At 47.2% G+C, this 70,729-nt stretch overlaps 5 protein-coding genes across 5 annotated transcripts; 3 read left to right on the forward strand and 2 right to left on the reverse strand.

Annotated features, from left to right (window-relative positions):
• Nucleotides 1-1,860: 1,860 nt before the first annotated feature.
• On the reverse strand, nt 1,861-3,174 carry LOC127296495 (expansin-A24-like). Its single transcript, XM_051326591.2, has 3 exons — nt 2,904-3,174; nt 2,484-2,808; nt 1,861-2,392 (listed from the first exon to the last, which is right to left on the reverse strand). Exons 1-3 carry the CDS (start codon nt 3,049-3,051, stop codon nt 2,080-2,082), a joined length of 786 nt encoding a protein of 261 aa, XP_051182551.1. The 5' UTR covers nt 3,052-3,174; the 3' UTR covers nt 1,861-2,079.
• A 21,959-nt stretch (nt 3,175-25,133) lies between these two features.
• On the forward strand, nt 25,134-28,261 carry LOC127296497 (digalactosyldiacylglycerol synthase 2, chloroplastic). Its single transcript, XM_051326594.2, has 4 exons — nt 25,134-25,480; nt 25,750-26,016; nt 26,819-27,168; nt 27,491-28,261. Exons 1-4 carry the CDS (start codon nt 25,199-25,201, stop codon nt 28,020-28,022), a joined length of 1,431 nt encoding a protein of 476 aa, XP_051182554.1. The 5' UTR covers nt 25,134-25,198; the 3' UTR covers nt 28,023-28,261.
• Nucleotides 28,262-33,161: 4,900 nt separating this feature from the next.
• LOC127296498 (ninja-family protein MODD) lies at nt 33,162-40,957 on the forward strand. Its single transcript, XM_051326595.2, has 4 exons — nt 33,162-33,359; nt 33,449-34,163; nt 39,269-39,643; nt 40,319-40,957. The coding sequence occupies exons 2-4, from the start codon at nt 33,542-33,544 to the stop codon at nt 40,768-40,770; spliced, it is 1,449 nt and encodes a 482-aa protein (XP_051182555.1). The 5' UTR covers nt 33,162-33,359; nt 33,449-33,541; the 3' UTR covers nt 40,771-40,957.
• A 2,932-nt stretch (nt 40,958-43,889) lies between these two features.
• LOC127296499 (replication protein A 70 kDa DNA-binding subunit B) lies at nt 43,890-47,320 on the reverse strand. The gene is made up of 12 exons (XM_051326600.2): nt 47,030-47,320; nt 46,678-46,824; nt 46,416-46,589; nt 46,142-46,319; nt 45,767-46,034; nt 45,566-45,668; nt 45,347-45,471; nt 45,179-45,257; nt 44,953-45,097; nt 44,693-44,853; nt 44,478-44,598; nt 43,890-44,382 (listed from the first exon to the last, which is right to left on the reverse strand). Exons 1-12 carry the CDS (start codon nt 47,170-47,172, stop codon nt 44,188-44,190), a joined length of 1,839 nt encoding a protein of 612 aa, XP_051182560.1. The 5' UTR covers nt 47,173-47,320; the 3' UTR covers nt 43,890-44,187.
• Nucleotides 47,321-63,049: 15,729 nt separating this feature from the next.
• On the forward strand, nt 63,050-63,547 carry LOC139830242 (uncharacterized). Its single transcript, XM_071818248.1, has 2 exons — nt 63,050-63,340; nt 63,455-63,547. The coding sequence occupies exons 1-2, from the start codon at nt 63,050-63,052 to the stop codon at nt 63,545-63,547; spliced, it is 384 nt and encodes a 127-aa protein (XP_071674349.1).
• The last annotated feature ends 7,182 nt before the right edge of the window (nt 63,548-70,729 follow it).

The raw sequence follows: 70,729 nt of genomic DNA on the forward strand, positions 1-70,729 counted from the left end.
ACAATTATATAAAGTTGGACGAGAAACATTGTAGACTTGTTGTATCATAATTTTGAACGCATATGGCAAAATTTATTTTGAAATTTCAATCATTCCGGCGACCGTCATTGTGAAAGGTTATTCTGGCTGGTGAAAATTTGAGCATTTCCTCACTTCAAAAAATTGGAAAAATATGAAACATTCATGAAGCGTCATTTTATATGACCTAGTTACGAGGAAAAATATAAACTTAAAATATGATTGTTATTTCGAAAAAATAAGATACCACCTATGGAGTTCTACGACTTATAGGGAAAATGAGCTTGGTCATGACTTTGGGCATGTCACAGTTTAAGGGAATGGGTCCATATGGCGCACATGCGGGATCCTTGGGACGGAAATCAATGTTCGTTTTATGAGTTTTCTTTTTCTAGCCATGAAAACCCCATTTTTCATTTTCTGGCTCTCAAAACGGTTTTTTTGTGTGAAGCAACTAAAAGAAAAGCAACCTGCAATCGTAGGACACCTATATACAAAAATGGATGACCACCTCTATATTATATTTTATATAAATGCTGATGACACTGGCTTTTCTATAGTGCCCTGGAGATTTCGCTGGAAGTGGGTCAGATATAAACTACGTGCCGCTAATTCCATATTTTATGGAAAAAATCATTTTTAGGTACACAACATGTTGTTTTATCACAGGTGCGATATCAATTTCGCGCGGTTCCCTCTGGTTTTCCCATCACGACTGCTCTGGCGAAAGGTCATTCCGACGGATTCTAATTTGAGCACAAATCACTCAGAAAGAACCAGAAAATGTGAACATTCCTGAAGCATCATTTTATGTGAACTAGTTCCGAGTAAAAATTATAACCTTTTGGAATACGACAGTTATTATGAAAAACCCTTCACAAAACAAGCTTCCACATACCGAGTTCTATAGTTTTAGGGCAAATGAGCTTGTTCATGACCTTAGACATGTCAAAGTTTGCCGGAATGAGCCCATACTGCGCACATGTTCCTTTCCTAGCAATGGAAACCATTTTTCTGATACTTTTTTTTGTGTGAAACCGCTACAAGAAACTTGAAATCGTACGACATCGACGCACCAAAATAGAAGACCACTTTTGTACTACGGTTCACATACCTGCTGATGGCGATGCCTTTCTGGGAACTCATGGTATTTTCTAATGTGTTCTGCAGATTTATCTAGAAGTGGACCAAATTTTAACTACATGTCTGCTTTCGTTAGTTCACGTTTAGGTTCACAACGTATTGTTTTATTAGGTACGTTGTTGGTATCACACGGTTTCGCATGAGTGGAAGGGAAAATAATTGTCGAAATCTAATATCTTTGACATGTGTTAAGCTTTGACACTAGGCAAACATAGTCTTTGTCGAGTGTCAAGGTTTGACACTAGGCACGACAAAGGCTGGCATCGTCAGGTTCCCATCAATCGGAGGGCCAGTAGATATGTGACGCACGACCTTGCCGAGTGTCAAAATTCGACACTAGGCATCGGTAGCATATTCTGGGTGTCTAGTTTTTACACTTGTTGGCAAAGTAACACTTTGCCGTGTATTTTTCTTCGCCGAATATATTTTATGTCTCAGTCATGTACCAAGTCTTTGCCATCCGTTTTGTGGTTGGTACACAGCAAATGAAACCTTTGGCGAGTACCCACTGCTTTGGCACTCGGCAAGCCGTATATAGCTATCAAAGATGGCCTTTCTGGTAGACGAGAACTCGAGCTTGAAGACATCAACAAAAAAAAGTTGGGTTTAATCATTAGAATATGAGACTGTACAATTGGTCTTCCTTCTTATTGTGGAAATACAACACTGTACTGTAGAATGTCCAAATAGTATCTCACGTTTGCTATATATATATTGTGAAACTACATAAGTATAGGAAATAAATATTTAACCACCCTGGTGGAATCGGCTGCATTTTTGTGTGCCTCATACATGTTAATAGAAACACCAATATTACAACAGGGTAAACACTGTACAGAATTGTCTAGGATACATGCCCTAACAAATCAATGGTAATGTACACATTCCAATTATTTCTAATTGTACTCGCAGAAACAATCACTTGAATTGTAATTTGCTCGCAAATGTTTGACCAAACTTCCATCCGACCGGCATAATTTCGTTGAACACGATTGTTTGTCCATCAGTGTCGGTCACTCTAAACGAGAGCATTTTCCCGGTAAGATACCCTCCGCACTGCCAGTACGCGCCCCAGTTACGGGACATTGGCAACCAATCATTTGAATCGGAGCTCTTGATATCCATTGACTTGATTGAACCAGCAGCCGCCACATTCATCAAGATAACTAGGTTGAAGTAATCATGACCAACAATCCTGAACCGCACCCCACCCTTCCTCAGGCATGGTACCCTACAGAAATATATATTATCTTTAAACATTTTTATGTTGTACTAGAAGCACGGGAAACTGATGAAACAAAACAAATATCATGTGTATGTACCTCTGGTACATGACGGGGATAATGCCACCCTCATAGACGCCGATCTTTTGCCAGGCCGGTTGGGCCATGTCAAAGTGTTCCCGCGGCAGGTTGCACCATCCACCGTTATCGTTGGGAAGCGCATTGTTAGGCGGGCAGAGGTTTGTCGCGGTGATCGTCACCGTAACACCAGGTTTGCAGAACGCGGGGTCTGCCCGTTTGCGGTCACACGCGATTTTGTAGCACTGCCCGCATGAAGTGCCGTCTTTGAATAACGCTGAGCTCAGCGCCGCCGTCCGAGTCCCGTACCCCTCCGCGTAGAGGTTGTCGTACCCGCATGCTCCACCTGCGTTAATGAAATAATATGCTTTTAGCTCAGGCACCACAATGTAGAATTCAATTTGCGTATGAAGAGCGCGAAGTAAGCTCCTAGTTAGTTACCCATGGTGCCAGCGGCGTCAGCGCCGCCGTAGAACGTGGCATGCGCTTTCATCCATTTGATCGGCGCTTTGTCCGCGGCCAAGGCCAACCCACAGCAGGTGAACATTAGCAACGCCACCGCGATAGCTCGAGCTGGAGCTGGCGCCATATTGCTGGCCGATACGCTTATATCAATCTGACGGCCGCACGAATCTGATTTGGAAGCTTTGTGTGTACCTGTTCTTGATTTTGTGTTTGCTCGTGTACCTAGCTCAGTGTCTGAGGACGGTTTGTTTTTTGACGGTTAGTTGGGTGATGATTGTAAGGATTGGTTTGGTACGTATATATAGCCTTGTGATCGATGCCTGGAGGGGATTGAGCAAGGACATCACGAAGGAAGCGGATAGCGTGCACATGCACACGGTCGTGCAGCCACACCATGGCTTACGGGCTAATCCGAGGAGATGCGCAGACACGTATAGTCTTATTTAGTTATTATCTATCTTTGCTTGGCGATTTCTCTATTACTGACATCTAGAGATCATCCTTGTTTGACACTTTCTGAAGAAATGGACGGCATGTAATGCAGGTATGCGTGACCTTTCTGACGGCTAGCTTTGGGATGTCCATGTTCGGGTACGTTCCCCCTTGACCCCCTGTATACGAAAGGATGTCTCTTCTGTTCCTTGAATCATACTGCTGACCATGCGCTCCACCTCAACCTGTAAATGGGCACGCTCGCGGTGGCCCACTAAGTGCCGGTTGTGGTCGTTTGAATTAAAGGGGATGATGCAGCTCGTTCATATAAGGCTGTTGACCACCTGCCCAATTACTCCCTAGTCTCCGCGTAAGTTTTTTTTTTTGAACGGGAGATGGTCTCGAAGGATCGAGAGTGTGGATAGATATTATAGAAAGGACCTCAAAAGTAAGGAAATTACAAACATATCCAGACAATTAGCATAAAGGACCTCGGATCTAGTTTGCACAGAATAGTCTAGTCTAGCTCTATCTGCACCGAGCTTCAGCCAAGCATAGACAATTGTTGCATCGCCGGGGACGAACCACTTGGAACACACTCGACCTCCCACCTCGAGAGCCCGCGAGAGAACCTCAAGGACAGCCTACCAGCGCCGAGTGGCAGTACCGGAAGGAATAAGCCCAGCGGCATTTCGTCATTCCCGATGGGGGTACCACCGCAAACTCTAAACCTACAACTACAGTGAGAAGGGCTACCTTTACTATGTACAGAGAAGCCCAACAACCATCTTTAGCTCTGCTCCGACCAGCTCGGTGAGGAGAGAAGAAGAGGAAGAGAAGTGTGTAGGTAACTGGAGCCAACATAGGTATTGTCGATATCTCAGTTGTGATGTTTCTATCGTCCCCGTTGAATAAAGACTCCACGCATACTTTGCCACGGTTTGGAGACGTCGGATGTGTGATATTGTTGCTGCTAGGGTGGCAAGCGGCGCGGGATGCGGGGCGCAGCTTTGTTCTAATCATGCACTAATTCCGTTTAAATTTAGTATTATACCTCATTTTGATGTGTCTCATGTTATGCGGGACGGGAAGCGGGCGCCGCTTGCCACCCTAGTCGCTGCCCAATTCTTCATCCATCCGCTAACAAGCTGGTTAATTGGCGCTCAGAAATGGCCAACAAAATCAATAACTAGGTTAATTTTTCTAACAGAACATGCGATCTGTCCGTTGCAGGAGAAGACTCGTCAAAGGTCAGAAGGAATGAAGCGAGTAGAGTGCCCATCAGCCCATGTGCAGCCGCACCATGGCGTACGGGCTAATCCCAAGACTATATAGTATGTACGCCAGATTATTGTTTATATATTTTCCAATATCTTTAATCACCGATCGATCTGTGCTTGGCAATTTCTATATGATTGACATATAGAGATAATACGGTGTTGCTTGAGACTTTCGGAAGAAATAGACGGCGTTGTGCGATTTCCACATATGTATGCTTCACGATTTCAGTGTCAGGGAGGATATTTGCCTTGGCGATGTCTGTGATTTGTATATTTCTTAAACCGTACGGTTGATTTTGCATTGCACCTGGTCCTTACCATCGACGGCGCCCATCAGCATGTAATGATTGAAGCAACAATAATCATCAACGCAGGCTTCTAGGGTTGAATTCGTCCCGCGTCGCGTTAGGATCTAGCTTAGGGGTATCGTGTGTTAATTAAGTTCCATCCATCATCGTTGTAGTCAATATTATGATAGTAATATTAGGTTTCTTGACAAAATATCAATACGAGGTTACAGTGAGGATAAGCATCATTTTTCTGTATCAAGCAATTCTTATTTTTAATAATTTACAATTTTGTATTTTATTTTTAGAAAATTCAGTCATTTTCGACATATACTGAAATAATGGCCAGTCCAGTCAATGTGTTTCAACTACTCCGTATTACAGTAGTGCACACAACTTCAAATAATTTTTTTTTTCATGATACTTATAAAAAACTTAGTTCATTTCAGTCAGATTCAAGTAAAAAAATGTGATGTACTAACTCAGTAGGATTGAATTTCGAATTTATGATCCCAATTCTTGTGACAGTCAAACACTCGTTCTTGAAACCAATTCCAAGATTTTTACTCCCTCTGACCCGATTTAGTTGTCGCAGCCATACATTCAAATGTTCAGTTTAAATCCGCGTCAATATTTTAATGTGGCTGGAGGGAGCATCTAATTCATGGGTGCCAAATGAGGTTCTATGGTTTTTCACTAGGGATAAGAATCTGGTGAACACTTGCCTACTGTAACAAGATGAGCTGCTTACTACAAGAAGGAGATGTTCATATTTTGTATTCTTCATAGCACTTCAAACTTGAAACAACCATAAGAAATATAATAAAGTATATTTATTTTTGAAAAGAGGAAAGCTCTAATCTCTGCATCTATTGACGGATATGCTGTTATACAACAAAATTTGTGAACATATCTTACTGGGCACAGGCCGTTAACAAAAGAGTTGCTACATCTATTCAAAATTATATCTTTTTGGAGTTTTGCCCAAGAACTAAGAATGTTGTTAAATATCTACATTGCTGCCATACTGATATTTTTTACTAGAGGATCTTGGTATTTGGGGTTACCCTAGTTACCGGAAATAACTGAAGAAAATTTTGTAATATATTTTGAATTCAAAAGGAGAAAAGTTGAAATATTCAGTAACCGGTAGGTTACCATCTAGTTACCGAGCAGTTACCACATAATTACCGGAAATCGCACAAATATGAGCCAAATTTTATTCAAGAAGCTCATTTACCGGGGGCGGTAGGTAAAACCGGTTGCCGGCCGGTAACCATGGTAACCGGTCCGGTAACTAAAACCCTCCTAGACACACATCATGTACCATCTTTCTTCCAAAATCAAGCCATGCAAGCATAAGAGCAGTTAACAAAACAAATTGTGGTCTATTGAAACAAAAAAAAATAGGAAGGCAATAACTAAAGTTGCATAGGAAGTGCAGAAGTACATATATTTTGAAAAAAAAAAGAGACTACTAAATTGAAATAGACGGAGTGCCAGCTAATCAACTATCAGGAAAGGATCATCCATCTTCGGGGTACCACTCCTACAATTGATCCGAGATGACCTCCAACCAGCGACATTAATTTACTTTGTAGTGTTGAAGTTTCGTTTCCTCGAGTGCTACTAATTTGTAGGCCAGTTGAGCGCACTTAATCTTGCTTGTATTTCTTGGCCTTCGGCCCATTCGGTCCAGCACCTGGATCTGACGGAGGCTTCCTACTGTCTTCCACGAGCCGATCCACGGTCCCTTCAAGCCTGCTCATCTTCTGGCGCAGCCTGGCGATCTCGTTGCTGCACTCGGCGAAGCTCCCGTCGCTCGCCACCCGCGAGTTCATCTGGGACAGCACCGATTTTAGCCTCCGATCGGTGCACTAAATCTCCTGGCTTAGCCTCGCGATCTCGTTCTTGCACTCGGCCGACATCCCCTCGCTCGCCGCCGGCTGCGAGTTCATCTGCGACAGCGCCGAGTTTAGCTTCCGATCGGTGCTCCGAATCTCCTGGCCCAACCTCGCAATCTCGTTCCTGCACTCGGCTGACACCCCCTCGCTCGCCGCCGGCCGCGAGTTCACCTGGGACAGCGCGGCCTTCAGCTTCCGGTCGGTTTTCTGAAACTCCTGGCGTAGCTCGGCGACCTCGCCGCTCAACTCGGCGTAGTTTCCCCCGTCAGCCGCCCTCGAGTTTTGCTGAGAAAGTGCGGAGTCCAGCTTCCGGTCACAGCTTCGGACTTCCCCGCGAACCTGCACGATCTCCTTGGTGAGTTCGGCCAGCTTCTTCTCGTCCGCCGCCCTCGAGCTTTTCTGGGAAAGTGCGGAGTCGAGCTTCCAGTCGCAGCTTCGAACTTCCCCGCGAATCTGTGCGATCTCCTTGGTGAGTTCGGCCAGCTTCTTCTCGTCCGCCGCCCGCGAGTTGCGCACCTGGGCCAGCGCGGTGTTTAGCTTGTCATCCGTTTTGAGAAACTCATAGTGTAGCTTGGTAAATTCAGTCCTCAACTCGTCGTGCTTCACCTCATCCCCCAGCCGCGAGTTCTGCATGATCCGGTCGCAGGCTCGAACAGCCCCGTGGATCTGTTTGATTTCCTCGGCGAGTTGGGCCAGTTTCTTCTCGTCCGCCGCCCGCCGCTGAGCTGAATCGTCGGACTGACTGCGAATCCGGGCCAACTCTGCCATAGCTTCGTCCTGAAAAGACTTGGTGAGCCGCTGTGCCTCGGAGAACTTCTTGTCGGCATACCGGCGCAGCTCGGCCTTGGCTTCGTCGGAGAGAGTCGACGACGCCTGCTGTGACGCATCTAGGGTACCTAACCTGCTGTCGACGTATTTCTGGGTAATATACCCGAGTCCAAAGCCCTGAACGACCAGGCCGGCGCCGAGCAAACAGCCTTTCGTGATCGTCGCCCCCTTGTTGCTGCTGTTGTTGTTGCCTGCACCGGCGGAGAAGCGCCGGACGTTGCCCACGGGTTTGCTGGTGTTGGTGCCGCCGCTGACGGCCTTGGCGATCCCGGTGGCGAAGCTCCTGCCGACGCTCAGGCGAGACCTCATCAAAAAGAGAGCCATCGATCGGTGCTGGACTTTCGAGATCGAGACGTGCGTACACCCGGCAGAGAAGTCCCTCGTGCGTGCTCTACTCGCGCTAGGGCATATGCGTGCGTGTTTAAGGGTCGTCCGAGCGTCATATCTTCGTATCTTTCTTCCTATGCGATGGAAAAGGACTCTATACAAATCTGTTTTTATTTCCGAATAGGACTATATACAAATCTATTCTTTTGGCAACAAAACTCCGTAATTCGTGGAACAGGATCGAATCACATACTCTCGGTGAAGCAACACGCGGAAAAACAAAACGGCCAAAGGTGCATTTTGTTTTTCTCGATTTTTTTTGTTGAGAAATACAGTCCAAACGCAACCGCTCACATACACGCACATACACTCACCCCTATGAACGTACACACACAACTTTGAAAAACTGAGCCGGTGAATCGGATCTTGAAATTGACGAAGCACTAGTGGAGAAGAGGCCTTTGGTCCCAAGCAAATGTCCCAGTGCAGAACCAAACCGGGACCAATGGGGGGCATTGGTCCCGGTTCGTTTTGCCCAGGGCGACCCCACTAGCTGGAGCCTATCCTGTAGTGGCCTTTGGACCCGGTTTGTAACACAAACCGGGACTAAAAGGTCCACGGCAGGGCACGGCAGGCCGTGTCAGGCGTGGGAAACCTTTAGTCCCGGTTTGTATTACAAACCGGGTCCAAAGGCCCCCCCTCTGGACCCGGTTTGTATTACAAACCGGGACAAAGTCCCCAATCTGCCTATATAACCTTGCCCCTGCCCAAGTGTGAGCCACACTTGGCCATTTTTTCACTTTCTTCACAAGAGGGGTGTATTGCTCTCCTCTCTTCTTCACATGCACAAGAGGTGTTCGATGAAATGCTTAAGAGGATTTGCCACTTGAGTTTACACAAATCAAGCCACACTTAACTTGCTTTTTTCTTCTTTATCGAGGTTAACAACTTTATCCTTTTCATCTGCAATTGATAAAATGCATGTGCATATATACATCGTGATGTTCTGTAATGGTTTTGATCAGCTTAATTATATCATGCAGATGAATCAGCAATGGATGTACATTGACCGACGGTTTGACGAGTTCACTTCGGGCCTGGATAATTTTATGGTCGTGGCGGAGGCAAACAAACATGGTGGCTTCATGTATTGTCCATGTGTTGACTGCAAGAATATCGTAAATTACGCTCACTCGAGTCTCATTCACAGCCACCTTCTGCGATCCGGTTTCATGCACAGTTACTATTGTTGGACCAAGCATGGAGAAAGAGGGGTTATGATGGAAGGCAATGAAGAAGAGGAAGAGGATGATGACGGTTATCCCAATTTCCCTGAATACGATGATACTGCAGAAGGCAATGAAGACAATGAAGTAGAAGATCAAGAGGCATCAGATGAGCCTGCTGATGATGATCTTGGTCGGGCCATTGCTGCTCCCCGGCAACGGCGCCAGAAAATAGTCTTGATGACCCACAAGTATAGGGGATCGCAACAGTCTTCGCGGAAGTAAAACTCAATTTATTGATTCGACACAAGGGGAGCCAAAGAATACTTGAAAGCCTTAACAGCGGAGCTGTCAATTCAGCTGCACCTGGAAACATACTTGCTCGCAAGAGTTTATCAGTACTAACAGTTTATAGCAGTAGCAGTAGTGAAATAACAGCAGCAGAGTAACAAAGACAGGACTACTGATTATAGTAAACAGCATGATTAAAATACTGTAGGCACAGGGATGGATGATGGGCGTTGCATGGATGAGAGAAACTCATGTAACAATCAAAGCAGGGCATTTGCAGATAATAATAAAACGGTGTCCAAGTACTAAGCAATCCATAGGCATGTGTTCCGTATATAGTCGTACGTGCTCGCAATGAGAAACTTGCACAACATCTTTTGTCCTACCAGCCGGTGGCAGCCGGGCCTCTAGGGAATCTACTGGAAATTAAGGTACTCCTTTTAATAGAGTACCGGAGCAAAGCATTAACACTCCGTGAACACATGTGATCCTCACATCACTGCCTTCCCCTCCGGTTGTCCCAATTTATGTCACTTTGGGGCCTCGGGTTCCGGACAGCGACATGTGTATACAACGTGCAGGTAAGATCATAAAACAATGCATATCATCATGAAACAATAACATGTTCAGATCTGAGATCATGGCACTCGAGCCCTAGTGACAAGCATTAAGCATAACAAGTTGCAACAATATCATCAAAGTACCAATTACGGACACTAGGCACTATGCCCTAACAATCTTATGCTATTACATGACCAATCTCATCCAATCCCTACCATCCCCTTCAGCCTACAGCGGGGGAATTACTCACACATGGATGGGGAAACATGGCTGGTCGATGGAGAGGCGTCGGTGGTGATGATGGCGATGATCTCCTCCAATTCCCCGTCCCGGCGGAGTGCCAGAACGGAGTTTCTGGTCCCGAACGGAGTTTCGCGACGGTGGCGGCGTACTGGATGGTTTCTGGCGACTTCCACTTCCCGTCTCGCGTTTTTAGATCGAAACCCTTAAGTAGTCCAGAGGAGGGCGTCAGAGGCCAGCCGAGGCGGCCACACAATAGGGCGGTGCGCCCCCCTCCTGGGGCGCGCCGGCCTAGTGTGTGGGGGCCTCGGGCCTCCACCAGGCTTGCCCTTCTGGCTCCGTAAATTTTCTGGAAAAATAAGACCTTCGACATAAATTCCGGGGATTTTCCTGAAAGTTGAATTTCTGCACAAAAACGAGACACCAGAGCAATTCTGCTGAAAACAGCGTTAGTCCGTGTTAGTTGTATCCAAAATACACAAATTAGAGGCAAAACAATAGCAAAAGTGTTCGGGAAAGTAGATACGTTTTGGACGTATCAACCTGCTAGGCTTTCTGGGCGTGTATGGGAAGACAAAAGATACACCAGAAGCACAGGAGGACCAGCAACGTAGGAAAGACCCCAAAAAACTGCATGAGAGAGTTAAAGGACGTCATTACTCCAGCTACGCTCTTACAAAAGCAGAGAAGGAAATATTTTTTGAATGTCTGAGCAGTATCAAGGTCCCGTCTGGCTTCTCCTCCAATATAAAGGGAATAATAAATATGGAGAAGAAAACATTCCAGAACCTGAAGTATCATGACTGTCACGTGATAATGACACAGTTGCTTCCGATTGCATTGAGGGGGCTTCTACCGGAAAATGTTCGACTGCCCATTGTGAAGCTATGTGCATTCCTCAATGCAATTTCTCAGAAGGTAATAAATCCAGAAATTCTACCGAGGTTGCAGAATGATGTGGTCCAATGTCTCGTTAGTTTTGAGCTGGTGTTCCCACCATCCTTCTTCAATATTATGACACATATCCTCGTTCACCTGGTCGATGAGATTTCCATTCTCGGTCCTGTGTTTCTACACAATATGTTCCCCTTCGAGAGGTTCATGGGAGTCTTAAAGAAATATGTTCATAACCGTGCTAGGCCAGAAGGAAGCATCTCCAAGGGCTATGGAACAGAGGAGGTCATTGAATTCTGTGTTGACTTTATTCCTGACCTTAAGCCGATTGGTGTTCCTGAATCGCGGCATGAAGGGGGACTAAGTGGAAAAGGCACGCTAGGAAGAAAATCAATGATATGTAGGGACGGGATTTCTTTGACTCAAGCACACTACACAGTTCTACAAAGTTCCACCTTGGTGGCTCCGTATATCGGTGACCACAAGAACTTTCTACGCTCCCAGAACCCGGGCGATCGAACGATTGGATTAGACGTGAACACATGTCGACTTTCGGCGGTTGGTTGCAAAAACATCTCCTGAATAACAAAGATATTGAAGATCAGTTGTACTTGCTGGCCCAGACACCATCTTCGACTGTAGTGACTTTCCAAGGGTACGAGATAAATGGGAATATATTTTACACGATCGCCCAAGATAAAAAGAGCACCAACCAAAACAGTGGTGTCCGATTTGATGCAATAATGAATGAAGGCCCAAATGACACATATTATGGTTACATAGAGGATATATGGGAACTTGACTATGGACCTTCTTTTAAGGTCCCTTTGTTTAGGTGCAAATGGGTCAACAAAACAGGAGGCGGGGTTCAGGTAGACAAGTTGTATGGAATGACAACAGTGGATCTCAACAATCTTGGGTATAGAGACGAACCATTCATCGTAGCCAAGGATGTGGCCCAGGTTTTCTATGTGAAGGATATGTCTACCAAACCAAGAAAAAGGAAACATAAGGAAACAAATACATCAAACGATGAGCCAAAGCGCCACATAGCTCTTTCTCGAAAAAGAAACATCGTGGGAGTGGAGGACAAGACAGACATGTCAGAAGATTATAATAAGTTTGATGAAATTCCACCCTTCAGAGTGAACATTGATCCAAGCATCAAGTTAAATGATGAAGATGCTCCATGGTTACGGCCGAAGAAGATTAAATGATGAAGATGCTCCATCATCAAGCTAATTGAAGAATGTTCATGGCACAAATGAGTATCTCAACATGGCAATCAATTTCCCATTTATTTTTGTGTAATCATTTAACTGTATGTAAGATATTAAAAGTGGAGATGCGCCACGGGAGATTTCCCAAACCTTTCCCCAACACTGTTAGAGGAGATGTAGTCGTTCAGGGGTTTGCAGGGAAAAATTCCAAGGCGCAGTTTCTGAAGATGTCGTAGGGTGTGTGCACCAACGACATCTTCGAGAAACTGCGCCACGGGAGATTTCCCAACCCTTTCCCCAACACTGTTAGAGGAGATGTAGTCATTCAGGGGCTTGCAGGAAAAAAATCCAAGGCGCGGTTTCTGAAGATGCCGTAGGGCGTGTGCACCAACGACATCTTTGAGAAACTGCGCCACGGGAGATTTCCCAACCCTTTCCCCAACACAAAAAAAGATCTTTAGTCCCGGTTGTACCCACCAGCCGGGACTAATATTTTCGGCGCCACTGGGTTCCCGCCTATTTTTCTTCCCGCGCTTTCCACTGCTTCCCGCCTCCGTCCTCCCACCATTTTTTCACTATATATATGTCGGCTTGGCCTCCATTTACATATCACATCTAGACTCATATCTGCAAACCTCATCACTCTGTCCCATGGCTTCCATCGTATCTCTAACCCTCCGGGAGGCAGAGGCGCTTTGCGCGTTGAACTACCCCTGCCCGCCGGGCTACCGCGTCCCGACCGGCTGGTTGCTGAGTGTCGGAGGCGTACCGGTCCCTCCTGTCCCTCTACGTGTAGCGCGCGAGATGGCCATCACGAACCACTACTACTTCGAGCTCACGCCAGAGCAGCGGAGGAATCCCCAGTGGCATCCCGACTACAGCCCGACTTGGGAAAGCTTCTTCATCAATCGGCGTGAGAGGGCGCTTGCCAGGCACGAGGAGGGCGGCCCGCCTCCTTCAAACTTCAATGAGGCTGGCCGTCGGCTGTGGTGGCGCGGCCGGACTCTCCAGAGCGTCATGGCCCACCATGGCCCCCGCCTGCGCTACCCTCAGTCCCAGCCCACGCGTGCTCTCCCGCCGAGGTTCGACTACCGCGACCCCGATGTCAGCGACGATGATGACGGCGACTACGACGACTACAGTGGCGAGTACAATAGGACTAGGCACGAGTATGACTGAATGACTCGAACAGTCGAATCTGGCCATGTATCTTAATTAATTTTCAGTTGAGCTCTGTACTTTAATTCCATGTATCTGGCGGGAAACTTTTCTCATCATCAACGTCTGCCACAATGACTTTATTGAAAATACAATTAAACTAGATAAACAATTAGTCTAGTCGATCTACTCGTCGTCGGAGGTTGTCTCGGTCCAAATGTCATCCCACCGAGGGTCGTTGTCGGCCCAAGTTGTATTCGGGTTGTCGAGCTCGAACACGGCGATGGCCCGACGGTGGCGCCTGTTGGACCTGCGATGTGCCCGGAGGTCAGCGAAGAAGGCGTCGGTGTTGTCGACGTCGTTGGGGAACTGCGCCCTCCACTGGCGCATCAACTCCTCGTCGTGCTCGGCGATGGCGATCCGGCGCTGCACCTGGAGGTGGCGGTGACGGTCCTCGTCGTCGACGAGGCACGGCGTCGGCGCGAGGAACTCCGCCTCCTCTAGCGATTTGACGTCTGGGAAGTTCATGTCACACCGTGGCCGCCGAAATCGCCATGCGGCCGCGTCGTAAGCGCGCGCCGCCAGCTCCGGGGTGTTGTACGTGCCGAGGGTGAGCCGGAAGCCACCGGCACGCATCTCGGCGTAGAACCTACCGTTCAGATGCGCTCGGACGCCACGGAAGCCGGACGAGCCGCGACGGCGGGGCGGCATCCCGGCGACGAATGAACGGAGGCGACGGCGACGTGTGGTTCTGCGCGCACGCGGCGCTTTATAGCACAGCGACGCGGCAAGTTTGGCGACAGGTGGCGCGGGGAAGCGGCGGGGCGTGGCACGTGGAAGCGGCATCTACACGTCGCACGCTGGCGGCGGCGAGGCGAGGCACGTGGAAGCGGCGGCGACAGGTGGCGCGGGGAAGCGGCGGGGCGTGGCACGTGGAAGCGGGATCTACACGTCGCACGGCGGTGGCGGCGGGGCGAGGCACGTGGAAGCGGCGGCGACACGTGGCACGGGAAGGGACACGTGGCACGGGGAAGGGACACGTGTGGCACGGCGGCGGTGGTGGCCAGTACATGGCGGCGGTGGTGGCCAGTACACGGCGGTGGCGGCGGTGGCCAGTACATGGCGGTGACGGTGGTGGCCAGTACACGGCGGTGGCGACGGTGGCCTGTACATGGCGGTGGCGGTGGCGGCGGTGGCCAGTACACGGCGGTGGCGGTGGCGGCGGTGGCCAGTACATGGCGGCGGCGGCGGTGGACACGTGTGGCACTGCGGTGGCCAGTACGTGGTTTTTTTATTTGAAATAAGGCGGGAACGAATTTTTTTAAAAAAAATGGCCTTTGGTCCCGGTTTGTATTAAAAACAGGGACTAAAGGCCTATTTTGCGCGCGCAGCGAAAATCGCAGCAAAATAGGCCTTTAGTCCCGGTTTGTATTACAAACCGGGACCAAAGGGGGGCCTTTGGTCCCGGTTTGTAATACGAACCGGGACCAAAGGGGGGGGGGCAGTATAACTGCTCGTCTCCTTCCTCGCGCAAATCAATCGCGCAAGGATGAGACCACAGTGCCGCCAGGCTGCCCCGCCCACCACCGCCTCCGCCGCGAATCGCCACCGCCGCGCGCACCGCCGCCGCCGTGCGTCGCCGCTCCGCCTCGCGCACCGCCACCGCCGCCGCCGTGCGCCGCGCCTCTCTCCTCTCTCCCGACGCCGCGCGTGTCGTCTCCGTCCGCGCGCCGCCGCCCGCCGCCGCCGCCTCCTCCAACACCGCCGGCTGCCGCTTCCTCCTCGCTCGCCGCCGCCTCCTCTCTCCGCCTGCGTCGGCCACCTCCTCCTCGCCCGCCACGCGCCTCCTCTCCGCCGGCAAGGTGAGCCCCCCGGCCACCCCTTTTTTTATTTTTTTTTGTTAACTTCTTATCAAATTTGACATATTAGATATATTTGTTAGTACATTGTTAGTATAGTTAGTATTGTTAGTATTGTTGTTAGTATAGTTAGTATTGTTGTTAGTATATATTGTTAGTATTGTTAGTATAGTTAGTATTGTTGTTAGTACATTGTTAGTATAGTTAGTATAGTCGTTAGTACATTGTTAGTATTGTTAGTACATTGTTAGTATAGTTGTTAGTATATATTGTTAGTATATAGTTGTTAGTACATTGTTAGTATAGTTAATCCGGTAGTGCGGGCGCCCCTGCCGGTGCCGAGTCCGTGGCGGTGCCCCTACCGGCGCCCGTGGCTGTGCCACCGCGACATAGTGCCGACGCTCCTGCCGGCGCCCCCAAGATAGAGTATATATGTAGTGCCGGCGCCCCCAAACGGTAGTGCCGGCGCCGACTAATATATAGTGAAGTTATTTTTTAATTTATGTTAACGTTGGTACATATATATGATTTGTTTTCGTAGCTACGATGCCGCGACAGCCGCCGCGCCGTGGTCTGACTCTTCTAGAGGAGATGCAGCAGATGGGGGAGGTCCGGGACTGGGCTTCGCCGGGGTGGCACTGGGAGGTCTTAGCTTCCGGGTCACGCACCTTGGTGCGGAATTCGGGTCCCGTCGTCGACCCGGATATTCTCTGGTGGAGGTCTTATGGGCCACGGTCGTTTCAGAGGGAGCCGGCCCCGCCGGAGGAGGTAGCTCAGCGCATTGCGGCGGAGGACAAGCACGTTCGCCGTTACATGTATGCGTTAGACAACATGTATAGGACCGGATGGAGCGTTATGCAGGGATCTCATGTTAGCCATGCTCCCGTGATTGTTCCGTGGCTTTGGGGGTTCACCCGGCGCGACTTAGAACCCGATCGGCGCCCTCTAGGACCCGGTCGGCGCGGTTGAGAGGTTGTAGTATTGATTGATGTATTAGGGTTAAATAAACATGAACCCGATCTATGTATGCATGTAACTGCACTATCTGCTTTCAGCACTATATTATCGATCCTTAGTTAACAACTACATATGTAACTCCATTTTCAGTTTTCTGCATTATCCTTAATTTGATCATATGATGGTTCCTATATATAGCTTGCAGGTCGTTGTAGAAAGCATGGAGAGAGATGAAACTCAAGAAAATTTCATGGCTAACCTCATAGCCCACGGTACTCTGGATGAGCGCGACGATGACGTTATTCCAGATGATGGCGGTGACGATGTCACCGCAACTTTTTTGAATGACTCCGGTGAGGGAGCGGAGAATATTGAGGAAGATCCTAATGGCGCCGGTGAGGAAGAAGATCATCATAATGGCTCCGGAACCGTAGTTATCACCCAGGTATATAAATTAATTAAGCCGCTGTTGATCGACTAGATGCATTAACTAATTAAATTGTACTGACTATGAATTATTTCTTTTTTAGCCCTCCGGATCGAGCACTTCTTCTGTAAAGTCGAAGAAGCGAGGCCCGGCCAAAAAGTTGGACGACGGTGTTAGGCACGACATCACCCACATCGCTAAGGATGGTAAACCGATTGCTCCAGAGAAAGGTGCAAAGTCATTTATAGCTCAATGCGGAGTGCTTGTTAGGGACCACGTACCGATCACCGTTCGAGAATGGAACAAGCCGAAGGGACTAGTGCTGTCTGCAGAGGAAGAAGCTCAAGGTCTTTATATCGATGATGTAGCCAAAGACAGCATTCTGACCAAGCTCATGTCACATTTCAACATAGTACCCGAAGAGGGGGATGCCGCTGAAAAGGCCAAGATGGAGCAGGCCCTCCGCGACTTTGCCAAGAAGAAGATGGCCGAACTATTCAAGAACCACAAGAAAAGATTGCGCAGCCTTATCAAGAAAGACAAGACTCCGGACAGTGAGAAGGTAAAAAATCACTGGGACGAATCCGTGAAGTACAACACGGAGTCAGAAGAATTTAAGAAAAGGTCGGCAACAAATAAGGCAAATGCTGCATTGAAGCTATATCACCAAATTCTGGGTCCACGTGGATACAGGGCTAACCGTCCTAAGTGGCAGGCAGCTGAGGTGGAACTGACCAGGAAAGGGATCAGATTAGGGACACACGGTTGGATCGAACGGTGTAAGGAGTGGTTCTACGGGATTGGGGGAACGTTGCATCCAGAAACAAGGAAGTGCATCTATAAGAAAGCTCATCTGAAGTTTCCCATTGAAGCCCTGGAAAAAGCACATAAGGACGTGGAGGAGGGGAGGTTCCAGCCCGAAAGAGAGAACGATGAGCTGACACGCGCCCTTGGGAACAAAGAACACGGCGGACGAACACGAGGCACAGAAGGCTCCGTTCCGTGGAAGTATGGCTTTCCTGCGGAAAGGAAGAGATTTCCTGATAAAAGTCATGAGAGGAGAAAGGCAAGGGAAACAGACCGCATAACGTCCTTAGAGGAGGGTATGAGCACCATGAAAGCCCAATTAACCATGGTAACCCAAGTACTTACATCCCAGATGGCTCAGGGGCAGGCTGTAGATCCTGCATTGCTCAATGCCCTCGTCCCGCTGCAATCTCAACAACACCGGAAAAGCAGCGTGGCTTCCTCTCAGCAGGTGGATAATGATGATGATGACCAGGTGGTCGAGCCTCCTCGCTACCCCCCCGTGGATGATCTCACTGAGAGTCGTTCTTGTGAGCTGCATGTTAAAGTTTTCAACCTATCCTTCAAGGCAGCGGTCGGCATCCTCTTACCTACAAGGTCTTACCATTGCCGTCCGGTCCAAGACGACTTTGCTGTTGTGATGGTGGATGAAGTGTTGAGAGATTATGAGGGGTTGGTGCTTGAGTACCCTGCAGGTGAAGATGGGGAAATCAAAGAACTGGGAGAAGCCCGTAGAACCACCGTGCAATGGTGGAAGGAGAACATTGTGTTTCCAGGTGAGAAGCCAACAAGCAGGCCACCTCGTCCGCCTCCTCCACCACCTACGCAGTCTCCTCCGCGTGATGATTCTCCTCTGCGCGATGATGATTCCCCTGTGCATGAGCAGTCTCCTCCGCGTGAAAATACTCCGCCGCCTCCTCCTCCTCGTCAGGAGACTCCGCCGCCTCCACCTAAGCAAAAGAGGAAGCTAACCGCGGCAACTCCTACAGCTCCGAAGAGATCATCAACTCCGATGAGGGCACAGACTCCAGAGTTGTTACCACATGAGCAGACTGAAGAGCAAAAGGCGTTTCTTGCGCCGAAGAAGATGTTTATTCCACCGCATACAGTGAAGCACTTTGCCGAGACGAGAATGAAGAGACCTGAGCTGAGAGCTGATTATGACTGCTCTCTTGGACAGTCCTCTAGAGCGAGCAAAGAAGCATAAAAAGTCGCCCAGCTTGGACAGCAGGACATTCAGGCCATACCCCACTTCGTCGTGCAGCCCTATGATGATCCAGAGACGGCATCGATGATCGAACGGGCGGCTAGAGCTCAGGGAGCATCAGTTGAGTACGAAGATTACTATCCAACGGCTCAAGTGGTAAACAAGTATAGATACGGATCTGATCTCGTCAAACCTGGCGAGCTCGCGCGTCTAGGGACTCAGATGCGAAGGTTGCATGAATGGTACCTGAAAGCATGTCGAAGAGGTGATGGCTACCTCACGGTGTATCTTAGAGATGAGCATTACTTCCGGGGGGCCGAGGAGATAAACCTTGAGTTAGAAGAACTATTTCAGTTATTCAATCAAGACGCCCTCGACAAAGCTGTCATCAGTTGCTACTGCCTGTAAGTGATTTATTTATGTAATTAAGTCTGTAACTCAGCTCATTCATTTGCACTAACAATTATCCTCACCATATTCTTTGTGTACGCTATACATTTAATTATGCAGAATGAAGAAGCTCGAATTCAAAAGAGGCAAGCTCCTACCGCTGGGGTTCATAGACCCAGACACAGTTCATGAAGTTACGGTTCGAGACTTCGCCAAGGACACAGAGGACAACATCGTAATGTTTTTAGAGAAGCAAGCAGACAAAGAGGATATATTCTTTCCCTACAACTTCCAGTGAGTGTTATATATAACATACATTATGCTTATGCACCTTACACTTTATTCTCGTAATCATTGAGCTATGCTTGTGCAGATTCCACTTTATTCTCCTAATCATTGATCTTCACAAAGGAGTCGTAAATGTCATGGACTCGAAACGTAAAGAATATGCGGAATGGGCGGACATGGCTGCCATTCTCCAGAGGTAATTTCAATCAATTTCGTATTGGCATCTTCATCTGTTCTAATTCGACGATATCATTAACTAATCAATAACTCATTTACTCATTATTTTTTGCCGGGCAGGGCTTGGAAACGGTTCATCAATACTGTTCCGGGTAAATGGAAACCGGAGCTTACATTTCAAGATTACCCTGTAAGTAGTACTATATATATAGCTATGTCAGTGAAACTCTATATATGATATTTACTTTCAATACGATGCTTGATTATTAGTTTGATCGAACTATTTTTTCGTAAAGTGTATGAGGCAGGAACCCGAGAATAACTTATGTGGATACTACATCTGCACCTTCATTCGTGACATGGCCTGTCCCAAGGGTGGGGATGCCCGTATACACCAGACTCGTGTACGATAACAAATTTTCACAATTAATCTTAATTAGTACCATCTATTGTATTGAGTTCCATTCATATATTGATCTCCCTTTTTAAATATAGATGATACGCCTGCGGGACACTCTCATAATGGAGGATCAAATACGAGCAATTCAAGAGGAAATCGCGGGATTCTTTGTTACCGAGGTCATTACCCTAGGTGGAGAGCACTATCGGCAGTTCGTAGATCTTGATCGTGCACTTCGTAAAGGCAAATAGATTTAGTAAAGAGATCCGACTTTATATTGTAAATATGCATGCATTACGTGTACTGTTGACGATGTCTATATATATTCACGACGATTTTTTGTGGTTTCTTGAATGATATATATGCATTGTTGAAACTCTGCCGCGGAAGAGAAACGCCCCCCCAGGCCCGGTTCGTACCACGAAACGGGACCAAAGGCCATCCACCGCGAGCTCCCTGGCCGCACCACGTGGCGCGGCCTTTAGGCCCGGTGCAACTTTGAACCGAGACTAAAGGGGGGACCCTTTAGTCCCGCCTAATTGGTCCCGGTTTGGGAACCGGGACTGAAGGCCCAAATGGACCGGGCCTATAGCCCCGTTTTCCACTAGTGAAGTCATCACGGGCGCCTCGCTGTCGACGGAAACGTCGCCTCCCACTGAAAAAATATATTCTATCTTTATGAGACACACAGATGTCAAACCTGATGTTTGAACTATGGTGGACTGGGGTACAACCACCCTCCTAACCACCCAACCTCAGGTTGGTTCTCATCTCGATTTTCTTTTATGTCTTGCACACGGAGAAGGAAAAAAAGATGTGCCAGTAAAGACAAGTACCACTTGGTCTTTTCCAGTCTGTCTCTTCCCATCAGCCGCCGCATCAACAAGTACGCTAACTGCCTCGACTTTAGCCTAATCTATATATCGGTTCTCTCTCCCCGTTCGGCATCGCCGATCGGGAGGATTGGAACATGATATATGCGTGAAGTTTTCAATAAAAGTAGTATTTTCAGTAGATTATGTTAGGATTTTGGTTGCAGTCTTCTTGTTGGTTTCTCCTCAATGGAGATGGCATGGCATCATCATTTGCAATAAGAGATCTTGGGTCTTTCGTTCAACGACGAGATTTCCTTCCAGACATCAATGGTGGTGTTGAAATATTACAATTGTCTAGGTATGAACTTTCGGATCTTGCTTCGTCGGATCTTTTTGAATCTTTTCTCGTGGTTGCCACGAAGAGGATTATCCTCCCAATTTTTGTCCCAACTGCTACGTCATCGATAATGGTGACTCGTATTCTCGACTCTCCAGCGACATCGACAAGGATGGTCGGTTGGTATTCCCTAACATAGTAGTGTTGGTGCTCTTGCCGATGTTGATTTGATGTTGTGTGAGTTTATCTAAAAATAGATGTATCTAGACAATCTTTAGTATATAGATATATCTAAATTTGGAAAAATCTCCAACATCCTTTTATGGACGGTGGGAGTACAATTTATGGGTGTGACTAATTTTAAGTATAGTGCACGAATTACGATGCAAATCTAACGTTGAAAAAGCCTACTAAGCACTAATTTAGTTCCTAGTCTACAAAGAACTAGCAATTCCCATATTTCATAGATGGAATTTTAGTACACGAAATCATTTTTTTGTTAAGACAACCAGGCAAAATTCTCATCTAGATTCGCCTAGAATTTCTTGTACTTTGGAAGTGCCAGCAAACCCTTTTCTCTTATTTATGTTTTAATAATAATTTCTCTCATTACATCAAGTACTTTAAAAACATACTCCCCCGTTCTGAAATAGTCTACATTCTAACCTCAAAATTTGTTCTTCAACAACAACACTGAAAACAAAGTGATTTTACTCTTTTAATTGGACGTTGTTATTTTCAATGTAGCTTAGATTGGTTGTTCATATATCTAAGTAGTACTAATAAATGCAACACTAGTTTGTCTCATTTTTTCTAGAATGTAGACTAAATTAGAACGGAGGGAGTAAAGTACTTCAGCCTGACTATTCCGAAACTCTTTCGGATCAATGGCTAACAGCGGGACCGAGACATTCATGATAGCTTAGTTTCATGATTGAGTAACCTTCTATGACATATATATTATAATATCAATCCTATTGCTTCACGATATTATGAAATCCCGAGGTGGGACATTGTTATCCTTGTGATTCAACTGTTGATCAGTATACTGTTATCCTTGATCTAGTTTCATCTCTCTTTCTCGTACCTAGTCCAATATCCTTGTAATACATGTTACAATCTTGTCAGGTCATACGATTTGGATGACATCATAATACTTAGATGGGCCCTTAAAATATTTGTCGTTATTTCGGAGGAGCAATTCCCACTCAGGAGTCATCGGGTCCTCCGACACTCTTTCCAACATATATGAATACCACCTTTCTTGCCTCCTTTTACGGTATACATCTGATGATAATCTATATATGTCTTCCGGAAAGAGATTTATGATACTCACATGGTATAAGGATTCATTTCATAAGATCACACACAGATAATACTATATAACAGCTAGGTTGGTTTAGTACGATTGTTACTCTTAACAATTTACCCCTGATGTTGTCGTTATTATAAATACTCATGATTACGAGAGCATGATCATCAAAACAACACACGAGCTAGTCCAAGAGGCAGGACTAGGAACACTTGTTTGTTTATTCCCCTACACATGCTTATGAGTTTGCTTTGAATCTCATATCCAAGACACATAGCACTTATAGTATAAAGAAATAAAATTAATCATTAAATTGAATTTATAATGATAAACTCTTTATTATTGTCTCTAGGGATTAAGTTCTTCAATAGGCTAGGGGTGGCACCGGTCGAGGAGAAGCTAATCCAACACTGACTAATCAGGTTTGGTCATATCCAAGGAAGACCTCCGCATCAGTTAGTAGCGAAATTTTAATAAGTATAGAAATACAAGGAAAGGGTAGAAGAAGACCAAAGTTGACATGGACGAAGGCGGTAAAAAGAGACATGATGGATTGACATGGAAGAATCTATTCCATCGAGTGTCTTCCATCTAGACTCCACCATTAGGGCTACCACCTCGCTACCATTGTATTGTTTTTTTCTTCTTTTTGAACAAACTACCACGTATTGTATTGTTGACTTGGTACGGATTGGAACAGGTGGATCCTTGCTGTCACGGTGGCCCTGACACCTGGGTCGTTGGATTCGGTCGGTACCCGGCCGTGGTTGTCAATGAATACAGTTAGGATAGTACTGGGCGTCCCCCGGGGGATTTAATTTCCCAGCCCCCGGGTCCCCGTGCTGACACGTGTCATTTTTGCTACCGGGTAGCAAAAAAAATCCCACTTTTGCTTCAGTGTAGCAAATAACGGTTCACCCACGAAATAAAAGAAAAATGTTGAGCTCGCCGGATATACCACCGGAGACTCGCCGGAGTGCGCGTAGCAAAAAAGTTATGCTATTGTAGCAAAAATGGATATCGTCGGAGACATCAATGGAGAACTCGCCAGAGAACTCACCGGAGACGGCACCGGAGACCCCAGTAGCAAACACATTAAGCAATAGTAGCAAAACCATAAAAATGACGTAGCAAAAAATTATTCATATGTTGCAAGTCCAAAAAAAATGAAGAAATATTCAGAGACATCAACGGCCTGCCCAAGGCAAAGAACCTCCCGAACCGCGGTAGCAATGGCCGACATCTAAGGTAGCAAAGCATGTATCCGTGGGTAGAAAAAGCACGCTCCACCGTGGCGACGGAGGCCTCTGAAGCGAGAACCACCTCCGCAAAAGCAACGCCGAAGTCCCAAGGGAGCAAACTCTTGGCGGCCCAATAGCGCGGTCTCTGGTGCTTCGAAGGCGACGGCCTCGCCGGAGCTCGCGTTCTGACGACGATGAAGGCGCCATGCCGATGCCGCCGGACATGGGGTGCACCACGCCGAGTAACACCGCCGCCACGGCGGCGTCCACCGCGCGTGCCCGCCCGCCGTAGCGCGGCCGCGCCACTTCCGAGCACCGCCCATCGTCCGCCGCTACCGCGCTCGCGCGGACTTCACCTCGTGCGTGCAGCCGCGCCCCGGCGGACACCGGCTGCGGCTTCGATCATTCCGAGCCAGTGCCGGGCCTCGAGAGTAGCAGCGGGACGCCGGCCAGGGCGAGCAGAGCCACGGCGATGGGCAGAGCAGCGCACGGGCGGCGGACCCGGCGGGACAGCGGACTGCGTTGGGGAAAAGTAGTAGAGAGAGAAAGAAGATCGGGGAGACGTTTCGCTGGGGAAGAGAACGTGTGTGGGCCAGCTAGGGACGCCTGTCATCACGAGAAGCCGGAGGCTGTGAGCGATCCGATCCCCCGGGGGGATACAATCATTTTCCATACAGTTATTACAGAAGAATATTCTGCGTCATTAAAGAGCATCACAGATTAGCAGCGACTAAATTACTCGCCGGTGGGCCGTCAGGCCGTGTCAGCCGTCGCGCTGTCTCTTGTCCCGTCCGTCGAGATTAGATCCGCTAACCTTGGCACGTCGCTACCGAACGGAACTAACTGGAATCCAGGCGTCCGCGACCGGAGCGCACACGGCACGACAGCCGACAGGTGTAGGTGGGCGTGGCCGCCTCCCTTTCCCCTCCGCTTCGCTAAGCTAGCGTCCCGCCGCCGCCGCCGCCACCCGCCCGCTCCCTCTCCCCCTCTGGCTCTCCACCCCCTCGTCGCCACAGCCGTCCCCAGCCGACAACTCAGGTCGCCGCCGCCGCCACGCCTCCACCGAGCCGTGCTCTCCCGACGCCGGCGGCCCCTCTCGTCAGGCTCCCCTACCAGCCCCTTTGCTGGTAAGCACCTTCTGGTTCCGGAGAAATCTGCTTGATCCCGTCCACTCCCCGCGCAGCGTCTTTGGAATAGTCGTCAGTTAGTTTATTGGTAGACTCGTATTAGTCTCCGAGCAGGCGCGCGCGCGCTCGCTTTCATGTGATTTCTGCGGCTGCAACACGCACACCCCCTATTCCTCTTAATTAATCCGCACTCCTCATTCATTCATGTATGTTTTTTTTGTTCCAGTTAGAGGATAAGGCGACATTTTTGGTGGAGCTGCAGTGTAATTGTTGCACGCCATGTCGACGAGGCGACATTTTGCCGTCTTCACCACAGCGAGCCTTCCGTGGATGACGGGGACCTCCATCAACCCGCTGTTCCGCGCGGCCTACCTTGCAAAGGATGGGAGCAGGGATGTCACCCTGGTCATCCCCTGGCTTTCTCTCAAGGACCAAGAGTTGGTTTACCCTAACAAGATTGTGTTTGATTCGCCGTTGGAGCAAGAGGGATATGTTCGTCGCTGGATCGAGGAGAGGGTTGACTTTAGGCCATCGTTCAGCATCAAATTCTACCCTGCCAAAGTACACAAAATGATTTACTTTGCGCAATTGATTTCCTTTCAAGTGTACCTAATTCAAACTGATTACAGAGAGTTATGTATGTTTTAAGAGCAGTTTGACCCCTTAATTACAGAGAGTTAAAAACACGAAACTGATCATTTTGTTCTTGTTGGTATTAGACCTTCTAGTTGCTAGCTTCCATCTGCCAATATGCGTATTTTCCCTCTCAATTTTCATTTGGTTCTGCTTTGAGGCAATCTGAAAGAGCTTGGCCTTTTCTTTCCATGCAGTTTTCCATAGAAATGAGAAGCATTCTACCTGTTGGAGATATCACAGAGTGCATTCCAGATGAGATGGCTGATATCGCTGTTCTAGAGGAGCCTGAGCATCTAAACTGGTACCACCATGGGAGAAGATGGAAAAATAAGTTCAGACGAGTGGTAGGTGTGATCCACACTAATTATCTAGCATATGTGAGAAGAGAAAAGAATGGACAAGTGTTGGCCTGCTGCCTCAGATATATGAACACCTGGGTTAGCCGAATTTACTGCCACAAGGTAACATCCTGAATCTGTGCAGTCAAACATTTCTCTGTTCATGAGTAAACCACGCTGTTTCTGTTCATGATGCCCTCTGCATACACGTTTTCTATTCATATTTCGGTCAATGCATGCCACATGTTTATCCTTCAGATATAAGATCAACTGTGTTGTGATGAGTTATAGCCTTTTTTATATCTGCTGGCCTTTGTCGAGTGAACATAGCAATAATTATTATGTACAATTTTGAATTTATAATCTGTGTGACATTGACTAAAACATCTTCTTAGATATTTGGATAGAGTTGTTAAGAAACGTGCACAAAAGCTGCCTTGGAAATTTTGAAGAGGACAATTCCATCTGATGGAGAATTTCTGCACTACCAAGATAATCCAACACTCTTTAAAATAACATTTTAAAGAGTCTTGTATTTTTTCCTAAATTTTGCAAAATTTGGTATGCCAGATAATTTCCATTTACCACTGCAACTTTGGACCAACCACGCCAGATTTGATTTTCGTAGAATTTGTACATACGTTCGGTTGTTAGGTATAATTAGTATGTAATACGCATTTTCATGGTGCACATTGCTCGTTTAAATTTTTGGACATTTCAGTGACATGTTTCATGACATACAAAAGTTATTAAAGATAGAAAATGGTGAGGACACATGTAGGTTGAATTTTCCTGCCTGGATTTATTTGTTTCCCTCCATTACAAATTGTTGATTTCGAGAACCCTGTAACCCCTAGAACCCAGAATCAACCTGCCCTGTTCAGCCAGAATCATCCAATGCTAACTTTGGCTTACATGAAAACAGATAATCAGACTATCGGGTGCCACTCAAGATTTTCCCAAATCTGTTGTATGCAATGTCCATGGTGTGAATCCAAAATTTCTTGAGGTAGGCAAGCTAAAGTTAAAGCAGCTGCAGAATGGAGAGGTAGCCTTCACAAAGGGGGCATACTACATTGGGAAGATGGTGTGGAGTAAGGGGTACAGGGAGCTTCTCGACCTTCTGTCCAAATATCAGAGCAGGTTGGGTGGTCTTGAAGTAGATTTATATGGTAGTGGGGAAGATTCAGATGAAGTCCGAGAATCTGCAGAGCGCTTAAGTTTGGCTGTGAAGGTTCACCCTGGACGTGATCATGCAGACCCCTTGTTCCATGAGTGAGTTCTCATAATTACCAAATACTTCTTTGAATTTCCTTATTTCTTTTTATTCGAAATATCTGTTTGAAATCTATGTATAGCAATATGTCACTTCGAAGACAACAAAGGTTCCTTTCATTTTGCCCTTTCTATATAGAAATATAAATATAAATATAAGATAAAGTTTAATCTTACTATTCTAATCACAACTCAGCATAAGCTTCCTCAGCAGGCTGGGGAAGGATCTACAGTACTAGATCATAGGAATGTCAATATATTCTTTTATATCGAGGATACATGCTATGATTTGTGTTATTAATAGTCCGATGTTTCCCGACAGCTATAAAGTATTCATCAACCCTAGCACAACAGATGTGGTCTGCACGACCTCTGCTGAGGCCCTTGCGATGGGAAAGATTGTGATATGTGCAAATCACCCTTCAAACGAGTTCTTCAAGCAGTTCCCCAATTGTCGCATCTATAACAATGATGAAGAGTTTGTACAGCTCACCCTGGATGCTCTAGCAGAGCAGCCTGCTCCATTAACAGATACACACATGTATGACTTGTCTTGGGAGGCAGCAACCGACAGATTCATCGAGGCTGCTGAGATAAACCTTCCTCAAGGAGAGCCAAGAATCCACCAAGGGTCCAAGACTTACTTCCCCGCCTTTCTAAGGACTCGTAAAGTAAAGCAAAATTTGGAGGATGCATCTGTATATCTGCACCAAGCACTCTCGGGGCTGGAGGTCACCCGTTGTGCCTTCGGTGCTGTTCCAAAGACGCTACAACCTGATGAGCAGCTGCGCAAGGATCTTGGTCTGGCTTCTCCCCCCAAGAAGAAAAAACTAAAACTGAAGCTGATGACATGACGCTATAAGTTTGGTCCCGGTCTCCTAGTTGAATTGCTTATTTTCATGTTTGTACATTATTCGAAATTATGGAGGGATGAGTGTTTTTTTCCACTATATTTTACTCCGATAACTGTGTGCGAGGTACAGTAAATTGTAGTGTAGATTGAGTGCTCGTGTAGGAGGGCGAAATAGTCTGTTGACAGTGCTGTAGTTCTGGCATCGGTGTGCGCTTCTTCAATTTCTTTGTGACTTGTGAAGTCTGGTTGTCTTTACTTTTTGTAACCCTGCATGTACATTATTTGAGAAGCTGGAAGAATTAATGATTCTTTTTCATTATTATTCAGAAGGTAGATTGAGTGCTACGCTAGGAGGGGGAAATAGTCTGTTGAAAAGTATATTATATAATTCTAGCATCAGCTTGCGCTTCTTCAGTTCTTTGTGAGGTCTGTAGTCTGCTTAGACCAAGTATGACAGAAGTTATCCCTCAAAAAAAAGTACTACCTCTGTCCATTTTTAGATGTCAAAAGTTTATCTAAATTCGAATGTATCTAGACATTTTTTAGACATAGATACATCCAAATTTAGATAAACCACTGGACATCTATTAATGGACGAAGGGAGTATGACAGAAGTTAAATTTCATAAAGAAGCCACAAAGACCACAGAAGATACGGAGTACAGTACATATCACAACATACCTTATTATTGTACCCGACAGCCTCGTACTGAAGAATGAAGAATACAAAGTCTGAATTTAAAACTATACGTATTATCACTAAGTCCAGTCGAATTTCTCCTACTCTTGTGGTCTTTCACAAGTAGATCCACATTCGATTCAATATTACCGACCTTTCTTCTCAGTTGGACCAAATAGTTTGCCCAGCATGTACAAGCGACAATGTTCAAGAGGAAGAGACCGTGTCCTGCTAACGCGCGCGCAATCGGTGAGTTGTTTTCCTTCCCGGTCTCGGGTTTGCCTTCGCTTGGAAGTTGGAACCCAAAGCGTGGTTGTCAGGCAAGGCACGGTGCAGGGTGCAGCTTGGGGCGCTCGCCGGAGCTCGACCATGGCCTCACCCGGGTGGCAACACGCAAACGTCATCCTTCATGTCGATTTCTTGTTCTTTCAAGAAAGCTTTCGTGTCGATCTTTGTACAAAGGTTGCGTCCGCACGTGATAGTTTACGTGGATGCCTCTCCTGCTCTACATTATACATCCTATGTTACGAATTACTCCCTCAATTCCATATTATAAGACGTTACTGTTGAATATATAAGCAAATATCCTTATGAAATAATCCGTATAATTAATTGATAAATCACGACTATGTAAATAACAAATAAACTAAACGTGCAGACTAGTAAGATAGATGAACAGATCACATCTAAACAAGATAAACCGATCGCATCTACCACAGATATTAGAAGAAGAAACTCTAACAAAAACTGAAAGAGAAACGACAAGATCACATACTTCACAGCAGCGTCGTTGTCGCCCATGTTGAGATTGCCGAAGAAGTCGCTGGGGTCCGGGAAGAAGTTGTCGGTGTGGAGGAACTCGTCGTTCGATGACGATGTCGTGATGCCAGTAGTCACGCCGGAGCGCTCCCCAAAAACCTGATTGTCCCTCACCCGTACAGGTTCACGAGAGGCAGGGTTCCGGAGGACTACTGTCTCGGCAGTCGGTGCACGCCGACGGATGGGATGAGGAAGACGAAGGCGGCGGCGCAATGAACTGGAAACAAGTAGAATGACTTCGAGGCCTCCGGCAACGCCATGGGGAAGAAGAATGACTTCAAGGCCTCCGGCAGCGGCAGCAAGAAGATCCCGCTCCCCGTCACGGTGGGGAGGCTTATGCATGGCAAATGGATGCCGTGCGACGACGCCTGGTCCGGCCTGCAGCTGCCTGGCGGCTGGCGGCTCAGCTACCGCCGGGTGCCCATCCCTCCAGTACCTGCGCGCGAGTCTGATCGGACCGCGGGGATCCGGCGCAAAAGGCGGTATCTGCCGGTGGACCTCTGCGCCGATCCGGCGTACAACATCGACTCGGAGCTTTGGCGTACGTACCTGTCCACGGAGACGAAGGGCTGGCTTCATGGGCGACGGGGATTATCCCTTTGGCCCTGCACCGCCGGCTCGTCGTCAGCAGGCGCCGATGCGACGTCAGCAGACGCAGCACAACGACGCCGACGACCGCGAGGACGACGACGACGAAGCCTACGCCGCGTTCGACAACGACGACGACTACATCGAGGCGCTCGTGTACCATAGCGAGGAGGTGAAGGACGACAGCGACGTCTGTCGTCTTCCACGAATGGCAGCAGGCCATGGCGGAGGGTCGGAACTTCGAGTTCCCGTAGAACATGACGGACGACGAGATGGCGAAGGTCGCCGTCCTCGTCTCCGAGTACGACGCGCCTGTGCAACCGCCGCTACCCCGCTACGCCACCGCCGTCATGCCGCCGGGCCTGTCGGCGGATGAAGCACTTCGACAGGCGCTCCTGGAGTCGGAGGCGCCTCCTCCACCGCCACCACCGCCGCCACAGCCTTATCCCTGGGCGCCTCCTCCACCGCCGCCACAGCCTTATGTCTGGGCGCCTCAACCGCCGCCACAGCCGCAACCCTGGGCGCCTCCACCGCCGCCATAGCCGCAGCCTCCTCAACCTTGAGCACCGGCGGCGCGCCCGGCGTACGCTCCCCCGAATGGCTATTGGTTGTGGCTCATACCGGAGCTCATCGTGCTCGACAGCGACGAGGAGCAGCAGCACAGCGACGATGAGCAGCACTAGGCGTTTAGGTTTTTTTATGTTTTAAGTATGTAAATTATGTTTCATGTTAAAAAAATGATTCGTCCTAAAAAATGCGTTGTGCCGCTGGAGCCACCCCGACGCAAACGGACGCGCGGTCGATTTCGACCAAAAGAACCGACGCAAACGGACCGATGTCTCCATACGTACAACTGCAGAGTAATCGTGCTGCGTCGTAATTTCAAAGTTAAATAAGACCAACCATACATGACAGAACTAGCGTACTACTGGTCGGGAAATACAAAGGAGCTCTCGGGTGCAACGCACCCCCATACTTGGAAAATTTTAAAAAAAAAATAAAAAAGTTTAAAAAAAAAAAAATTGGAAATCAAAGATGATCAGGTATTGTACCTGAAACAAAATATTTTCCTAGGAAATTACTTTTATTGTATCCTGGGTAAAAAAAACAAACTCGAAATGCCCCATGACCAGGTACTATTCACTTTATTTTTGTCATAATTTTGTCTTTTTTGCCCTGGAGTCCACGGGAATCATTTCGTGTCCAAACATTTTTATTACGAATACAAACTTGATTATCTTTTATTTCCAGGAAGATTCAAAAAAAAAATTAACTTATTTAAATTATTATAATTTTTTTTGGTCTATGGGGGTGCGTTGCACCCGAGAGCCATAAGTCCGTTTCGACTACTGGTCGGCTGATTATCATCCAGTATCGCAGTCAGACGATGTGGAGACGACGGCGAAGCTTTTGGCCCATTCCATCCACCAGCCTGACCGTCGACCCAATCAGGCCGGGAGCCCGCGAAGCCCAGCACCGCCTCTTTCGGCAGACAGCGACGCGCCCAGGTCCGCCCGGCTGCCCCACCCACGTCCGCGCGCTGACGTCCGGGGCGACGTGACCCGCGGCTGCTCGACACGTCGGCGGTGGCGCCAAGTGGGGCAACTTGCGTCGCCACTTGCCGCTGGTGGCGCCTTTCACTGTTGCCAAAACGTGCGCCGGTCGGCGCCGGCGCCACACGTGGCGTCCTCCCGCGCGCGAGGCTCTCAACTTGGACGGAGCGCGTACCCAGGCCGTGGCTTTTCGGCGATGCCGTGGGCGCGGGGCCCGGCAGTCTGTGGGCGGGGTGGGGGTGTATTCCGGTGAGAAGATACTATGGGTGGCGTACGTGGAAAGGGCATGCGCAAGTTGTCCGGCGCGTGGCGGGACGGACAGGAGTTCGGTGGTCTTTTCGTGCTGTGGCGTGGCGCTCGCCTCCGCCGCGTTTGTTCCGTTGTGCTGCCCAGATCTGGCGAGAGGCTATCTATCTATCTATCCGTATGCGATGCCGTCCCGCGGTCTCAGGTTTCAGTTTCTCCTGCCGGCGGCCGGAGTGACGCCAACGACGTCTACACATGTCGTCGCGCCCTTCTTTATTGCGTGAGGGCGACCGCCTAGTACCGCCAACACGTGAACAACTTTTGAGAATAAAATCTTGTGTTCAAAAAAAAAAAAAAAACTTTTGAGAATAAAAGGTCCAAGGTTCCACGGTTCTAGATCATGCTGAAATTACATCGTCAAGGTAAATGTGAGCATTAAGCCACCAAATAGGCGGTCACAAAAGGTTCTTATAGTAAGCTGTGATTTTAAGCCCGGCTCTAAAACATTTTCGAATTGCAATGCCATGGTAAATATGTTTTCGAGTCGAATCAACGAAACAAGGCGGGCCCCAAATGAGTAATAATTCGCACCGGTCTATTATTATCAACAAAATCGATATCATCGCCACCAAAGGAAGGCAATGGCCATGATCTCAGCAACATAGACGTCTCTCGTGGCTTTCATCGCACTCACTTACCTTCAAAGATGCGAGCAACGCCACCGCGAACAAGGCGGCGATAAAGAAGTAAACCACATAGGGGGGCGGTGGCGGTGGACCAGGGTTTCCCCTGAGTCGCCCGCGAGGGGGCAACGGGTGAGGATGAGTACTTTCAAAAGGGAAGATTGTACAATATTTTCTCCAAATTTAGATTCTACCAGTCTGACCGATTTAGCAACATCATATTTATCTGCGCCAATTAATTTTGATAGATTAGCTCAAATATAAATATACGTGTAATTCTAATTAACCGCATTAAAAATAGCCCAAACAAACGCGAAACAAAAAAAGAACAGTAATCCTTCGAACCGGATCTACCCCGAATAGGCGGACACGGTTTTTTCCCCACGAGTTGGGTGGTCGGTCCGCACAGGTCAACCGGAACGGACACGTTGCCGCCGCGCGGCCGTGGCTCCACGTACTCCTCCGCCGCGAGCCCCGCCACGCGTCCCCGCTGTCGCGCCACGTGTGGCGCCGGCGGCCGCTCCCGTGCCCGCGATTCCCAAGATACCCCTCACGCCTCACGCCCCCAAAGCAAAAGGCCAGAGCGGAGCGGCGAGCCCCCAAAGGAGCAAAATTATTTTTGTTGCGCAGAAGCAAGCGTCTCTCTCCTCTCCGTTCAGCGAGGCTTGTCCACCACCGCAGGGCCGCGGCGAGCACAGCACAGCACTGCACACCGAGCGCGCGTCAATGGCGTCCCCCTCCCTCCTCGGCCGGCTTCCCCTCGCAATCCTCGTAAGTCCCGCTCGTCCGCTACCTCCTCCGTGCTGTCCTCTCCTCGTTGCCTGAGTTGTTGGCTCACCCGTGGTTACCTCCCGCACCAGGCTATTCTTCTCTGACGCGCGCGCGCGTGGGAGATTTTCCTCTTGGCGGTTCTGCGCGGCGGCGGCGGGCGTTGGAGCTTGGAGGGCTGTTCGATGGACCTGCTGCGCGGCATCGACGGGGGAGGAGACGAGCAAGAGCCGAGGCCGCAGCGCTTCGATTTGGAGACGGAGGCGGAGGAGGTGGAGCTTAGCCTCGGGCTGTCGCTCGGCGGCCGGTTCGGGCCGGACAGGACCCGGCTCCCGAGGTCCTCGTCGGTCGCCTGCATCCTGGCGCCGGAGGAGGCGCCGCCCGCTGCGCTCCCCAGGACCAGCTCCCTGCCGACCATGGCGGATGCGGACGCGGACGCGGGGGGTAAGCTGGGCACGGGTGGCTCGAACGTTGCCCGCGCGGACGGCGCCGAGGTGGAGCCCTCCGCAAACCTTCAGGGGAGCGCCGTCGCGGTGGAGCACTCGGCGACCCTGCAGGGGAGCGCCGTCGCGGTGGAGCCTGCGGCCACCCTGCAGGGGAGCGCCGTCGAGGTGGTGCCCACGGCGACGCAGCAGATGAGCGCCGTCGAGGTGGAGCCCTCGGCCACCCAGCAGGTAAGCGCCGTCGCGGTGGAGCCCACGGCGACCCAGCAGGGGAGCGCCGTCGCGGTGGGGCCGGCGGCGAAGCTGCCGGCGACCGGGAGCCCGTCCACGGGCTCGTCGGACGGCGAAGGGAAAGGACATGAAGGTGCGTTGTCTCGTCCGGCTTATTTCCATGTGGCTGCACGCTATATTTAGTCCTTTGCCAAGCAAATGTCAATCAATTCCCATACACGGAAATTCCAAATTGTTAATCTGCATTACATGAGTACTGTAGTTAGGTGTAACGAACATGAAAATCGGTCCGTTGTTTATTTGTTCGTACTGTACTACTCCTACGTAAGAATGGTTTAGATCTGTGAGAGTGTGGAGGTGCAGCGCACATGAAAGTGGAGCTGGGGCTTGCCATTTGCCAATCGAGCCTGGCAGGTGAATAAAGTAGAGTATACGTCCGGAGCAGGGCACCCCTGTTGTTCTATAGCAGCTAGGTGGATTTGGCAAGCTATGGACATGTGTCGTCATCGGTGTTTCCTCGTTAGCAACGGAGGATTGTCGTGCACCTCGCGTGGCTTGCTTTTTACTCTATTGGAAACTTGTAGACAATGAATGGAGTTGGCCTGTTTACAACTGTTTGTGTGCCGGGGTCTACTAGAGCACGCATTGCACGGGGAAGCAAGGTGGGGGTAGTGTGTGAGCCAGCTGCCTGGACGGCCCATCTCTAGCCTTAATTACTAGGGCAGTTTCTAACTCACTACTAGTTACCTTATGTAAATTTAGCATGTCTATGTGATGTAAGGATGGAGCTTACTTGCTACTCCATATGGTATCACCAGAAGTTACAAGATGAAAGGAATAAGGTATGTTGGTTATTCTCTAAGAAATAAATCAATGTTGCCTTTCCAAGTTTGTGAATATTAAAGAGCAATAGCTCGAATAGGGGGGGACAATGTAGTGCCGGCTAAAACTGCCGAGCATCACACCGTGGCGGTTGAAGTCATCTACAGTTGTTGGGCTCACTGCCCTTGAGACGGGTACTCTGCGGTGACGCACATGAGGATGGAGCACCGGTGACACGTCATCCTTCGCACACCATTGCTGGAAGTAAGCAGGGATATGATGTGTGGTCGTTTGGCATCCAGCTTCACATTACATTACTTCAACAAGAAGCCCGATGTCTACCTCGTCGAGGGGAGGACTAATTGAGCATCATATGCTGGCCTAGCCCCGATACTCGTCATTCAGTGCGAAGGCTAGGCTCTAGCTTACATTGTTTGATGTACAGTTGTTCGGCTTCGCTGCCCTTGAGACGGATACTCCGCGGTGACGCATATGAGGTTGGAGCACTGGCGACACTGATCCTCCGCACACCATTGTTGGAATTTAGCAGGGACGTGTAGCATTGTCGTTTCGATTCGAAGTTCAGAAGAATCATGTGACTAATTCATGGGAATTATGTGACTAATTCATGTGTCATTACTTTGACGATAGACCCGGTTGTCTACATTGTCACAAGTTGAACATCATCGGGCGGCCTAGTCCCTAGACTCACCATCATTGAGTGCAAAGGCTAGGCTCTAGCTTACCTTGTTTGATGATGGCACCAAAGTTTAGTCATCACAGGACTGTGATCTGTATAGTCGAAGAACGTCAAGGATCAAGTCATCCGGTCTAGCCTTGACACTCAACATTTCGTTGTACCATGTGATGCCTATGTTCTTCCTTACCTTGTTAACTAGTTTGACATTTTGACGGATGCACTACCGAATTCAGTGCTCGACTTGGCGTGAGATTTCTTCACATGGCAAACAACACTCTGAGTCACACGGATTTTAATGTTAAACTTGGAGATCGAAGTTGGACACACGCTAAGGTCTATATCATTGAGGAATATGATGGCAACGTTGGAACACTAGGCCTCGCACTTGTCGTGTCGTTGAATCTTGCTAAGCACATGACGTGTACCTATCCTAACATTTAACCTAACACCATACGGTTCCGGTCCATGATTCGGCGTGATATTTACGTTGAATCCGACATGGATTCAAGGTGTTGTACTCGCCAACTGAACTTGGAAATGTGTGAAGATCTATCGTAGAGGATCAAGTCGAATGACAATGTCCATCCTAGTCCATATGCAAGCCATTCTGGTGTACTCCCGCCACTCATGTGTGCTTGGTTACCTAGTTCAAATTTAACTCACAAAGTGGTATTGGATTTGGCAATCGAATTTGGACTCTCCTCAAGATCAATATCATCGACGAACAAATTGAACACCGTTTGTACCCTACGACACCCCTGTGCTCACTTATGTTGATGATGTGGTGTGGATGTGGTGCCTTTTTTGGCATGATAATGTTGACTTGATAAATAACACTTCAATTCGGCGCGGATTTGAGGTGTCATATGGGTCAACAAAAATTGGGCCATCTCAAGGTCTATATTGCCAAGAAACTAACCGAACACCATCGACCATCGGTCTACCTTGCGACACTTATGTGCTTGCCTACCTAGTGCAACATTTACTTGGACATGGTATCCGATTTTAGCCTAATTTGGCATAATAAGGTCTATCGTTGAGGAACAAGTCAAAAGCCACCGGCCATCTTGGTCCGATGCTTGCCGGACAATTTTTCTCTACCTTGCGACACCTATGTGTCCGCTAATTTAATTGTTGGTCAAACATGGCATCAAATTTTGTGCCTGATTTGGCATTATGTTTGTTGCAAAATCACACCGTGACACCGAGATTTGTTATGAGGATTGGCAAACTCGTCCACAACGATGTCCGACCCTGCTCCAATATCTCCTTCTCTTTTGCTTTCGATGCAAATCATTGCATCCATGATCGGCGACAAGCGAAATTAACGGGATGATAACATATGCCTCTAATCATCAATACCCACCACCTCCTTTAACCTCATGTTGATACCACCGATTACACAATTTTCGCGCCGTCTTCGCCCCACATGTCATGGGCCTACTACACAAGTGTCTCGACTCTCGACCCAACCGGTTAGGCCCAATCGGGGAGCAACACAAGCTTGAGCCGTCTCCCCCCGAAAAAACTACCTCGATAGGAGGGGATACCCTCGCCTTGTAAGTTGTGTCATGCTTCCCCAACAAACAATGTGGGTCTAATCCCAACAAATCTTCCCCTCACACGTCAGTGACAAATGCCTCTCATCAATACCCACCACCTCCATTAACCTCATTTTGATATCATTGATGACACAATCTCCGCGGCGTCGTAGACCCACATGCCGTGGGCCTACTACACAAACATCTCGACCCAACCAATTAGGCCCAATCGGAGAGCAACACAAGCTTGATCTGTCTCCCCAAAAAACTACCTCGATAGGAGGGGATACCCTCGCCTTGTAAGTTGTGTTGTGCTTCCCCCACAAACGATGTGGTTCTAATCCCAACAAATCTTCCCCTCACACGTCAACACTGGTATGATGCAAATCACTGTGCGACAGCGACGAATGCCTCTCAATATCCTCCACCTCCATTAGCCTCATTGATGCCTGATTACGCAATCTTCGCAGTGTCTTTGAACCACATATCATGGGCCACTACACAAGCATCTCGACACCCGACCAGGACGTCTTGTGAGCCCTTTTCCCCAAAAGACTACCTCGATAGGATGGAGACACCCTCGCCTTGTAAGTCGTACTATGCTTACCCCCACAATCAATATGCAACTAATCCCAACAAATCTTTGCTTCACACGTCAACACGGCCCGCTAACACCGGCCCACAAACCATGGCCAACCAACCACATGTCCGCATGTGAGTCCACCGAGATAGGTATCCCGGCACATGGGCTATTGGGCGTTGACGCCTCCCCCCGTACATGCCCCTCTCAAGTTGTCATGCCCCGGGGATGTAGGCTTTGGCTCAGCCGCCTCGTGTCGTTATGATCTTGCATGGCATAACATTTTTTTAACACAGCAAATGGTATAATTTACTAAACAATGTTTTTAACACAGCAAACGACACTGTCAAATATGGATTTATTTTTTTGAAACAACCAACATGGATTTATAAGTGGTGGACTAGGCAATCGAAGTTGGGCAAGGATGCCGAGCAATGGAAGTGAGTGCTGAGTGGTGCGGTTGTACCTTGATTTGTCTTGTGCACCAAGGGTTCTATTATTTACCCCAAGTCAGTATCAGTTTCTTGTGCCCAATTTGGCATGATAATCTCTTGATATGGCAAATAACGATGGAAGCTGCACACACTCGAGAGTGTCAAAGTAGGATTTGTGTCCTACCAACACTAGAAATGTCTGTTGTTTAAAGGTGACACCATTGTTTTGCACACCATGGAATAACGTCAAAACTATTCATTAGGTAAGAGATAAAATTGCACGCGATTGGTTGCCAAACAGCAGTGAACAAACAGCAACACCCTCCTTTTCCGGCAACCAGATCCAGATCCCCAAACACGCGTCGTGCATATTTTCCCTTCTGTTTCTTGGCCATTTATACTAATGTCAAAAAAAATCAGAAATTGGAAACTTCCATTGCCCCCCAGCCTCTGCATCAATAGATGCATATAGTCTTGTGTTTAAAAGAAGGCCTAAGCTGAAAGAGTGTGGCAGGCCACACATAGAACAAACAAGCCCAATCCAAAGTGTGATAGACCACACATAACGTAAATACTCAGCCTACTTAAAAATAATAGCCACACAACACATCATGCATTCATCTTTAACCTAACTCATCATTTTGCCTTAGATTAGTTAATTATTTTTAAACGGGTCAATTGGGGCGAGTCTCTTGAGAAAATCACCAAGTATGTGGTTATTTCTCAAAACTTTTGTTCCCTGTGATACAAGTAAAATGAGAACCAACCAACCACATCATTATTACAGATCTTACGTTATTTATAGTAAAAAAGGTCTCAAGTACTTTTACTAGTAAATTTTTATTAGGCGTGTCCTGGTTTCTTGTTGTTCTTCATAGTTACTGATGGAAGCATTCCAATGCCGTGTACTGGAACTGTAGTCTATCTCCCCGTCTATTCATTAATAGATGTCAATTACATGTAGGTCTAGCCAGGAACATCAGTAAGTATTGCATCAAATAACCAGCACTACTATTTTTCTAAAGGAAGAGAGCATAAGATTGTGAAATGTTCCCGAACAAATGTTGGTTTAACCCATCAGCTGGTCATATATAATTTATTATATTTAAGTAGCATGCATTCAGTTCTAGAATGGCCTGTTGAAATACTTTCATTGTTCAGGGAATACTGCAGACGTCCTTCCAAGGACAAGTTCTCTCCCTGCTGGCATTGAGGATGAATGGAGGAAGAGAAAGGAAGCCCAAACTCTGAAAAGGCTTGAGGTGAAGAGGAAGAGGATCGAGCGAAGGAACTCCTCCAACGTTTCTGCAGAGGCAGTTGGACATATACTAGAAGAGATGAATGCAACTGCAAGCGCTGACAGAGTAGAAAGTTCTGATGATCCTTCTATGAGGAATAAGCAGACAGAAGGAAATGAAAGCCATAGCAAAGTCAGGCGTCGCTCGAGTGGGCTTCCTCCAACATATCAGGCTACGGTTGCATCACAAGGTAGCTGCTTGCCAGGGAAGCTGAAAAGGCATAATTCAGCTATGAAAGGTACAATATTATGCTGATATATTGTATTATTATGTTACACTAAGTAGCTGAATTTCCTGTAGCAACTCGCAAGCATGATGGCATGATGGCATGATTTGACAGTAGAACATTCCTACTTTGATGTTCAGTTTATTATGTTCATCTTTCAAACGTTATCCTAGTTTAGCCGTGTAGTTGTCTGGAGTCTTGAAGATACTTGGCTTCGCCGTCTGAACTACCAAGTTAACCAACATACACCCAATAAATTAAGTTGTGACCTGGATTCATCTTGCCCTTTGGACTAAAGCCCTGCAGTAACAGTATCTGTCATGTTGAATTTGTCCTTGCAAAAAATAAAGATTTAACGCTAATTTGACTGGTATGTTACTACTTCAAACATCATGCTAATTTAGCCGTGTAGTTATCTTGGGTCTTGAAGGTACTTGTCTTCGCGTCTGAACTACCAAGTTGAACTACTGCTGGTTATCTAAGTTGTTCTATGCATGCAAAAATATCAATATTTATGCTTCACTACCACTACTACTGGTATGTCTGAATTGTTCTATACATGCGATTGTTCGGAGCAGTTGGTTCTTATTCCATTATTCTTACCTTCATCAGATTTGCTTCTGTTTCTCCCTAAGCTCTTTTTTTTTGTGAATGCTCCCTAAGGTATGTTGAACACTGATCTTACAGGAACTCCTAGCGCTGAAGAGCAGAGCCTGTCACCAGCTGTTCTTCCCTCCTCTGAGGGTACAAAAGGCATTCTCCCGGCCCAGAGTGCAAACAACACCGTCATGGCAACCCCTTCGTCTTCAGCATTGGCAGTGAGAGCAGCAGCACTTGGTTCTAGGGGAGAACATCAACCTGCTTCCGGAAGACTTGCAGCAAGAGCCAGGAGCATGGGAGACGTGGAGAGGGTGATGATGCAGGAGATGCCGTGCGTGTGCACCAAGGGACTCCCCAACGGCAGGAAGATTGAAGGCTTCCTGTACAAGTACAGGAGAGCTGAAGAGGTAAGGATCGTGTGTGTGTGCCATGGAAGCTTCCTGACTCCGGCAGAATTTGTGAAGCATGCTGGTGGCGGCGAAGTCGCCAACCCGCTGAGGCACATCGTCGTCAACCCCGTTGCCCATTCGTTATCTTAGACTTCGTTATCTTAGACCGCTGCATGTGGATCGCGCAAGTGTTCTGTGTGTAGCTTCAGCCTTAAGCTTAGCTTCAAACCGAATCTCATCGTTTATGTTACAGACTTACAATACAGTGTGTTATCTTAAAAAACATAGTGGGAATGGCTCCTAAGGACAACTAAATAGTAACATGACAAATTGATCATTGTTGGGCGGTTCTGGTCAGTTCTTTTTATTTGCACTTCTTTTATTTTGCAAGGCGAGAGTCTGCAAAAAGTTCAGAAAAGGAGAATCTTGTCAACCCTGCCACTGCCAGAGCCAAATCTATGATGAACCGTCCATCACGGATGCTGGTGTTAGTTGTTGAAGGCTTCTTACAGTTGTTGAAGGCTTCGTACAGCTCACAGGCTACCAGTCACAATTGCTGGAAAACCTGTTTCATCTTGAATCAGAGGGGGAGCCGCGTCCAGCTTATCATGTACCTGACGCAGCCACAAGTCAGGGGATATCTTAGTTGAATCTTTGAATATCTTTCCATAGCACATTGTTAGTCTGCCTTGGATCCTAATAGGGTGTAATTTCTTGTGCCTGAACCTTAGAGACTTCCATTTATTTAATCAAGCCATGCTTGCAAAACAGGGGTGGCAACTGATGACTAAACCTGGTTCTTTATGTGCTAGAGTAATGAGAGGAAAATACTTTCATAATTCAGATTTTCTAGATGCGAGAAAGAAGAGAAACTCGTTACATGTTTGGAGAGCAATTCTTCATGGAAGAGTAACTCTGAATAAAGGATTGATTAAACGAGTTGGAGACGGGTCTTCGATCTGTACCTTTGATGATCCATGGATACCGGCTAACATAAATTTTCGGCCAATGTGTAAGCCGCAAGAGGCAAAAATTACAATGGTTGATGAGCTGATTGACAGAGGAAAAATTGGAGGTGAACTTTATAGAGATGGATAGGCGTGCTATCCGTCAAATTCCGCTTGGTAGATTTGCTGAGGACGAATGGGCATGGTCACATGAGAAAAATGGAATTTTCTCAGTTCGGTCCGCATACTGTTTGATTTCAAGAAGTCAAGGGGCCTTCCAATCCTCAGGGTAAGGAAAGGATCATAATGCTTGTTGGAAAAATCTGTGGAGATTGCCAGTTCCACGAAAGTGCAATGCTTTTGGTGGCGAGTCATGAAGCGATTTATTCCTGTTAGGGGAATACTCAAAAATAGACACATGGAGCAACTCGCCTTTTGTGAAGCTTGTAGAGAACATGAATAAACTATTCAGCATGCCCTCTTTGATTATACATGGGTGAAAATATTCTGGTCTGAACTTAGAAGTATGACAGGCATCAAAATTTTGTTACTACACCCAAGATCATGGGCGATGGACCTAATTGATGGTAGTGGTTTGTCGGAAGAGCACACCAGCTTGATCTTATGTGGATGTTGGGCTTCCTAGAAGGAGCGAAATGCCCGAAAGCATGGAGAGGGGGGAGGGGGGCGATCGGTTACAGATTTGGTCAGGTGGGTGATGTAAACCACGATCGACTTGGCTCGAGTTGGTAGTGGGTATCTGAAGAGACCCTAAAGAAAAAAGATCGCTGAAAGGCACCCGATGAAGGAGTGATCAAAATCAACACAGATGCTAGTTTCATTGAAGCTACAATGTCTGGGGCACTGGTTTGAGTGTTCGTGACCATGGGGGCAGTCTGATTAGAGGACAAGCTATCTCGTGTGGGGATGGTGCTAGTGCTCTTATTATGGAGGCAAGAGTATTCTTGATGGTGCAAGACTAGCCATGGAGAGAAACTATAACCGGTTAATTATTGAGAGTGATTCTGAGCTAGCTGTCAATTTCTGTAATAGGATTGATCCAGATGGATCGAAAATTATGTCCATATGTCAAGAGATTAGGAAGATTAGGGAGTCTTTTCTAGTTTTAGCATTTTTCAGTTGGCCATGATGCAAATATAGCTGCTCACTTATGTGCTAAGCAAGCTAGTGTTGATAGGTGGAGATGTCTGTGGATCAAAGATAACCCAAATTTTCTCATAAATACTCTTACGAGTGATTGTACTGCTATCAGTAATCAATAAAGCTCTCTGAATTCAAAAAAAAAACTGTATGTTGCAAAACATGTGCACAAAAGTCACAGAATACAACTATACATTATAATACTTCTTCAGTATTTATTTTACCGAGAAACTATTCTTTTGAGGGTTACCAAGTAACTTAGTAATTGAAGCTCAAGCCTTTTTTTCCATGCGACTCGAAGAGATTGATTTCCATTATAAACGATAAGGGAAAAGGAGGGCCAAGATCCAAGTGCAACAACAAACACACGCAAAGGAAACACCACCTACTGCTAGTGTTCTGAGGAAATAGTCTGGCACATATTTACAACACACTGGGAACTTGACCAGGCAAACACCATAATTCGCAGAAGACATGAACAAGCATGATGAGACAGCATCCCCTTCGTAACGAACTTCTTCAGTACCCAAAGCAGATGACCAAAGAAAGCTAACTTCTTCAGCTCCCAAAGCAGATGACCAAAGCCAGCTATCAGTCTGTTAGCGATCCACCATCATGCTGATTACCATCTAGACGTGGAACACCTGACGTTGATGAAGCAGAGCGAAGAGTGTCCGTTGCTGCATCAATGATGATATTGGCGCGTGCGGAGAACAGTTTGATGTGCAGATTATTCAAACCTACCCAGTAGTTCATAACACAAATGAGTAAAAGATAACACCAGCAAGCAAACTTATGAGCTTGCCCTCAAAACATGCTCTGTTTCAAAGTTTCCAGATCGCCCAGCATATAGCAGCAATGCTAGCAATCTGAACATTTCAATAGACAGGGAAGAATTGTGGAAACCACCAGAAAATTGGGAAAAAATCCAAGGCCTGTTTGGAGCACCAATGGCTTGCCCTACACAGCTCTAGACAAATTTAGCAATGGGACTGTCAAAAAACAGGTGATGAACAGATTCATTCTCGTCACAGATGGATGGATGGATTCAAAGCAGTAGTAGAATAATATTTTCCATAGGGCTCCATTTTTTTCATGCAAAGCCATGAGGAACAACACTTGCTTCAAAAACATAATAGACATACAGCAAAATGGCATCAGTTAGAACTGGATGCGGCACTGATTTCTGTTCATATCATTTGCACAAGGAACATGACAGACCAAGCAGAACAGAAACAGCTAAGTGGATAACCCTGTTTTCTTCAGAATAAAACATCTACACATAACAGAAGATGGGGAAAATCCGATAAGTTACTACAGCTACATCTCAGGAGCAGTATGGCAAGAAGACATTCCAGGAGCAGTACAGTTTAAGAAACTTGGGCCAAAACATGGCGTCATCTAGCAGGCGGTGAGCTTGGCAATCTCGTTCAGGAGACCAGGTGTACTGTTGCAACTTCTAGCAGGCAGTGAGCTTGGAGATCTCCTCAAGCTGGTACTTTGCTTCAGCAGCAAAGTCAACCGGCGACTCACTCCTCACAGTGATCCTCTGCCTCTTCTCACCCATGTACTCGTTCTGTGCCACGCTCACGCGGAAGAGGTGGGGAACCCAGGTAGCCTCTTTCAGCTTGAGCTGGAACCTGTCATCACCCTCCTGCAAACAGAATTGGCAGTCTTAGGCACATGATTACAAAGAGAAACATGCTGCATTCTGAATTGAATCTCTGAATTTTAAAGAAGACTCGGTACCTCTTTCCTGATCCGATCAAGCTCATCAGCACTGCAGCCGATGATCCTCTCTGCTTGGTCATTGAAGAGAGAAAGCCAGGCCTCACCAGTGGGATCAGAGACCTTGATGACCATGATGTACCTGAAGAGCAGCAATGAACCGACACTTAGCTATGGCTTTGCATGAACAAATAAACAGTAGCATGTATGGTGTACTGAAACAAATTAAGACCTACCTCAGTGCGCACTCATCATAGTTCTTCTGGCAACCTTCGCACCAGTAGCCTGATCCAATTTGTTCAGTCACCTTCTTGTTGCAGGTGTTACAGGCACGGTACCACATGGTCTGGTCAGGCTTGATGTGGCTTATATGGGCATGCAGGCTGAAGAAAACAGGCTGCAAAACAAATCAGGTCAGCTTACTTAGGAAAACTGCAAGTTCAAGACACTGAATTACTCAGATTCACAAGAATTTTGCACTGTTTTAAGATCTTACCTTGCCCTGACCCAAATCAGGATCACTTGTGATGTGAGACAGGAAAACTCTGTCAGAGTACAATGATCTAGAGCTACCAGGACTAGATGCACCCATGCCTGCACCAACTGATGTCATGGAAGTGCCCTTGCCTTCAGACTCATACCTGTTTGACAGAATACAGTCATTATCATGACAAATAGTCTATGGTAAATAAAAAACAAGTAGCTTAGTAACAGGGCATTACCAGGCTTTAAGCTTTTCTGCCTCAGGCAACTCAGGGTTAATTACAAGAGTACTCTTGCCCACAGTGGAGACAGATACACCTGGTAAACAAATGGAGCAACACGTTAGTATCAAATAAAACCTCATTGCTATCCAGCAAAGGCTGATTGGATAGGCATCAAGAGCATACCTTGAAAGTCAGATACTTTCAGGCTCTTTACTGCAATGATAGGTGCAGAGTCAACCATGTCCAAGAGCTCTTCACCAACAGTGGTGGCAAGATCATTCCAAAGAGTAACAGTAACAGTTTTGTTCCTACAATCAAATTAACTGTGAATCAGCACATACGCTACATTTTAAGCTATCAACATCACAATTTAAGTCATCAGTGAGTTAAGTTTCTGCTTACGAGTCATCTGCAACAACAATGTCACGCTTTGGGATGGACTCATTGTCAATCTTTCTTCTGATACTCAGAGTAGGTGACACGCTCTGAAGAACGCCAATGATATCTACAGATAAACATGGAACGGAGAGTAATATCAGTCAGACTGCATACAACAAGGTACTACTAAAATTTATTCACTGAATTCAATCAGTTCTGCCTCACCTACTAGCTCCCTGCCACCAACATATGGCCCTAGCATATCAATCTTGACAAAGTTGTATTGCACTGGTGGAATGAAAGTTTCCCCCTCAGCCTCTTCAACAACAGCACTCTCATTAAGGGTCATCTCGTAGTCATTCTGGACTGTCTTGAACTGCTTGTTGGCAATTCGGAGTGATCCTTTGGAGATGTAGTAGACCTTCCCCAGCTCAAACACTGGATAGAACTTTTTTGCAGCCTCATTGAACATTGTAGCCTGGATCTGGGTGCCCTGTACACAAATCCAGCAATGTTAGCTTCCAAAAAAACCATTCTTGAAAAGCTCTGTTCAGATAATCAACACACCAAAGAATTTGACATCGCTACAACAGAACTTACATCCTCGTCAGTGAGCTCTACATTGAAGACGTGGCCTTCCCCACGGGCATTCCTGTAAGATCTCAGGTTGCCTTTGCTGGTGACCCGAACCTTGATGACCCAGTTACCCTGGTAGGGGTTCAGAGAGAGCAACGGATGCACCCGTCTGGTCATGGCCAAGCGCGCTGCAGGGGCAGCACTGCACACACAGAAAGGGGAACAGTGAGTAGCAATTCTTCACAGCAACATCAGAAAAGCAAAACAGCTGGGTAAAGAGACTGCAAGGGGAGCTTACTTTCCACGCTGCTCGCTAACAATCTGGGAGGCGGATTTCACGTCCTGCCTCGGCTTCAACACAATCGAGGCAGGCTTAGACAGAACCGCGGGCTCCTCTTCTACCTTGACCTCGCACTTGATCTCGGCATCTAACGCCGGGGACACGACCTCACACTTGGTGATGATCAAGATCCTGGAGTACAGCATGCGTAGACAATATTCCGTCAAAGGATGATACAGATCTGCAGAAATGGCAGGAAGTTGGCGGAAGGTTTACTTACTTGTCCTGCTTGTTAGGGACGTCGTTGCAGGCGTAGTTGAGGATGCGAAGGAGGCCGAGGTTCTGGAGTCTGCCGGAGTGGACCTCGGAGGCGAAGTGGGTGGAGAGAATCGCCTTGATCTTGTCCTTCCCGTCGCTCGCCATGAAACTGCAAGGGAACAACGACAACAGCCCATTAGACTCGCAGACCAAGAAGAGGAATCGGCGCGGAGAAGAACAGATCTGGCTATTACGGGAGCGAAATCTCAGAGATCCGGACGGGTGGCAAGACTAAACGAACTATTCGAGGTGCACAAACAATCTGCTGCTACGATGAATTGCTTGGATGGGGACTGGGAGCGATGGTTGCTCACCTGAAGCGGGAGCCGATGGGCTTGAGGTCGACGACCTGCACGACGGTCTCCCGCACGTCGTCGGGCGTGGCCGGCGCCGGGTTGGCTATGACGTAGGCCACGGCGCCCGGTGTCACCGGCATAGCGGCGGCGGCGGCGTCCATGAGTCTCGTCTCCGATGGGATTCTTGTGTCTTCCGGAAGAAGATTTCGCTTGCGTGGGTGGCAGTGGCGGCGGAAATGTTTTGGAGATTTGAAGAGGGGATGAGATCTGCGCGCTGGTTATAAGGTGCTTTTGGGGGGGAAATGGCGGGCGGGGGCGGGGTTTGGTTTGTGCGTGAATTGCCGCCGGTTTCTGTGAACGGCGGGAGGCTGCGGCGGCGCGCGGATGGTTTTTGGTTCCGTTTTGGTGACTCTGGCGGGAGAAATTTGGGGGGCAATTTTCGCGCCGGAATTGGGAGAGAGAGAAAGAGAGCTGGTCTGGGTGATAACAGTCCTGCCCGCCGTCTCGGCCCAACTGGGTCCTTTGATTGAAGACTTTTCAGCCCAAAATTACAAATTGGTGTGGCAACGTTGGGCGAAATCTCTAACAAAAACGCCCGTATTTTGCGATTTTCGTACGGCGAGTTCTTTTTTTTTAACAGAAAAAGGGGCCTAGAAGGACCCCGATGCATACATCACATAGGTGGCAGGTACAAATCATAGAAAAGCCCAGGCATCACTCGCCCTACAAAACCAAGTATTTGAAGATAGGGCCTTTCAAATTGCAAAAAACACCCTACAAAGAAAACTAAAAAGCAATCAAGGCCACAAGTGTCTCCGCCACCGGTCGCCAGCGTCCTCAAGGCGTCGTCGCCGAGGATCCGGAGCAGTATGCTCGCCAACTCCATTTCCGACGAAGAATCTAAGCCGTTGGTTGCCTTCTGATCATCGGGAACGAACCACTTGGTGAAGAGGAGGCGTCGAGCTCAAGCAGCTGATTCGAAGAAGGCCTCCGCCGTGGAGGTTGACTTTTCGCCGCCTTGCCGGCATAAGATCGCAGAAGCCAAGATGGCTCTTGCGTGGTTGAGCTTGAAGAAGTAGCACCACTCAGGCAACAACCTGCTCCGGCTGCAGGTCGCCCCAGCATCTCCTCCTCTCCCAACACCTCCATGGCGAGAAAGAGAAGGGGGAAGTTGCAAATCGACCCCATCCGATAGGAAAGCTGGACGAACCTGGATCTCGTCGGAGCAAGGAGAAACCTTCTGCTTCCTGGCTCCCCCTCGCCACCAAGGCCGACCGAGAGAAGGGTTGCATCTAGACACACCAATAATCCTCCTTTCTCCTCGCCGACGCGGCCAGCCGGGAGAAAATGCTCTTCTTGGCCTCCAAAGCACCAGCAAAGATCCACCACCAATTTATTCGGGAAGGTGGCCCTGCTTCTCCTCCCGTTGTGCTCCATCCATAGGAGCTCGAGCAGCAGCAGTAACAGCCCTACAAGGCCCTGGATCTCGCGTTGATCCGGGCCACCACCTCCACTACAGGGCATACGCCCAGAACACGGCATAGAGCCGAAAAACAACCAAACCACAAGAAGAAAACCTAACCTATCTACTCTGGCGCGTCACTGCAACCAACTCCGGCCAGCTATTCCGGCGGAGAGGCCTTGGATCGGCCCGGTCTGAGGATTGAGACGACCAGGTACTGTAGCTGGACGAGAGAAAGAAAGGGGGAATGAATGGGTTATTGTGTGCTCCGCATGGCGAGTTCGCGAGCGCTCTGTGCGCATGACTGTTTCCCTCATCCAACATAGTTCCCTGGTTTTTTTCTTCTCTTTTGAAAAAGTTCAAATCCAGAGAATGTTCTAACTTGAAATTTATAAAGTTTTGGAAAGTGTTCAAATTTTAAGGCGCCAAGGCCAGATGGGATGTCGCCAATCTTTTATAAGAATTTCTAGCATATCTTGGGAGAGGAGGTCCATGCCGAGGTTCTTGTGTTCTAAATGGGGGTGAGATGCCTCAAGGGTGGAATAAAACAACTATTGTACTAATCCCAAAAGTGGAGAACCTAGAGAGGCTAACAAAATATAGGATGGTAAGCCTTTGCAATGTCATCTACAGGCTAATCCAAGGTGTTGGCCAATCGCTTGAAAACCTTGTTGTTAGACATTATTTCTCCCACGTGGTTGGCTTTTGTTCATGTGCGTATGATGATGGACAATGTGTTTGTTTAAATAATATTGTACTTTAGACTACTCATAGTGGAAGTAACATAGATAGTAACATTACACAGCCTAATGTATTTTGGTGAGATGGCATGACAATAAATGAAGAAAGGGAATAAGATGGTAACTACCTATATTACATAACATCACACACCCCAAAACAAAATGAGTATACAACTTAATAGATGACACAATACATGAAACAACATCTAAATTACTACCCACTAGTCGTGAAACATGCTAGCCAGGCTACTCTTCCTAGACCTAGGTGGAAGCCACCAGAAGGAGATGTTCGGAAGATTAACACGGACAGATGTTTTGATCCAAATTTGAGAAGTGGTGGTTGGGGTTTTGTAGTCAGAGACTCGAATGGGGAGGCGATGGGAGCTGTTGGTTGTAAACTAACTCATGTTGTTGATGCGTTCCAAGCCAAGGCAGATGCATGCAGCCATGCACTCATTGCAAATATGTTGTAGATCATGGCACCCCGTCCATTCAATTTCGACATGTTCATGGAAAAGGAGAAACTAGCCACTCACGGTAGCAAATTTACCAACTGGGCACTTAACCTGAGGATTCTCCTCAATGCTTCTCAAAGGAGCTATGTGCTTGAAGCGCCGTTAGGTGCCCCGCCCGCTGATGATGCTTCCGATGAGGATAAAATGATTTTCCACACTCATGCCGCAGTAGAGAGTTATGATGCTTCAGAAAAGTTTTTTAGTTGCATGATGGAGGAACACGGCTCCATTAGTGAGCACGTACTCAAAATGTCTGGGTGACATAGGCATCCCAAATGGGCTTGCCGAAGATGGTACCCGGGGTTTACTGGAGGCCCAATACCCGAAGAATAAGAAGATTCGGGAGCCCAAGATCTATTAAGGAAAGATAAAGAGTTGTAATAGGAAGTGTTATTTGTAATCTGGCGGGATGAGTTAGAAACCGTCCCGGACTCTGTAAACTTGTATAGCACGAATCCCTCGGCTCCACCTCCTATATAAAGGGGGAGTCGAGGGACGACGAATCAATCGAATCATGGTCTGCAAACCCTAGTTTTCATAATCGTCGAGTACTTTTCGGCTGAAACCTTCGAGATCTACTTACCCTCTACTTCCAACTAAACCCTAGCCTACAATCCATAGGCATTGACAAGTTGATACCTTGTCAACTGGCGCCGTCTGTGGGAATTAGAGGCGTAAGGAGCTGATCTCGATGGCACGCTCAAGATCTTCGACATCGTCAACCGCAAGCAACACAATGGATCGAGGTAAACAGATCGCTGCTGGTCTTATCGATTTTGTTCCTCACCCACCCTCCCGTTTGGATGCATATGCGTATCTGGCGGAGCCCATGGAGATGACGTTCGGAAGGTTTCACTTTCGCGTCGAGAAGGAAGGATCGTATCGTGTCGAGATTCCGATTTCGTCGGGATCGTCGGTGGTCGATTCCGATTTTTCAAACTATGCATCGTCAACCAAGTCAGGAGAAGAAGAAACCTCGGCGACACGCTACGTCAGCACCAGAGCAAGAGAGAAACTCGCCAAGATCTTCAACGACATGTCGTTTGAGTCATCTGCGGACTCATATATAAGCGATGGCTCAAGCGATGTCGACAGTTACGACTTCATCGACAAATCTCTCACAGTGGGCAAGGTCTTCATCAATCTCAACGATGATGTCACCAAACCCAACATAGATCTGAGTACCAAGTATCATCAGATTTATGCCATTGAAGATCAAGAGGAAACATCTGAGGCTTTCGACAGTTTGGGAAATCCATACGTCGATCCCTCCAATCTGCGACAAGGCCTGGGCAACAAATACGTCGGGCCAGAGCCGCGAGATAGAGTTCAACTTTCACAAGCAGCGTGGGACAGAGCCGCGAGAGCTATGAACGGCACAGAACCAATGGCTACCACAGCCACACCAGAAGAATTGCAAGCATATCAATATAGGCTCGCACGAGCTGCCAGGAATTGGAAAAACAGACGGCTGAGTTGAACAGAGAAAGGAGGCAGCACGCATCCCGGCAGAAGAAGGGCAGATCTAAGTCGACAATCTAGAACTACGGGTGATAGCCACCGGGAGGCGCGGAACAGAGCAAGATCAAGGCTGCAACACATACCCGAAGCAGAAAGAGAGCACTTGGTCCAAAACCTCGACATGTCCTTTATGTCGATAGATACAAGAGGAAACATCATCCCTAAGACACCAGAGGCTGGGTATATGGCGACACATGCTTTTATCCTTGCATCTAAACCACCTCCAGGTGATCCAAGGGAAACAACGTACAATATGGCGGTAGCAGGAGTTGGAGCTATGGGGACGGCGTTTGTATCAACGCCTCCCGAAGGAGCGGCAAGGCAAAATAGTCCACGACCCGCGGCGGCAATAGCGGCGGCACACGAAGGGCCAAGTGGAGCAAGAGACACAAAGAAAGCACAAGCAAGAGTCGATAGAGCGCGGCAAAGCAGAAGGGATCATCGGCAATCTCCGGAGCTGACCGACGAAGATATGTGTGGCTTGCCATGCTTTACGAGGAGAGTCCGAAAAACTCGAGTCCCCTCAGGATTCAAGTTACCCGATAATTTCAAGAAGTTCGACGGCCTTCAAGATCCAGAGGATTGGCTAGTCGACTATCTGGAGACGGTGAAGCTCACAGGAGGAACTAGGGCAACAGCCATGCAAAGCATCCAGGTGCATTTGAGTGGAGCCGCACGATCTTGGATAAAGAAACTCGCTCCAGGATCCATCGACAGCTGGGAAAGTTTCGAGGATGTGTTTGTCAAGAACTTCAGATCCACGTGCAAAAAACCCGCGTCGTTAGAGGAGTTGAGAGCGTGTCGACAAAAGCCAGATGAGCCAATGAGAAAGTACATCCAGAGGTGGAATATCATCAAAAACTCGGCAGAAAATATATCTGACGAGAGAGCAATAGATGCGTTTGTCGCAGGAGTCAGGCGTGGAGATTTTGTCGAGGACTTGGGAAGGACCAATCCAAAGACAGTATCCGCGTTAATGGAGATAGCAAATAAATGGGCAGATGGAGAAGACGCTGTCCACAACAAACGGCACAGGTCGCCAGAGGAGGACCGTGGTCGAAACTATCAACCGAGGCGAAGATATCCTCGGCAGTACCAGAACTATGATGCTCCAGGACAAATTTCGGCAGGTTTTCGGACAAATACAGGAGGAAGCAACAGAGATGATTACCAAAGAAGCAATGAACAGCGAGGTGATAACAGGGATGATTCACGCAACAGGCAAAATAGTGGGCCTAGGTTCCCAAGACCTTTCGTGTCCCCTGAAGAGATGATGAATGGACCGTGCCAGATGCATTTTTTCCTCGACAGCAACGGTAAAAGACAGTCAGGGCACTTGCAGAAAGACTGTCGAAATTTTCAAGCAATGTTGCGGTATGCAGAGAACGCTAATGCGCGGGCAGCACAGAGAAATCCTCGAGAACCCAGAAGCGAGATTCACTTGCCGCCTCCTCCCGCGATTACAGAGGACAATCGGCATCAGCTCAGAATAGCGGCAGCACCTGCACCACCACCTTATGTTGATCCTAACTCCAATGGAGTAGTGTCGATGATTCAGAAGGGAAGGCCGTCCAATAGAGCTCAGAAAGTAATCTCACGACAGGTGTTTATGGCAGAGAAAATGCCTCCACCAACAGTTGAGTACCTTAATTGGTCAGGACAAGATATCGGCTTCACAATAGCAAATCATCCGCAGCAAGTTCCTCGACCAGGGCAGTCAGCACTTATTTTGCCAGCAGTTATCGCGGGATTTGATGTCTCTCGAGTGTTCATAGACGGCGGCAGCAGCTTAAATCTTATGTATGCAGATACATTGAGGAAGATGAACATATCCTTAGCAAACTTGAAACCAACAGACACAAGGTTCCACGGCATCACACCGGAGAAACCAAGTTATCCATTGGGCAAGATCAATCTCGACGTTCAGTTTGGGACCCGAGAAAATTATAGAATCGAGAGGCTCGAGTTTGAAGTCGTGGATTTTCCGTCGCAATATCACGCTCTGTTGGGACGACCAGCATATGCTAGATTCATGGCGGTGCCGCACTACACATACTTGTTGTGGAGGATGCCTGGACCAAAGGGACCAATCACAGTTAAAGGAAGCTTTGCCTTAGCCGATAAGTGCGACAAGGATTTCCACCGGTTGTCAGAAACTTTCGGGATGCAAGCTGAGTACTTGGCGTCAAAAAGCATGACTGATTACGACGTACTGCCAGACGTTGGAAGGCCAAACAAAGAATCAACTTTCAGTACCGAGAAAAATTCAAAAGAGGTGCAGATTCACCCGACAGACCCGAAAAAGACGACATCTATCGCAAATGACATGGATATCGCATAGGAAAGCGCGCTCGTCGAGTTCCTCCGTGAGCACTGGAAAATCTTCGCATGGTGTCCAGCTGACATGCCAGGAGTACCCAGGGAACTTGCCGAGCACCACCTAAACTTGGATCCACTAGCGAGACCAATCAAACAACCTTTGCGGCGTTTTTCGGAACCAAACCGCAAAGCCATGCTGTCAGAAATCAATCGACTACAAGAAGCTGGATTTATCAAAGAGATATTCACAGAAGCCACATGGGTAGCAAATCCTGTGTTGGTGCCGAAGAAAAACACTAAGGTCCTTCGCATGTGCGTCGACTTTACGTGTCTCAATAAACATTGTCCAAAGGATCACTTTCCCCTCCCGAGGATCGATCAAATTATCGACTCCACGGCTGGATGTGAACGTCTTTCCTTCCTGGATGCATATTCTGGTTATAACCAGATCAGATTGAAAGAAGAAGATGAAGTAAAGACCGCGTTTATTACACCTTACGGCGTGTTTTGCTACAGAACAATGCCTTTTGGTCTAAAAAATGCGGGAGCAACATATCAGAGGATGATGCAGAAGTGTTTGGCGACACAGATTGGGAAGAACGTGCAAGTATACATTGATGATGTCGTCATAACATCAAAAAAGGGGGCAACACTGATCGAGGATCTCAAGGAAACCTTCGACAACCTTGATAAGTTCTGCCTCAAACTGAACCCGACGAAGTGTTCTTTCGGCGTCCCAGCAGGAGAACTTCTGGGGTTCCTAGTCTCAGCAAGAGGGATTGAAGCAAATCCCGATAAAATACAAGCTATCGTAACAATGAGGAAGCCAACAAAGTTGAAAGAAATACAACAACTAACTGGGCGAGTCGCTGCTTTGAGCAGATTCGTCGCGAGGTTGGGAGAAAAAGCGCTGCCGTTCTACGCTTTGATAAAACAGGGAGATAAATTCCAGTGGAACGAAGAAGCCGACAGAGCTTTCGAGGATTTGAAGCGCACAATTTCGACACCACCAATTTTGGTGGCGCAAAAAGAAAGGGAACCTCTCCTGCTGTATATCGCAGCCACGCCCCAGGTGGTGAGCACGGTGCTAGTTGTCGAAAGGGAAGAAGAAGGAAAACTCCACGGCGTGCAGAGGCCAGTATACTTCGTTAGCGAAGTTTTATCGCCTTCAAAACAAAGGTATCCTCAGTACCAAAAGATAGCATATGGAGTGTTCACAACAGCACGAAAATTGCGCCACTATTTTTCGGCACACCCGATCATAGTGGTCAATGAAGCTCCTTTGTCAAATATATTGAACAACCCAGAAGCTACGGGTCGTGTCTCCCTTTGGGGAATAGAACTTTCCCCTCGGGACATCACGTATGAAAAAAGAAAAGCAATCAAGTCGCAAGTTCTGCCGGACTTCATCGCAGAGTGGATGGAGTTACAAAACACAGGACCCCCAGACTTATCGAGAACCTGGACAATGAACTTTGATGGGTCCAAGAGACTAGAAGGGGCTGGCGCAGGAGTAGTACTCATATCACCTGAAGGCGACAAGTTAAAGTACATCCTTCGGATGACGTTCCCTAACGCATCTAACAATGAAGCAGAATATGAGGCTCTCATACACGGGATGAAGATGGCGAAAGCCTGCGGTGCAACTCGACTAAAAATCTTTGGCGACTCACAGTTGGTGGCTCAACAAGTTATGAACCAGTGTGACGCAGTCAATGATAGCATGATGGCATACAAGGAGGTGTACAACGAGCTCGAGAAGTTGTTCGATGGATGCGAAGTAAATCATATTAGCAGATTGAGCAACGACGAAGCCGACGTTCTTGCAAACATCGGGTCGCAATGCCTTGCAGTCCCGCCAGGTGTATTCTGGGAAGAGATAACAGAGAGATCCACTAAGTCGACAAAATCAAAAAAGAAGGAGAAGAAACCCTCGGGGGCTACTAAGGAAAAGCAAGAGGACGAAGAAGAAGATCAGGACCTGGTCATGGTGATACAGATACCGTGGATGCAGCCGTACATATCATACATCCTCAGGAAAGAAATACCCGACGATCCAGTTGAGGCAAGGCGAGTAATTCGACGCTCCAAAGCTTTCACGGTGGTCAAGGGAGAATTGTATAAGCGAAGTATTTCAGGCGTCTTGCAAAGGTGCGTCACACCCGAAGAAGGAAGAATAATTCTGAAGGATGTACATGAAGGAATATGTGGCCACCACGCAAGTAGTCGAGCTATTGCGGCCAAGGTCTTTCGAGCAGGATTCTACTGGTTGACAGCAATCGAGGACGCCAAGGAAATAGTAAGAACTTGTGACGCGTGTCAAAGGTTTGCTGCAAAACCTCATTCTCCAGCAGCAGAGCTAGCACCAATACCATTGTCATGGCCCTTTGCTCAATGGGGACTTGATATGGTGGGCAAGTTACACAAATCCTGGCCAGGAGGAAAGGAGTACATGCTAGTAGTTGATAAGTTTACAAAGTGGATAGAAGCGAAGCCGATAAATTCACCAGACGGAGCATCCGCAGTAAAATTCGTAAAAGGCCTCGTCTTCAGATTTGGAGTGCCCCACAGCATCGTCACAGACAACGGCAGTAACTTCACATCCCATGAATTCAAAGATTATTGCGAAGAGGTGGGTATCAAGCTGAACTTTGCGTCAGTTGCACATCCTCAAACCAATGGGCAAGTCGAGAAAGCCAATGGCATCATCTGCAATGGCATCAAGAAGCGCTTGTTAGGACCACTGGAAAAAGCTCGACATACTTGGCCAGAAGAACTACCAAGCGTGTTGTGGAGCATCCGAACAACACCAAACACAGCAACGCAGGAAACTCCGTTTTTCCTGGTTCATGGAGCAGAGGCAGTACTACCAATCGAGATAGAGCACAACTCTCCACGTGTCGCTGAATATGATGAAGAAACGTCGAGAAGAGCGTTAGAAGACGACGTCGACGCACTTGATGAAGCTCGAGACGAAGTATTATCTCGGGTAACCAAATATCAACAGGACTTGAAGAATTACCACAGTCGACGTTTGCGGCCAAGATCTTTTTAGGTGGGAGACCTAGTTCTTCGGCTCACGCAAAAAAGTCATGAAAAACTCGAGTCACCATGGCTTGGCCCTTACATTGTCACGGAAGTAATCGGAGGAGGAGCATACAGGATAAAGGACAAGAAGACAGGGGTGGAGGAGCCAAACCCCTGGAACGTGGCGCAACTTAGGCGGTTCTACGCCTAGAGTCGAAATATAGTCCTTGTAAAACTTCAATGTACTGAAACGCCCGCGAGTTTTCAGACGCACTCTTTTCCTTTTTCGGGGCACCGAGTGGGGCCGGAGAAGGTTTTTAATGAGGCGGGCTCGCGGTGCTGCAATATAATAAAGATAGTGTCAATATATCTTTCTCTTTATCGACATGTTCAAAGTCTTCGTTCCGACGAATTTCAATATAGTTCATCAAAAAAAAAAAAAAAAAAAACCTTGCCTTGGTATTAAAATACCTCGTGAGTCAATAAAAGTACAAAATAGCATTCAATGAAGAAGCTCGGGGGCTCATATTCGCCATAAATATATAAATGCCTTGGTTCAAAACCTCGCAAATATACAAATACAGTAAAGAGTCACCGAAACACTCGGGGGCTGGACAAACATAGAAATATAATGATTGCTTTACAATATAATCATAGTCATGGGTTACAAAGAAGAAATATCTACAAGAGGAAAATAATTAGTCTTGATTCAATATGTCATCAAGAGTAACTCTGTTTTCTTCAGGAGCAGCACCAAGAAAATCGGCATAATGGCCATCGGCAAAAAAGTCGGCGTCCATCCGAAGAAGGTCCTCAATCATTTCTTCGGCTATAGGCGTAACCTTCGTGTTAATCCTGTCAACACCAACTCTTCGACGTTTTACCTTTTGATGAACTTTTGCGACAACTTGGGTAAGGTCAAGATTTGAGTGGCAGATCTGGAGCATGATAAGAGCAAATCTGGCGCCAGCTACCAGTTGAGCTTTGACAAAATCATGGATACTGCGAGCATCCTTGAACCTTTCCATCAATTCAGGAAGAGTTTTTGGTTGGACGTTCCGAGGAAACATGGAGTTGTAAACCATGGACAAGGTCTTGGTACAGAAGTCAAGGAAATCGCGAGTTTGAGAGGTGCGATCTTGAAATCTGACAATTTGGCGAGTCCTCTCTGGGGTAGCCCAAAACAAAGAACCATGGTCCAGGGAAAGATTAACAAGGAGGTTTGTCCTAGCATTTACCCTCTCTTCCTCGGCAGCAGCATCAGTAAAAGCACCTATCAAAGCAACGAAGTGGAAACCTTTAAGAGAGAATAGCATGAAGATGAAAGATATCAGAGGATGAAACAAGCATACCCGACATATCTGCACTGGCTTCATTCATTAATTCGAGCATGAAATTTTCTCGAGTAGTCGCCTTTTCAGCCTCGGAAGCAGCAATTTCCTTAGCAGCCACGGCCTCGCGAGCTTGCTGAAGAGCAACCTTTTCGGCTTCAGATGACTTACGAGATTGCTCCATCATCACAAGTGTTTGCTTCTTCTCATACTGAAGTTGTTGTCGAAGTTCATCCAGTTCTTGCGACAAGGGATCGTCGACAGGTGCAGCATCAGCAAAAGCTCTCCTCGCGCGAGAAGAAGGCGAAACATTGGAAGGAGCGGAAGATGGAGTATAGTTATCAAATATCAACTGAAATTTAAACAAGACAACATCAAACAACAAGCAAAGATAGAGTTTTCATTAATCTCTTGGAATAATTACAAGGGCATTACAGTGGAGCTAAGGAAGTACGTGTCGCCAAAAGACTACTTTGGCGACAAGAGCAAAAGAAACAGAAAGAAAAACAGAGGCATGCAACTAGACCTCCGGCCTTGACGAGCTAGGAGTCGACGATGGCTTAATCCCGAGGTAGGCCAAGATCTTCTTTGTGTTGGGCTTGGCTGCCTTAATCAGCGACTTCCACCTTGATTGCTCTATCTGCTCGGTGTCGCCAACTTTCATCCAGTCAATAGTCTGTCGACTGTCAGCAACCAACGCGACAGTGTTCTCAACGGCAACCTTCATATTTTCTTGGCGCATCTTCAGTCCAAGGTCTTCTGGTGTATTGAACATCTTGGCAAGGTTGAGGAAAGTCGCAGGCTCCTCTTTCTTCGGGAAGAAGTAGGGGAACAATGCCGACAATACTGCGCTAGCATTCGACACACCTTCACGAATCTCGGACCCATGAAGCTCCAGATAGGAAAGTGCGTCAAGGACAGGGTCATCGACAGGATTCGTCAGATCAAAATCCTGGTTTGTTTGGGCTGTCAAGGAAACAAAGCATTAGCGAAAAGACAAGAAACAACGATTCTCATAAAAATAGAAGGGATCAGCAAAATTACTGAAAGTGCGGCGACTCTGAGTTTTCAGGCGCTTGAGGATTCCTTCTTCACGAGAAGCTTGCGCAGCTTTGTGCTCATCTAAGGCAGCTGTAGCATCCTCAAGTTTTTTCTGCAGATCCTCGACACCAGCAGCTTTCGCCTTGGCTTCATCAGCTTCGGCCTTGGATTTGCTAGCAGCGAGTTCGGCTTTCTTGCGAGCCGCCTCACTTTGCTCAAGTTTTCGAGCAAGTGCGTCGGCGCGTTCGTTGGCCTCTGCAAGTTTCTCTGTCGAGATATGGAAAAGAGAGAGAAGAAAGATCAAAAATCGCGACAAGCAACAGGAGTAAAAAATCAAGGAAAAACAGCAAGTATAAAAGTCGTTACCTTCGGCTCTATTAGCATATTCACGGTACCCAATAAATTGGGAACCGATGCGGAGAAGATCCTTGATCATAGGCTGTTCAAGGTGAACACAGCAAGAGAAACATCGGCATGAAAAAAAGAAAAGGTGTGAAAAAAAAAGGAAAATATAGATGTCGACAAGCTTACATCATCTAAGAGCAGAGTCGATGAACTGCCCAACTGAGGGGCAGGTTCAACAATCTTTTCAACCCTTGTCCTTTTTGGTGAAGGAGCAAGGGGGCTTGATGGTGGAGTAGCGGTGACGACGTTTTGTTGAGGAGGCGAGGTTTCTTCTCCTTCAACTAGCGTGTCTGAGGCAAGTATAGTACGTGACGTGCTTGTCCGAGGAGCCACGTCAGTAGTTGGTCCTTCTTCCTCGTCATCACTATTGATCAAAAAATCGGCAGCATAAAAAGCAAGACAAGATAAATATTTCGAGTACAAAAATAGGGAGAAATAAAGACGACTTACGAGCTGACGAGGGATTCAACATAAGGATCGTAAGCTGCCTTCGGATGAGAAGGAACAACTTCTTCAGCCTTAGAGGTGCCAGAATCCTCGGCATCAGTCCTTTTCCTTTTGTTCCTTGGAGAAACAGCAGGAGGAAGGGATTGCGTTGATTCACTGCCTTCAGACTCAACTTCTTTTTCATGAGAAGCCGCAGATTTGTGAGAACCCGCGACTTCACTATCAGGAATAGAAGAACCTTGAGTATCTTCGGCAACGATGGCCTGTTCTTCGACTTCTCCACCCTCCGGAAGAGGAGGAAGGGAAGTCATAGTAGGATGGTTCTGTAAAAAATAGTGACCAAAGGAAAATTAAAGAGATGACAATATAATGAGATGCAGAGAAAGTGCGGAACAAGATAAAAACTAGGGAAGACAAAATACCTCGGGGAGTGGATTGGCGGCGCTGTACGGTTCCACGCGACAAGAGGAAGGAATTGGGTCTTTACCCAGGCGAGAAAGTCTTCGAATCAACTTCTCCAAGTCCTTGGTGGAAAGATCACCGGAGATTCTGTTGGCGTCATTTTTACCAGAATACGTCCAAAGGGGATTTTTGCGAGCCTGAAGAGGCTGCACTCTAATCCTAAGGAAGTAGGCAGTGATTTGAACACCAGACAGCTTTTTGCCTCGAGTGTTTTGAAGCTGACGAATACGAGACATGAGTGCCTCTGTCGCCTTTTTCTCTTCCTCGGAAGCTTCGGCATCCCAGGAGCGGCGGCGCTGAATTCTGGCACTTCCGTCGAAAGGAATTATGTTGTGCTCAACGGAGTTGGCGCTTTCTTCGTGAATGTAGAGCCACTTTTTGCGACATCCTTGGACAGAATCAGGAAACTTGACGTCGAAATAGTCGACATCAGTACGAACACAGATAACAATGCCACCTATGTTATAAGTGACGTTGTGGGAGCCATTGCGGCGGAGACAAAAAATGCGTTTCCACAGAGCCCAATTGGGAGGGATTCCGAGGAAGCATTCGCAAAGTGTGATGAAAATAGAAATGTGAAGGATGGAATTGGGGGTCAACTGGTGCAGTTGAATCCCATAAACGAAAAGAAGGCCGCGGAGGAAATCGTGGATTGGGGTCGAAAGGCCGCGGATTAGGTGATCAACAAAACTAACCCGGTATTCCATTGGAGGATTGGGGTAGCTTTCTTCAATAGGAAAGCGGATGGCGTCCTCCTTCTTCATGAGGCCAAGCCTCTTCAGCATGTTGGTGTCTTGGTTGGAGATTTTGGATCTCTCCCACTCAAGATCCTCGGCGGCCATCTTGGATTCCGGAGTGCTGTGGCAAGTCAGACGCGCGCGCGGTGGCATCAACGGCAATGGGCAGAGCAATGTATGTGAGTGCGGAAGATCGGAGAGAGTTGGGCGCAGGGGAAGTTTTGCGAAGAGGAACAGGTGAGCGGCGCAAGCGAGGGGATGAACGGAGGTTGAAGAAAGGTTTATATAAGAATCGGGTGAAGCAGTGTGCCGTTGGATGAAGGAATCGTGTGGTGAGAATAGATCTTCTGGATACAAGGGCAAAAAGGTATTTTTACTGAGATAGGCGTTACCGTACGTGCGCCAGAAAAAGCGGAGGACGTGTGTCCCCCACTTACACGACGTGTCAACGTGATGGAAGCAATGGACCCACAGGGCAGAAAAATCACGATTATTCGAGAGGGATGAAGTAAATTTGATTAAGGGAAGCATGTCGACAAGAAAAATAAAAGAAGATTGGCGACAGGAAGAATTATTCAATACTTCGGGAGCCTTTGATCAAATACAAGTTTTTGCCCAAATGCTCGGGGGCTACTTCGACAAAAAGTAAAATTTCAAGTATGGCAATATAGAAATTGCGGGAGCCTACAACCAAGCACAAGTCCTTGGCTGTAGCCTCGGGGGCTACTCCCATCGGGAGCGCTGTTCGCGCACCCGAGAGATAGAAAAAGAAGAAGAAAGAGAACATATTGGGAAATAATGACAATATAGCGACAAGGTGGACTAAAACGTTGAGCCTACAACCAAGCACAAGTTCTTGGTTGTAGCCTCGGGGGCTACTCCCATCGGGAACGCTGTTCGCGTGCCCGATGAAATTAATAAAGGAAAAATAGAAAAGCAAGAGAGTATATTTCGAGTTATAATTAACTCTACATATACTCCCATCGGGAGAGCAATATAAGTCATATTTGACTCGATAAAATGTGCCATTCCAACAGCCGGAAAAGCACTCGACAATATATTCTCAGAACGCCGAAGTTGCGATCAATTTCTGAATGCCGCAAATTTGCGAAGGTAAGACCCCAGATCCGTTCTGCTGGGCGTGGCATCGCCGAAGACTGCGCTCTGCTACTTTTATCCGTATCAACAGATACGAAGAAAAATCCTAACGGACGCGTTAGGTACCCGATAAATTTGACTGGGACTCGACAGAATGGTAAGACCTTAAGCGGCACCTGTCAAAGTTTACACCAGTATCCCGAGATCATGTCCAGGGACGTGATTTTGAAGTAGGTTTTTGCGGATTGCCACTAGAGCAGTTAACTAGTACCTGATCCGTCAGATGAACTAGCCCCAACTACCATTATCCCTGTACAATATAGAATTTTATGTGAAGAAGTATAAAAAAGTTAAAGCTTTCGAATAAAAATAAACAGTGGAGATTTTCCCTGATTCTACGATTCAAGCAAAATCTCGGGGGCTACTGACATAGGCATCCCAAATGGGCTTGCCGAAGATGGTACCCGGGGTTTACTGGAGGCCCAATACCCGAAGAATAAGAAGATTCGGGAGCCCAAGATCTATTAAGGAAAGATAAAGAGTTGTAATAGGAAGTGTTATTTGTAATCTGGCGGGATGAGTTAGAAACCGTCCCGGACTCTGTAAACTTGTATAGCACGAATCCCTCGGCTCCACCTCCTATATAAAGGGGGAGTCGAGGGATGACGAATCAATCGAATCATGGTCTGCAAACCCTAGTTTTCATAATCATCGAGTACTTTTCGGCTGAAACCTTCGAGATCTACTTACCCTCTACTTCCAACTAAACCCTAGCCTACAATCCATAGGCATTGACAAGTTGATACCTTGTCACTGGGTATGCCGATAAACTCATAGCCCTGGGAATAACAATCCCCATTGAGCTAGGATATCATCGTGTTCTCTAGTCTCTGCCACCAAGCTACAAGAGCTTTATGATGAACTATAACATGCATGGGCATGAACAAGTATCTCCCTGAGTTTTTGTCGATGCTAAAAAATGCTGAAGTGGAGATAAAGAAAGAATATCAAGTGTTGATGGTCAATAAGACCACCAGTTTCAAGAATAATGGCAAGAAAGGCAAGCCAAAGAGTAACTTCAAGAAGGACGGCAAATTTGTTGTCGCAACTGAGAAGAAGGCCAAGGCTGTCCCTGAGCTAGATACTGAGTGCTTCTATTGCAAGGGCACTGGGCACCGAAGGTGCAATTTCCCAAAATACATGGATGATAAGAAGAACGGGAAGGTGAACAAAGGTATATATGATATACATGTTATTGATGAGTACCTTACTAGTACTTGAACTAGCACCTAGGTATTTGATACTGGTTCGGTTGTTAACATATGTAACTCAAAACAGGGGCCAAGGAATAAGCGACAACTAGCAAAGGATGAGGTGACGATGCGTGTTGGCAATGGATCAAAGGTTGATGTGATCATCGTCGGGACGTGATGTCTACGCACGCTTATATTCTTCTAGACAGTGTTGGGCCTCCAAGTGCAGAGGTTTGTAGAACAGCAGCAAGTCTTCCTTAAGTGAATCACCCAAGGTTTATCGAACTCAAGGAGGTAGAGGTCAAAGATATCCCTCTCAAGCAACCCTGCAATTACGATACAAGAAGTCTCTTGTATCCCCAACACACCCAATACACTTGTCAGGTGTATAGGTGCACTAGTTCGGCGAAGAGAGAGTAAAATACACGTAATATGAATGATTATGAGTGGTAATTGCAATCTAAAATAAAAATGGGAGCAAGCAAACATGTAGCAGAACTGGTTGTAAATGGTGTTTCAATGCTTGGAAACAAGGCCTAGGGATCATACTTTCACTAGTGGACACTCTCAACAATGATATCATAATTGAATACATAAATATTATCCCTTCACACATGCTACTCTGAACCACTCTCCGGTTGGATAACAAACACAAATTCACCGCGTAGGGCTGCATAAACACTCCTTAAAGTTTGTGTTCCCAATCTATGGATGCCCCACGCTATCACTTTGAGCATACAAAGATGGTACTAACAAGACACCACAATTCATAAGTATTGAGACACACACGGTATGCACACGGTCACCTTCACACCGTGGGACAAGGTGTCCCCGAAGATCACATAGTAAAACCACTGGAGTAGCATAATAGTTGAAGGATAACATCTACTTATTCAACTAGATTACAAACTCACAATCACATAAAGATCACACCATGAGAGAGAGAGATAGACCACATAGCTACCAGTGAAGCCCTCGGCCTCGGGGGAGAATTACTCCCTCCTCATCATGGGAGGTAGCAACAGCAATGAAGATGGTGGTGGAGTCGATAGAGATGGCTCCGGGGGCAATTCCCCGTCCCGGAAGGGTGCCGGAACAGAGACTTATGTCCTCTGAAAGTTGTTTGCAACAGCAGCGGAGCTACAAAGCTTTTCGTGGATGGAGGCTGGATGATTTAGGGTTTTCGCGTCGGTATGCTTCTTATAGGCGGAAGGGCGAGGTCGGTGGGTGCCAGGGGGCCCCACACCACCCCTAGGCGCGGACAGGGGGTGGTCGCGCCAAGGCATGGTGTGCCTCCCCTGGTGCCCTCCTCCGTCTCTCCTTTGGACTCCGTCCTCGTGTCGGAAAAAATAGGAGGTTTGGCTTTTGTTTCATCCAATTCCGAGAATATTTCCTATACAACTTTTCTGAAATACAAAACAGAAGAAAACCGGAACTGACACTATGGCATCTTGTTAATAGGTTTGTTCTGGAAAATACATAAAAGTGCCACAAAGTGTAAACAAAACATACATAAATTGGTGTAAAACAAGCATGGAGCATCAAAAATTATAGATACATTCGCAACGTATCAGGACGCTACCTCTCCATTTACCATCGGAATTAGTTATGAACCTAAATAGTTTTTATTTGGTGTCTGTGTTGATCATGAACATTATATCTGGATCTTGCATAATGTGAGACGGCTATTCATTCCAGTATGAGAACAATGGTTGCTCGATTTATATGAATAATATCTTTTATGGTCATGCGCATGAGAAGAGTGGTTTATTTCTTTTGGATCTTGATAGTAGTACACATATTCATAATGTGAGTGCCAAAAGAATTAAGTTGAATGATGATATTGCTACATACTTGTGGCATTGCCGCTTAGGTCATATTGGTGTTAAACGCATGAAGAAGCTACATTCTGATGGACTGCTAGAATCACTTGATTAAGAATCATTTGAGACATGTGAACTATGCATTATGAGCAAGATGACTATAACCCCGTTTTTTGGACAATGGAACATGCAATAGACTTGTTGGAAAACATACATACTGATGTGTGTGGTCCAATGAGTGTGTCAGCACACGGTGGATATCGTTACTTTGTTACTTCCACGGATGATTTGAATATATATGGATACATCTACTTGATGAAACACAAGTTTCGAACATTTGAAAATTTCATAGAATTTCAGAGTGAAATAGAAAATCATCGTAATCAAAAGATCAAATTTCTACAATCCGATCGTGGAGGAGAATATCTTAGTTACGAGTTTGGCAAACATATGAAACAATGTGGAATAGTTTCACAACTCACTCCTGCTGGAACACCACAGCGTAATGGTGTATCCGAGCGTCGGAACCGTACTTTATTGGCGAATATGGTTCGGTTTATGATGTCCCTCATAGATCTGCCACTTTCGTTTTGGGTCCATGCACTAGAAACAACTGCATTCACTGTAAATAGGGCACCATCTAAATACATTGAAATGAAACTGTATGAATTATGGTTTGGCAACAAACCTAAGCTATCATTTGTAAAAGTTTTGGGATGCGATGTTTATGTGAAGAAACTTCAACCTGATAAACTCGGACCTAAAGCGGAAAAATGTGTCTTCATAGGATACCCTAAACAAACAATTGGGTACACCTTCTATCATAGATCGGAAGGAAAAAGTTTTTGTTGCCAAGAATGGATCCTTTTTGGAGGAGTTTCTCTCAAAAGGTGTGAGTGGAAGGAAGGTAGAACTCAAATAGGTTACTGAACCTTCTCTTCATGAAATGGCGAGTAGCGCAGCGACGAAAACTATTCTGGTGGTGACTTCACCAAATGAAGAGGGAACTAATGATACATATCATGAAACTCCTAAAGTGGGTACTACCGTACTTCGCATGTTATCAAGGACACATACAAGTCCTGATTTGTATGTTCCTATCATGAATGTCATGGTAGTTGAGAACGATGACCGTGCGACATATGATGAAGCGATGATGAACCCAGATTCTGACAAATGGCTTGAAGCCATGAAATCCGAGATGCGATCCATGTACAAAAACCAAGTATGGACTTTGGTGGACCTTCCCAATGACCGCAAGGCCATTGTGCACAAATGGATTTTAAAAAAGAAACAGACGATGATGGCAATGTGACCGTCTGTAAAGCTCGACCTGTCACAAAGGGTTCTCGACAAATTCAAGAGTTGACTACGAGGAGACTTTCTCACCCGTAGCGATCCTAAAGTCTTTTAGGAATATGTTAGCAATTGCTGCATTTTTCGATTATGAAATCTAGCAGATGGATGTGAAAACCGTGTTCCTTAATGGAAACATTGAGGAAGAGTTGTAGATGGTGCAAGCCAAGGGTTTTGTCGATCCTAAGTATGTTGACAAGGTATGCAAACTTCAGCGATCCATTTATTAAAAAATGAAATAGTGTCTAGGAAGAACTAGACACTACCGATATAGTAGAAGCGGGACTTGACGTGACAATTCCAGAAATTCGTCCCTGATAGAGATCGAACTCCGGTCGCTGGGCGCGCCACTGTGACCCCAACCACTAGGCAAAGCGTCATGAAGTTGGAATCTTTGCTTTGATGAGGTGATCAAAGGGTTTGGTTTTGTCCAAACTTATGGTGATGAAGACATCCCTACTACACCACTACCTCTGTCATTGTTAAATGAAGATGAACCTGCTGTGAAGCTCAAGTCCAATGAAGTTAGGATTGGACCAATTACAAGGGCTCGTGCGAAGCTACTTAAACAACAGGTGAACTTGTTTCTAAACGATACTTTGATTGATGAGAACTTTATACTTCCTAAGTCCTGTTACTTATGTATCATCATGTATCAAGAGGAGACGAGCATCGCACAAGGAGTAGAGGAGCAGCTGGACGTGAAGACGGACGTCAAGATGGACGTGAAGCTGGACATGGAGCTGGACATGAAGATATCTCATGGACGCGCGAGGGAGGAGCGGGAGGCATGCTCGAGAGGATAAGAAGTCGTCCAGGCCGGCCCAGCGCCCGGTCAGACCGGCCACCAGACCGGCGCGCCCGGTCCCCGGCCCGGTTCAACCGGGCGGCACGCCGGATCCACCCCGGAGCCAACCGGGCAACGTACTGGGGCCAACTGGAAGGGCATCTGTGACACTTCCGGTTGCCGCCAGGTCCCTGGCCCGGTCTTGACCGGCCAGCCCGGTCCCAGACCTAGTCAACCGGGCTCCAGACCGGCCTAGTCTGAGTCTGTCTCGACCAGATCTATTCTGGGTCGGTTATTTTTGTATCTTTTCGACCAGAACTCATCCCATACGCCTATATAAGTGCCTTGTATGACCCCCTAGCTGCTTTAGACCACGTTTAAGATAAACCCTAATTCTTAGTTGTTTGCTATGCAGAACTATTGAATCCCAACTCTCCAATTCGTTGCGATCTGGAGTTTTATTGCTACTGAAAGTTTGTGTGATCTGTTGTTCCATTGGGGATTAGAAGATTGCAATTTACCGCTTCGTGGTCGGCAGCTACGTGTGCAAGTGTGTGGAGTTGCGAATATCTTGCAGGGTTGAGAGCTGTTGCGTTAGCATCGCGAATCAATCGAGAGTTCGTCGCGTCATACAAGTTATCCTCCTCATCATCATCGATTTCATCCGCTGCTACCATCGTGTGTTCATCAACACCCGTCGCTTACTGAGAAGATCGGGCAACCCCTTATCATCTTGGTATCAGATTTCCAGTTTTCCTCGGTAAGCCATCCACAATCCACCCCATAGTTGAGTTGTGAGTGTTTTCCTATCCAGAAAAAGCCAAAAAAATTAGGGTTAGTGAAAGAACATCTCTCACATTATGTTTTGTGTGTTTGATGTCAATATATGTGATACACTAATGTTTGTTTAAGTGGTACAGGGTTTACATAGATTCATATTTATGTGTGTTGGATTTGATCGGTCTGTCAAAAGTTAACAGCAAAAGATGGCCAGGCCGGATAATCCGGGCCGGATATTGTTGAAATATCCGACCCCCTGATTTTGGCTAAGTCTTCGAGGAAAAGCAGCGCAGTATGGGGGCCGGACATTTGCCCGGATATTGTCCCGGTATTGTACCAGGGCCGGAATATCCGGGCCGGATATTTTGGAAATATCCGGCCCCCCCGTTTTTGGCTAAGGACTGGAAGAAAAGCTTCTCTGGCATAGGGCCGGACATTTGGCCGGATAATGTCACTGTTTTGTCCCGTAGGCCGGATTATCCGGGGGGGGCGGATTATCCGGCCCTTACTTAGGCCGGATTATCCGGCCCCCCGGAAGCTGCAACGGCTCATTTTTGAGAGGGGGTATAAATACCCCCCTTCTTCTACCTTGGTTGCTTGCTCAATCATTACACAAGAAATCTGCCAAGCCACATCCATTAGAGCCACCTCAAGAAACTCAAGATTTGCAAGATCTCCTTCCTCCCCCAACCAAACCTCTTGATCTTTGGAGATTCGAAGGAGAAGACACCGATCTACATCCTCACCGAAGCATTCTTCATTTCCCCCTCTCTTGTTTGAGGGATCTCATGCTAGTGTTCCTATTTGGTTCCCTAGTTAATTTGTGTTGATGTATTGTTGTTGATTGTTGTGTTGTAACAGATTTGGGAGCCTCCAATTTGGTTGTGGATGTGTGCCCCAAGAACCTTGTAAAGGCCCGGTTTCCGCCTCGAGGAAATCCCTTAGTGGAAGTGGGCTAGGCCTTCGTGGCGTTGCTCACCGGAGATCTGAGTGAAGCCTTCGTGGCTGTTGGTTTGGCTTTCGTAGCAACCACACTCCTCCAAACGTAGACGTACCTTCTTGCAAAGGAAGGGAACTACGGGAATCATCTCCGTGTCATCGCGTGCTCCACTCTCGGTTACCTCTATCCTATTCTATCTCTATATTGCTTAGATATATCTTGCTTAGTTGTTAGCCTTGTCATATAGGTAAATTCACTTAGTTGCATATCTAGAGAATTTACCTTTTGTGTCAAGCCTAAATTGAAAAAGAACTAAAAATTGGTTAGCACCTATTCACCCCCCCCTCTAGGTGCGGCATACGATCCTTTCAATTGGTATCAGAGCCTCGGCTCTTATTTCGGGCTTAACCGCCTAAGAGTATGCCGGACGAGGAACCATCGGAAGGGGAGACTAGGCCGATCACCATGGATGACATCAACTCGTTGAAGTCATACATGGATGCTCAAACGGAAAGCATGAGAAAAATGATTTCCGAGCTTTTGACGCCTCCCCGTCCCGTGGCTCCCACCGTAGAGGTTAATATCACGGATGCGGTTGTAGAGGGTGATACTTCGGTATTACCCTCCGCTACCACACCCATGGATGGTGATAACTCAAACACTGACAAACCCCCCATTGCATCTCCCAAGGGAACTAGTGGAAGTGAGAGCTACAATCGAGTACCTCCACCTTTCCTATCTCCCGATATACCGGTTCCCCATCCCCATTTGAACATTCGGGGCGACCCACCTAAGTTTTCTATTGATAATTTCGATACTTGGCAATTTGAGTTCCGCTCTCATGTTTGTAGTGCCTCCAATGAATTATGGAGAATCATCTTGGAGGGCTTCAAGCCATACAACCCCGACAAGTTGACTAGAAGAGAAGCGGTTGATAGTCAACTCAACAACACCGCCTTGCACATGATTCAAACTAGTGTGGGGACAAAGGAATTGCATCGTGTCCGGAACTACACCACCGCCAAGGAAGCTTGGGATGGTTTGACCGCTAGTTGCATTGGAAGTGAGAGCACAAGGAGGAACAAGTATAATGCTCTTAAGAATAAAGTCGAAGGGTTCATGAGGCTACCGGATGAAGATCATGAAGACATGTATGGAAGACTTCTCACCGTTGCCGATGCCTTCCGGCTTATTGGTGCCACCCACATCAATGACTCTTGGATCAAGGAGAAGTACATTGAATGCATGATGCCATTTGTACCCATTGATGTCAAGACTCTTGTGGGAAGGGAATGCTATTCCTCTCTCACCTCTCAACAAGTCGTGCACGAGATGCAAGCTCTCAAGGTGCTTGAGGAAACCTCTCATGATTCTCGCAATCGTGCTCTTGGGATGGCAAAAGGTTCCAACCTTGCCTTGGTGGTCAACTCCGTTGAAGAAGTGATTCCTCAAGAATCTTATAGGGCATCTTGGAGTATGTCCTATCCGGAAGATTTGCAATGCCACTACCATGATCACATGGCCTTCCATGCAAAATCCTTTTGGGTTGATCCCTCCAAGGCCAAGGAAGACAACATCAAGAGGAACAACAAAAATGGGTTCACTAGCTTTGGTCCAAAGACAAGATCATGCTACAATTGTGATGACAAGCGCCACTTCATTGCCGAATGCCCC

The sequence above is a fragment of the Lolium perenne genome, chromosome 4, assembly GCF_019359855.2.
Source record: "Lolium perenne isolate Kyuss_39 chromosome 4, Kyuss_2.0, whole genome shotgun sequence".
NCBI classification, from domain to species: domain Eukaryota; kingdom Viridiplantae; phylum Streptophyta; class Magnoliopsida; order Poales; family Poaceae; genus Lolium; species Lolium perenne.

Excerpts from the sequence above, each read along its gene's own strand:
- LOC127296498 (XM_051326595.2), top strand. The coding sequence starts at position 33,542 with ATGGACCTGCTGCGCGGCATCGACGGGGGAGGAGACGAGCAAGAGCCG. Across the intron at positions 34,164-39,268 it reads CGAAGGGAAAGGACATGAAG|GGAATACTGCAGACGTCCTT; the intron begins GTGCGTTGTCTC and ends TTCATTGTTCAG. Across the intron at positions 39,644-40,318 it reads GCATAATTCAGCTATGAAAG|GAACTCCTAGCGCTGAAGAG; the intron begins GTACAATATTAT and ends CTGATCTTACAG.
- LOC127296497 (XM_051326594.2), top strand. The coding sequence starts at position 25,199 with ATGTCGACGAGGCGACATTTTGCCGTCTTCACCACAGCGAGCCTTCCG. Across the intron at positions 25,481-25,749 it reads TCAAATTCTACCCTGCCAAA|TTTTCCATAGAAATGAGAAG; the intron begins GTACACAAAATG and ends CTTTCCATGCAG. Across the intron at positions 26,017-26,818 it reads GCCGAATTTACTGCCACAAG|ATAATCAGACTATCGGGTGC; the intron begins GTAACATCCTGA and ends ACATGAAAACAG.
- LOC127296495 (XM_051326591.2), bottom strand. The coding sequence starts at position 3,051 with ATGGCGCCAGCTCCAGCTCGAGCTATCGCGGTGGCGTTGCTAATGTTC. Across the intron at positions 2,809-2,903 it reads TGACGCCGCTGGCACCATGG|GTGGAGCATGCGGGTACGAC; the intron begins GTAACTAACTAG and ends TCATTAACGCAG. Across the intron at positions 2,393-2,483 it reads ATCCCCGTCATGTACCAGAG|GGTACCATGCCTGAGGAAGG; the intron begins GTACATACACAT and ends ATATTTCTGTAG.
- LOC127296499 (XM_051326600.2), bottom strand. The coding sequence starts at position 47,172 with ATGGACGCCGCCGCCGCCGCTATGCCGGTGACACCGGGCGCCGTGGCC. Across the intron at positions 46,590-46,677 it reads GTCCCTAACAAGCAGGACAA|GATCTTGATCATCACCAAGT; the intron begins GTAAGTAAACCT and ends GCTGTACTCCAG. Across the intron at positions 46,320-46,415 it reads GTTAGCGAGCAGCGTGGAAA|TGCTGCCCCTGCAGCGCGCT; the intron begins GTAAGCTCCCCT and ends CTGTGTGTGCAG.
- LOC139830242 (XM_071818248.1), top strand. The coding sequence starts at position 63,050 with ATGGGCATGAACAAGTATCTCCCTGAGTTTTTGTCGATGCTAAAAAAT. Across the intron at positions 63,341-63,454 it reads ATGATAAGAAGAACGGGAAG|GGGCCAAGGAATAAGCGACA; the intron begins GTGAACAAAGGT and ends AACTCAAAACAG.